Raw genomic sequence first — 72,089 nt, forward strand, 5'->3', positions numbered from 1 at the left:
TTCAAGACTCATTACCCGTTAGTAAGCGGATCGGCTGATCCTCTTACGGCTTCCTTTTCTGGCGAAGGCGCTGCCAGGTATTTTGAAAAAAGGATGCAAGGAAGCATATATATGGCGGGGGAACCATTGCCTGGGATGCAACATTGATCAAAAGGCCTAATGCTCACCACTATTACGACGATGGCACCGAAAAGAAATTTTAATCAAATTTTTTTATGAGCCTTAGCTGAAACTATCTCACTTTAAGGGATGGAAATATCTTTATTGTGGAGCCTTATAGTCCCCATAGATTTAGTCGTCAATTTGACTTTTTTCAAGATGCTCTTGGACGATTAAATCGAGATTTTTGTGAAGTTTCATTAGCCGAGGGTTTAAGGCTTGCACGGATTTGTGTGCTGATAAAATCTAGGGCAAGAGCAACATTTCCTCCTAATAGGTCCAACTTGAAAAAATTCTTTTCGCTCAATTACAAGTCTTGGTGGGAAAAAGTGCATGGAATTTTTTTTGGAAATTATATATAGTCCTTGGTGGGTGTTGTTGGTTCGGATACTAATGTTCTTCAAAAGCAAGACGAGGAGATCTTAATTGTGAGTCAATCTCCTATTTTGAAGTCTAAAGTTGTTGTTCCAGACAAGATGAAAGGATCTTCCCATGAAGAAGTTCAAAAAGAAAAGTATTCAACTCAAATTCAACGGACCTCTCACAAGCGGCCATATTAAGATGAAAGTAGTAGCACCCGTAGTGATCGTTGTTGAAAAAAATTGAAACTACCTTTAGACACGCCAAACGATGCTAGTTCACATCCGGTAGAGATTTTCGACAATAATATTAGTTATTCAAGGACTTTGACAGCTATTAAAGAGGTAATAATTTTTTTTTCATTCCATGATACCATGACTCCAACTATTAAAGAGGTAATATATATATATATGTATGTATGTATATATTTTATTATTATTTTTTTATTTTTTTCAGGCAAACGATGTTAGCATGTTGGAGACTTCTTACCAAAGTAAGCCACAAGATAGTAATGAATCTACAGAAAGGCCCGACTTTAAGAAAATCAATTTTGTCACCCAAATTAGAGGGAGCTTGGAATAAGATTCGCTCTAAACTTGCCGATCTTAGTGCAGAACGTGTATATTCTCTTAAGGATGAGGTCCAAGTAATTCTTAAGAATGTAAATGGAATGGGGGTGGATATTCTCCTTTGAAGAACTTATTGGAGTCTCTTTTGAACTTGCCACCTCCTATGACCAAGTACGATCATCCCTTGCTAATAAAGCCCTGAAAATTGAAGAATCCGAGTCATATCTAAATGCCAAGAAACACCTTGATATAATCTTGAATGAAAAGAATGAGAAATTCGAAGAATTGTCAAATATCTGTCAATCCCTTAAGGAGGCGAGGAAAAAGATGAAGGAGTTAAAAGTCCTTCGAGATGCTGCCAAAAAAGAAGTTGAAGATGTCGAATCCAAAAACTCAGCAGCTGAACAAGAGTACAACAAATGTGCTGATGTTTCCCTAGCGATCTCGAATGCCTTGAATGATGTGGAAGAGAGTTTTAGAGATTTATCTTCAAGACTTAGCTAATTACAAGCTACGTTTAGACTTAGCTTATTATAAACTTATTTTTTTCTGTTTTTTTAGCATTCTGATTGATTAGTTTTCACTCTTTTAAAAATTCTTTTGATTGCGTTATATTTCACATTTCTTTAAGTATTTCTTTTACATTTTAGCTTCAAGAGTTATTTACTCATATTGATGCATTGACGTAATCGCATTAAGCTTGGACTTTTCCCTAAACATCGTTGTTTATCACCTTGTGTGTTTCGATAGTAGGAGAGATATATCATTGTATGAGAGTACCAAATCCATGGGAGACTTAATTTGTCAAAAACTAAACTTCTTAATCTAAAATATACCCCAAATTCATAGCTCAAGTCCCTCAGGATTGTTCTAAACAAACTTTAAAAATGAATTTCACATGTAGAAAAGCTGACAGTTTCATATTCACATGATTTTATTAAAAATACCCACATATCAACGTAGAGAAACCAAAATAATAATATTTTTGATCCATTGAAAAGAAGATTCATAGAACTACAACATGTACAATAATCATAGCTGATAGCTTTACGGATTTGTATGAATATTTCTTTGAAGTCAACTCAAATTCTGTCTTGATTGACCCTCTCTAATTCATACATTATATATGATAATCTGCAAGAATATTGTGATGCTCAAATAATAGCGTGTCCCATTTCTTTTAAACTTATGAGACTAAACTTAGGATGTAATCAGTTGCAACCAGGATGTACAAATATCCACCGGAGGACTTAGGCAATGGTCCAACAACATTCAAACCCCAAGCTTCAAATGGCCATGAGGCAATAGTTGGGTGCAATACTTTTAGGGGTTGATGTATAAAATTTGCATAAAATTGACAAGCTTTACACCTGCAGACAAAATCCAGACAATCTTTCACCATGTTTTGCCAATAATATCTCATCCCTTTTATGTGAAAATGAAGTTTTGGCCCAGATTGATGCGCTCCACATACTCCAGAATGCTCTTCTTGCATGGATTGAGTAGATTCATCTTCCCCCAAACATCGTAAGAGAACTCCATCAAATGATCACCTTGAAATAAACAAAATGAGGGGCTCACCGTCAGATTTCTGTCCTTCTTCGAAGATTTATTGGCAATATTCCATAACACAAGTAATCAATTATTAGTTGTCACCAATCTTCAATTTCTGCCTCAGAAGTTGTGATAACTTATTGAAATTCTTCTTTATGCTCATTTGGGGGCGGATCTATCCATCCATGGTAAATCACAACTTGCATTTGATCGGGCGATACTAATGCAGAAGCTAAAGCTGCCAACACATCACCTTTTTATTTTTCTTTCTAGAGACGTATTGAATAGTCACCTCTCCAAGACAACCTATCATCTTTTAATCATAATTGCAGTATGGGAGTAACTCAGGCTTCTTTACTTTATAATTACCCAAGACTTGATTGATCATCAACTTAGAATCCTCAAAAATTTGTAATTGCAATTATTTCATATCAACAGTCATTTCAAGTCCAAGTAAAAGTGCTTGATATTCGGTAATATTATTAGAGCAGTGTTGGGTTAGAGTGAAAGAATATGGCATGACTTCTCCATAGGAAGTGACAGACACCACTCCAGCACTAGCTCCTTCAAGATGCGTAGAACCATCAAAATATATTTTCCAAGGTGGTTGAATTTGAATCAGCATTGCGTCTTCGTCAGGTAATTCATTAGATAACCCTCAATTATTTGAAATTGGATGATTGGCTAAGAAATCTGCTAGCACTTATTCTTTTGAGATATATACATAATTTCAAATTGTTGAAATTGGAGGTACCATCTTGCTAATCGATCACTTAAGACAGGCTTGGACATGACAAATTTGATTGTATTTGCTTTAGAGACAAGTCGTACAACATGAGCTTGGAGGTAATACTTCATCTTTTGAATCAAGAATACGAGTTCCATACATAACTTCTCAATAGGTGAATACTCGACCTCATTTTGTGTCATTATCCTACTCAAGTAATACAAGGCATTTTCTTTCTCTTTGTCATTTTCTTGTGCCAGAAGTGCTCCTACTGACCTTTCTTGTGCTGCGATGTATAAAATCAATGATTTTCCAAATATAGGAGCTACAAGTACTGGAGGATTCATCAGATAAGACTTTATATTCTCAAAAGCATTGGTACAAACTTGGTCCCATTCAAAAGGAACATCTTTCTTCATAAGGCGACTGAATGGTTGACATCTCCCAGGTAGATTTGAGATAAACCTCCTAAGGTATGCCAATTTTCCCTTCAAACTTTTTCATTCATGAATATTTTTTGGCTCAGGCATCTTCAAAATAACATCTATCTTGTATTGGTCAATCTCGATCCCTCGTTCTCGAATAATAAAATCAAAAAACTTTCCCAAAGTAACTTTAAAGGCATATTTTAAAGGGTTCATTTTGAGTTGGTATCTCTGAAGTCGTTCGAACACCATTCTCAAATCTTGCAAGTGGTTATCACTCTTTATTGATTTCACCACTAAGTTATCAACATAGCACTCAACATCTTTGTGAAGCATGTCATCAAAAATATTCTGTATGGCTCATTGATAAGTAGCCCCAACATTTTTTAAACTAAAAGACATTATGTTGTAGCAATATATGCCTTTAGGAGTGCAAAATGCAGTAAGTTCTTCATCCCTTGTTGCCATGCGAATTTGATTATATCCATATGAACCATCCATGAAAGAAATTGTCTCATATACATTCGTGGAATCAATCATAAGCTCACGGATTGGAAAAGAAAATTCATCCTTAGGGCATGCATTACTAAAATCTCTAAAGTCAATGCAAACTCGGATTTGGCCATTCTTCTTTCTTACAGGTATAATGATTGAAATTCATGTAGGATATTCGACTTCACGAATAAAACCTGCTTCAATGAGCTTGTTAACTTCAGTTTCTATCAAAGGAACCAGTTCAGGTCTAAAGCGACGTTGAGCTTATTTAACAGGATGAGTGCCTTATTTTACAACAAGATGATGAACTGCAACTCTAGGGTCTAATCCTAGAATTTATTTGTAACTCCAAGCAAATATATTTCTTCTCTTCATCGTCATTCAGTGAATCACTTACATATGTAGGCCTTATATCATCAACAATCCCAAAATTTACTTTCTTTAATGCATCAACAATATTTTTTTTCCTTCCTCGAGTTCAGGTGGCGCATCTTCAACATCCTCATCTTCTTGAGTATCACCATTATTAAAAGATATGTGATGGCATGCATAAATATCAACAAACCCATCCTTAATTTTTGCATATAGTGAAGTACTTTCCTCGTCACAAATTGTGATATGATTTGATGATCCCACACTTTCTTCATCTTCATATTGCTCCTTAGTGTGAATTATGGTATGAGTTCTTGTTCTCAGGATATCTCCAAATGAAACTACAAGTTTTATTTCTCGCCTCATTCTAGAATGAATCAAACTGGGATAATTCTTCGATAAATTATGCTCTTGAGCATGTACCCATTCTTCCATTGTTCTATAATTTCTTTGGCACTTATATTTCTTCTTCATTGGTCCCAACCGATCAAACACTGAAGTTTTTGGAGTTGATTTGATAAGTCGATCAAATGCAAAAATATTAAGAGTCATGTCACTAAGTCGATCAAACACAGAAGGTTTCTTGTTGAATATCATAGGTTCTTCCATATGGGTAATGTAGTTGATGCTCATCCTTTTTATAGAGATTCGAACTGGTGACGGTTCTTTGTAACCCAAGTCTTCGCGCGATTGATTGACAACATACCCTCTCTCTATCATCATCCTTTGATTAGGATTTAGGCCATGATTTGTATTTTCAATAACTTCATTTGAAAGCTTCCCTACTTTAAAAGCTTCATTGGGATTGTACCCTGCTTTCACTAACAACTTATAAGCATTTTGGTTCAAAACCCTTGTTTGTACTCTTTTTAGGAAGTGAAACCATATTTGATTGTCTGACAAATCCTTCTATCATTTTTAAAGGTAATTTGATTGGATCAATTTACTTGATAGGAAATGGCAATTTATTACCCTGCAACTCAGATGATGGGATCTTTACCTTGTTTGCCATTGGGACATAGTGAAAAATAGGAATCACTCTCTTACTTGAAGATGCCTCACTTGTCTTAGGTACTGTGCTTATATCTGAAAGTGCTTTATTCTTTTTAATCTTAACTCCAGCATTATCAGGTGCTACATCAACATTCTTTGTGATATCAGCCTTTTTGATTGATATCGCGTTATCAACTTTGACTTATTTTGAGACATGATTCTTTAAGTAGAATTTTAGATCTACAAAGTGCGCTTCTGTCTCGGTGAAAGGTTCATTATCAAGAACTACCTTCTTTTGAATCCCATCTTTAAAGTATTTAAACCATTGATGGTAGGTGGACGGTACCACTTTTTTCTTATGTATCCATGCATCCATGCGCTCGAACACATATCTCTCATCGTTATATCTAATTTGATAGTGCTAATAGCTCTTTGCTCCTTTTGGTTAAATCCCTGAATCATCAGACGACTTTCCGATAGTTCATTTATCGAGATTCCAAGTTCTTTCACAGTATGAATAGGGAGAATATTGACCCCAGATCCATCATCCACCATGATCTTATTTACTTTATGTCCACGCACAAAACCTACCATATATAAAGAATGATTATGCAACACTTCACCTAACAAAAAATCATCATTAATGAATGTAAACTTCGCATCACAAGTTTCCACTTCTTCAGAGTAAGACTTGATAGGGCCTTCATGTGATGGAAATAATGATGGCGATGAGTCTTCTCCCGTTGTTTCTTCTTTATCAATGTTACAACATGAGGCATTGGTGTCACAATGAGAAATCTTTTTATGGAACCAACTTGGCAAGAATTCCTCTAATGTCATCGGAGAATGTTGCTTTTATCAGTTCATCAAAGAAAAGAGCAATAATGTGTTAACATTTATTAGTTCGAAGTTACCAAATTTAATTATTTTTGATGGTGATGTGGCTAGAACATCGCCACAAACATGTACTTTAACAAAGTTGCAAAAAACTATGGGATCTAGTGAACCAAAAGTGACAGAGACTTGATTTGAACTATCCTTCTCGTCTTTATGCAATATTTTTCCTTCACGGGCCAAGTCTATGATCTTTTCCTTAAAGATAAACATTTTTCAATAAAATGGCCCATTAAAAATGATATTTGCAGTAATTTGGATCATTAGTCCTCCCAATCTTATATGGACTCTTCATTTCAGTTTGCTCAAAGAGTTTTAATGCCAGAAGCTCTTAAAATTGCTGGAACGTCTGAGTCCAAGAATGGATACTCTTTTGCCTACATTTCCTTCAAAGTCAGCTTTCTACCAGCATTATTCTGAAAAGTCGTGGTCTTCACCCTTTGATTCTTGCTTAGATTTGTAGCCACTTTCAAAGGTACAACATTAACATTCATCGACTCCTTATTTTCAAACTTGAGTGCCGATTTCCCCTCTTTATTTACATCTATTTTATCTTTTCCCTTACGAGGCTCATAAATAGGTGGTCCTTCAATTCCGCTTGCGGCACATGCTCAACTCCATATCATGAGCACGCGTGTCTAGTTCCTAAAATAATTTGGTTTTAATACCCTATAGGATATAACGAAGTCCCCAACGCATTCCTTCAATACACATTTCTAGCTAGAAGCTTCACTAAGCCTATCCTTATAATTGAAGCTTGCATTTCTCCATCGGTTGATGAACTTGATGACATGTTCATCTTCCCATTGACATGTATTTGTGAGTTCAACCATGCTCACAGTATGCCTTATGCTATAGAAACGATTGAGAAATTCATGCTCAAGTTGTTCCCAACTATCAATAGAGCTAGTCTCGAGATCCGTATACCAGTCAAAGGCATTTTCTTGTAAGGAGCGCATAAATTATTTAATCAGATAATCTTCATATGTTTCAACATTATTGCAAGTTGCAACAAAATAGATGATTTGTTGCTTTGAATTTCCCTTTCAGTTAAATTATTAAAATTTTGGAGGTTGATAACCTGCAGGCATCTTCAAAACATCAATTCTTGAAGTGTATGGCTTTGCATACGTAAATGATGACTTTGAAGATATGTCATACTTATCTTTGATAGTTCCCATAATAAAGTCTTTCAGTTGATGAATGGGAATTCCTCTGTCAGTGGATACTTGCAGTTCATCACCCACATGTATTTGCTTTGTAACTGAATCTCCCTTTTCTTATACCATGGAACATTTTCCAGGTGCATGACTTGAGTCCCCCTCCATAACATTTTCAACTTTGTCCTTCAACTTGACAATTCGATTATCTTGATTTTGCACATATTTTGTTAGACCTTCAATTGCCTTTGTCTAACTCACTAGTTGTTCTTCAACAATTGAGGCGTTAGTCATTATCGCTTGGATGGCCGTTATGGATGATGGAGTAAAGCACGGATTTTCCCTCAAACTGAAATTTGTTTGGAACAAGTTACGTGGAGTGACTGGGGAAGATCTAGTGATCAAGACATCATCTTCATCTTGAATAGTGCAGTTTCTTGTGTTAAAAAGACTAAGTCAAGCCAATGTCTTTTCAACAATATCAGCTATATTCTCTTCTTCTTCCAATTCATTCGGAAAGAATCTTGCCCCGTTTGAAGATGGAAGATCAAGAATAGGAACGGATGCGGACGACACTTGAAGTGCTTGTTGTCCTAGCAAGTTTGCGTTGTTCCTAGTGATGGGTCCAAACATCCTATAATAGCATCCAATATGTTCTCCACCTCAGAGGAAAACTTGGAATCAGTAGCCTTAGCAACAATAGTCCTGGAGTCAAACTTCTTAGATGCCATCTAAGTATTTTTGATGATCGATGTAAAGAGATGAGAGGTAGAGAAAGTCCCACCGGACGTTGTTTATAAATACATCTTATTCTTTCCTTTGTATACCCAAAATTAGTCTCTCTCAAATCATTTTTTAGCTAGAAAACCAAAACTCCAAATATGAAACAGAAGAAAATCAAAACTCTAATGAACTTAACTTGTTATGGTCCCATCTTTTTTTGATACCAAATAGGAAGCAGTGTGAGTTACTAATTTCTTCTTTCTTAAATTTTCTACATCTTAATAACTATTTGACTTAAAAATTTGCTTAAGGATACATGTATTTTTTGTTTTAGTGACTTAAATGGTAATTCAAGAAATTGGAAACAAGAAATTTATTCAACTTCAAACCAAATGCATGTTTTAAATTATAGTAATAAAGTTTTACTATAGACAAGTATAGATGACCATAATATGTGACAAGTTATTGGTATTTTATGTGTTTTCCGATGTGTATACATGTATCGGTGCCTATTTTTGTTTTTGTTTTCGTTTTCTTTTTCTTTATGAGAGTGGGAGGAGCTAGCTAGGGCCTAGGGATGGACATATGATGCATAAGGGCAGTGTTGTGACACATGAGGCATTGCACTTGTGATTCAAAAAAAATTGGCGTCCACAAAAGTGTTGTGAATTTATCCTTTTTAGTTCACATTGAAGTGTGAAATCATCTCCAATTCTACTAACAACAATAATAATATATTCAGTGTAGTTCCACAAAGTGAAGTTTGAGGAGAATAGAGTGTACGCAGACCTGACTTCTACTTCTAAGATAGAGTAGTTGTTTCTAATAGATCATCGGTTCAAGATAAAAACAATCTATAAAAAGAAGTAATGGAAATAATGAAAATAACGGACTAGTAATAAAATAATATATAGTAGCAGAATAATACTTACTATAACAAAACAATACAATAATCAAATTACACAAAACAACATATAATAACGTAAATTGAAAAACAAGAAACAAGAGTAATACTACGACTACTAGAATGGATAAAAAGCCAATATACTCCTACCTAATACCTTTCTACCCTAATACATGCCATTCACACCTTCTTATCTAAGGTCCAATACTTTCACTAACACAAAACATTATATTTACTGCTTACAATGGCACAACCATCCCAAACAAGTACAAAAAGAAAAAATGAGACAATGTGAGGGGCCTTAGGGTCCTATCCAACTTTAACCTCACCATAATTTTTTATTTTTTTCAAGAATCATTCCAAAGAGTAGATCCTCTCTGAAATCTCAAACACTCTTCATTTTGCCATCTTTCCAAGAATTTGTTCTCTCTAGAATATCTGGATCCCCAACCCCAAGCACTAATAATATGGTAATAGAGGCTTCAAAATGGTATAAAAAAGAAAAGTAATTAGAAATTTTTATCCTAAAAGAAGATATGCTAGTAAATAGTAAGTTCTCCTCCCTATGACTTTTTTCACCTTGGATTGTACAAAATATCAAAATATGATTTAAATCTTCATATACACAATTGGAGAAAAATATGAAAGAAAAAGTACATGCGAAAGCATTATATATAAATATGGAGGGGCAGTGATAGCCCTTTAACCGCGGGTTCATCTGAACTCATAACTTTCCACTAATGTGTATATATATATATATGTTGCACTTTATGGCTTGGATTTTGAGAAATCAATCACAAAGATCATTTAACATACCAAATGATCTCTTACAATGCAGAATGGCCTCATAAATTGTGTTCTCCATATCTATACAATGAGATGGAGTTGCCTTTGGTGAATTTCTACTATCAATTTCCAAAACTTTTCTTTCAAAGTCATCAACTTTAGAACCTTTTCTTGAATTGCCTAAACTCTTGCAAAACAACCAAAGGAATTTTAACCTCTTGACCAAGATTTTGCTACATGATTTCCTCTGTTTTCCTCTGTTTTTAGCAGAAAAGGATGTGAGAGGAGTTGAAGAAATTGAACTAGTGTCAAAGTTACAAATTGTTTCTTGAAAAGATCCAATCTTTGATGTGTCAAGATATAAGGGCATAATATGTCCATCTGAAAATATTTCATCAGCATGAACAAGAGAGAAAACGGGATTAATATCAAAGTTGAAATTTTGGGATTCTAATTCCAAGAATCTCTTTGAATAAGTCAAGAATGTTGTAGCTTCATTGTGATCATCAAGAATGGTGGATTTAAGAGAAGAAGGATTTTCATTCAACAACCAACTATATGAAAAGCTCTCACTAGCAAGATACTTAAGGGAGTTTTCCATATTGATCAATTTGTGTAATTGGGAGATTTGAAGAAATGAGAAAAGAAATGTGATTATTTATAGTGAGCAAAGGAAAGGGGCACACACTCCTTGGATTAATAATTTTCACTGACGTCAATTTAATGGATGGATTTTTCAGAAATGACAAGTTTGTCAAGTAACACATATCATCGAGAATAAAATGAGAGAAAGTTGCTTGAGATAGTGTGGTCATATATTTTAAGTCAATTATGAGATGCTTCAATGTATAAATGTTAAGTAGTAAGAAAGGATTAAATAGACCTAAAACCACCTGGAAAGAAATTGTCTCAAAAGAGCTACCATCTCTGAAATCCAAGCAATTTTGCAAAATATAGGACATAATAGAAGAAATAGATCTATATAGACAATACTTATCAGTTGAAAATATTTTTGTCATGTTAGCATTTTTAGTTTTCGTCCTATAATTTTGAAGAGTTGTTTAGCCTTTTAGATATTTATATGTAGTAAAAAACTTCTAGTAATTTTTCATTTTATTTTGCATAATATATTAGCATGAGATAAGTTTAATAAGAGTAACAAAATTCGTATAGCAGTTCGACTTATTTTAGATTGTGTAATTACAAGTTTCTACATCAAATGAGGAATCCTTTAGGGTCGTTTGGTTGATTTTATTAGTATCTCTTATAAAATACTAGAAAGTTTAATTGTTCGATTATAAGATAATTATGTTATAACTCATGCACCGTTTGAGTGGGCAAATAAAAAAAAAATCTCTACTAGTATTTACATTTAACAAGTATGTGTTATTTTATGTGGAGAGAATACGAAGTGAAAGTATGAATTAAACTATTTAAAAATTTTTTAAAAATAAGTAATTAAAATTAAAAAGTTATTTTAATTACGCATAGTTAAAATCCTTTTATTATTACTGACTGCATGGATTATCCCTTCGTTATATATAATTCCACCAGCATTGTAAACCAAATGGACCATGCTCCATGCTTCAGACAGTGACATTCTTTGCCTTTCAACCTTGTTAATAGAAGAAAATAATTGTTCTTGTCTTAATTGCAAGAACTTGTTCAAACAACCGTCAAATAACAATAACATATTCAGTGTAATTCTATAAGTGAGATTCAGAAAGGGCGGTGTCAGGTGTGTACGCAATCTTAGAGAGATTGTTTTCGAAAGACTCTCGGCTCAAGTAAAGTCCAGAATGCAGCCAAATATTTTCTAATATACCACAAAATAATGAATTGTGACAGATAAATATGTTTGTTAAGAGAAAAAAAGGAGAGGAATGATTATTACACAAATCCTATAGTGTTAAGAGCTAATTACATTATATCCCTATTCTTTTTTAAATTACAAAAATCTCTTAACTTTGGTGGAATGAGGATACATCCCAAAGGTCTTGATGCACCACGTAAAGTGATGTATTCGACCGATACATCTCATAAAGTGGTGTATCCGAGAATATGAGAATGTAGGAATTTTTGACAGTTGTGCATCATATTTAGATTTTTTTCATGTAAACTTTACCTAAATCCCATAATGGAAAAGTTTAATTACTATACATCCCACATTGTATCAAAATTACCCGATATCCCCTTTTTTTCAACTTTTCTGATACATTAGATTTGTATCTGATACATCAATTATCCAATCAGTAATTAATGAAGATCATCTATTTATGGATATTATCTTAATATAAGGGATGATTGGTATCAAATCAATTAGTGATCTAATTAATGGGATTAATTTGGCCCAAAAAAGAACGGTTGTGCAGTTGAAGATTTAAGCCAAAAAAAAAAGAGCATAAAAACAAACCAATTTCGTTTCCATTTTTTTTCCAGTTTGGGTTATGTATCTGATAGATCAGTTATGTATATGATACATCAATTGTTAAAAAAAACAATTGTTATGTCCATGAAGATTCAAGCCAAAAAACACAGCGTCGTCTCGAATGGAAAAAACAGAGCATCAATTCATACCGAAGTTGATTTCATTTATTTTTCAACTTTTGCTGATACATAGGTTATGTATCTGATACATAACTTTAGCTATATAATAGTTAATGCACATCAGCTATTTATGGATAAAAGATTGGCTCTTTATATCAATTACTGATCTATTAAAGAAGGCGACAGTTATGTAGATGAATTTTGAAGTCAAAAGTCAGAGCATCGAGTACAAGAAAAACAACAGAGCATCAATTCAAAGCAAACTTCGCGTTTCATCAATTAATCGATATGAATATCCCGATACTACTGAGACATTCTGGAGTTTGGCAATCCGATATTACTTATGAAAAATACAAAAGTGATGGAATCGTTGTCGGTGACAATGTATCTTACTCAAATTTAAAAGCAGCAATCGCTGCTGAATTGAGTGTGGATGAATCAGAGAAAGAAATTGAAATCCGATACATAGTTGAAGGTAACTCGTCGCCAATATATATTCGTAATGATATGGGTGTTAATCTTTACGTAGAGTTGAAGAAGAAAGAGACTGGTTTCGTGAATTATCCCCTTTGCATATCAAGCTTTGATATAAAAAGATGTGAGATAAAATCATTCGACAGTACATCTGGAGCAATCGTTTGTGCCGAATCAAATGCGAATGAGTTCCATAATTTTGGTTTAGAAGAATCTGGTAAAGTTGCAAGTTGTTATATAGCAGAATCGGAGTTGACGAACTACATAGATGATACAAATGGTGCGGAAGTGAAGGAGAATCAATTCTATAAGGATAAAGCAACTCTAGTTGATGTAATGGCCAAATACAAAATCAATAATGAATTTAATTTCAAGGTTAAAAGATCCGACAGTAAAAGGTATGCGCATATTCTGCATTTGAAAATTTTGATGTTGTTTAGTATCCAACATTATGTATCAGATACATATTACTGTGTGTATCTGATACATTCTTAAAGTAAAATGATTTTTCATGTCATGATACATCAAAACTACATTTCTGCATCTGGAAATTTTGATGTTGGATAGTATCCAACAGTATGTATCAGATACATATTACTGTGTGTATCTGATACATTCTTAAAGTAAAATGATTTTTCATGTCATGATACATCAAAACTACATTTCTGCATCTGGAAATTTTGATATTGGATAGTATCCAACAGTATGTATCAGATACATATTACTGTGTGTATCTGATACATTCTTAAAGTAAAATGATTTTTCATGTCATGATACATCAAAACTACATTTCTGCATCTGGAAATTTTGATGTTGGATAGTATCCAACAGTATGTATCAGATATATATTACTGTGTGTATCTGATACATTCTTAAAGTAAAATAATTTTTCATGTCATGATACATCAAAACTCCATTTCTGCATCTGGAAATTTTGATGTTGGATAGTATCCAACAGTATGTATCAGATACATATTACTGTGTGTATCTGATACATTCTTAAAGTAAAATAATTTTTCATGTCATGATACATCAAAACTCCATTTCTGCATTTGGAAATTTTGATGTTGGATAGTATCCAACAGTATGTATCAGATACATATTACTGTATGTATCTGATACATTCTTAAAATAAAATAATTTTTCATGTCATGATACATCAAAACTACATTCCTGTAACTCAGTTAAAAAATGATAATAATGCTGTCAGTATGTATCAGGTTCATAATACTCTATGTATCAGATGTTTTTTTAACAATACATACAAAGAAGCATGTATCAAGTACATGGGTTGACACACTTCCTATCAGTATGTCACTGTATTTGTTCATATTATAAATGAAAAAATATTGATATGATACATGTTATTTTTTTAATACAAATGCAGTTATGTGATAGTATGCCTTTCAGAAGGATGTTGTTGGAGAATGAAAGCTTCATGTTGGAAAAAAACGGATATATTCAAAGTTAGATATTTCAATAGTGAACATTCATGTGCACTGAGAGATAGGATTTTCAACAAAGTTCATGCTACAAAGGCTTTTGTTAGTGCATTCACAGCCCCTAAATTGGTTAATCATAAGAGAATTGTCACCCCTAATGATATACGAGAGGATATTAAATCAGCGTATGGAATTGATATTACCTATCAACAGGCATGGCGTTCAAAAGAGCATGCTTTGCAGATGTTAAGGGGAAAACCTGCTGATGGATATAGACAGCTGCCTGTATATATACATATTCTAAAAACCGTATATCCAAATTCGTACATAAGTATGCACAAGTCATCAACTGATGAATTCATGTATTTGTTCATAGCGTTAAGGCCCTTGATGAGGGGGTTTCAGTTTTGTCGACCAGTAGTTGTTGTTGACGGTGCACATCTTGATGGACCTTATAAAGGGACGTTTGTATCAGCTAGCACACTTGATGGGGCAGGTATTACTTTCTTATACTGTGTCTTATTGAATAATAGTGTGTCATCTCATTTTTCACGTTTGTTGTGATTCTGATGAATTCTAATAACTATTGTATCGCTATTATTGATTTATTAGGTTGCATATTGCCGTTGGCGTATGGTATTGTTGATACGGAAAATGATTCATCATGGACGTGGTTTTTTCAGAATTTCAAGAATGCATTTGGAGAGAGGGACAATATGTGTGTTGTATCAGATAGGAACGAAAGCATAATCAAGAGTGTAAGCATGGTATTTCCCAATGTTCCTCATTTTGCATGCATATGGCATATATGGAAAAATGTGTGTACTAAATACAGAAGGAGCAAAGCTGTACTAAGTGACATCTTCTATTCAATGGCCAAGGCATACCGAAAAGATGAAGTCGATAAATTAATGGCCAAAGTTGAAAGAATCGATCAACGGGTGGCACAATATTTAAAAAATGCAGGATACGAAAAGTGGTCAAGGGTTCATGCCACTGTCAACAGGGGTAGAATGATGACTTCTAACATCGCAGAATGTATCAATGGATGTCTTGTTGAAGCACGAGAGCTGCCTATAATTGACTTTTTGGAGCAAACGAGAATGTTATTTGGTTCTTGGAACTGCAAAAATAGAGAAATAGCATCTTATACAAAACATACTTTGGGTAGAAAATTCGAAGATATCCTAGTTTCAAACACGATCAAGTGTTCGAGAATGAAGGTACACGATACATACTTTCTGACGCATATATACTGATACATCAGTGTAGATACATGATAGATACTTTCTGATACATACTTTCTGATACATATATATTGATACATCCGTTCTAATACATCATTTCTGTAATTGAATCATACTTTATGATACATATATGTGTTATTTATTTCTTGGTGGCTGATGATTCATCAGTTATGTATAACATGTGCTAATTAAATAATGAAACTTCAATTATGATACATAAGTTCTATATTTGATACATAAGTTCTGATACATATATGTAAAGATTATTTTCCTTCAGGCTGATGATTAATCAGTTATGCATAAATTGTTCTAAATATATACTGATACATCAGTGTAGATACATTATTAGTGTAGATGATACATAAGTACTATTAGATATATGTGAAGTTTATTTATATCAGTTTGTTGCTTCGTCATTCAAGTAAAGCCTGTGTTCATTATACACTGATATATCAATTCAGATACATCAAAATGTGTAGTTGATACATAAGTACTGACACATATAAACATAACATGTTTAAAATACATACTGATACATCAGTTCTGATACATCATTTCTGTAATTGATACGTACTTTCTGATACATATATGTGAAATTTATTTCTTGCTGATTGTTGATTCACCTGATATGTATATCCTGTGATAATTATTACCCTTTAACATCAGTTCTGATACATAGTTGTGTATGTGAGGAAGCAATACTGATACATAAATTTGAAATATAATTCCTGCAGGTTGTTGCTTCATCAGAGTATCTTTATTCTGTTTACGAATTAGGTATAAGATACATTGTGTGTCTAGAGAGAAAAACATGCACTTGTGGTAGATTTCAACTAGACGAGATACCATGTCCACATGCAATTGCAGTGTTGAAGAGCAAGAACATTACTGACCTGCACCCATATTGTTCTGATTACTACAAACCAGAGGCGTTGGCAAATACTTATGAATTACCAATGGTTCCAATGCCAGATAAGAAAGACTGGACTGCTCCGAAGGAAATTTTGGAAGAAATTGTCTTGCCGCCAATATACAAAAGGATGCCAGGAAGACCAAAGAAAGGGAGAAAAAAGTTTGCTAATGAGAAAATAACAAGTAGCACAAATTCTTGTGGACGTTGTGGCCACGAAGGCCACAACAGAAAGACTTGTAATTTCATTCCTAAATAGATATGATGTTTGTGGTATCTCGGTGTACATTCTAATTGAATCATAAAATAACATCTATTATTATATTTTATATTTGAATTTGACACGTGACATAAATATAAAAATCTTTTAGTGACAATTTATTTATGTATCAAGATTATAACATTTTATTGCTACAATTTTTTTAAAATAAAATACAGGACTTCCATCGGTTCGCCATGACTTGGATTAATGACAAATCTCACATGGTTTATTTTTTGGATCGTTATTTTCCCAAACATAAACATTCTTGTCTTTTCGACAACCATAATTACACAAAAGTTGTTGGTGATACATAAGATCCTATTTGATATAGGTTGTAGATTATCATATGCAGTAAATCTTGATAAATGCAAATCTGATACATAAGCAAGATGTATCATATACTTTAAATCTTGAGACAGAATTCTTATGCAAAAAAATTAATGTATCAGAATCATTAAATATTGAGAAATGAGAATCTGATACATGTGCATGATGTATCATAATAAAAAAAACTTGATTCATGTATCAGAATTCACAAAATGTGACACTTATGAATATTATACTCGATACAAGTTTGATACAGTAGAGTATAAAACATAAACTTTGAATTTATATTCCATTTTGATACCAGAGAAAAACATAGTAAATCTGAGGTATGGAAATATTAAAATATACTAAATCTGATACATTACAGTTTATGTATCAGATACATTGGAAGAATCAGAATCACCTAAAATGTGTACTATCAAAAAAAATTTATTGAACATCAATCAGTTCTCCTTGGTTTGGAGATATGTCTCTCCTTGGTTTTTTTGGATCGTCGTTATCGCTAACATAACCATCCATAGCCTTCTGACAACCATATCTCCATAAGAGTGCGGCATATCTTGAACGGAAGAATTCAGCGTTTAGTCCGGTACTTGGAATAGAAATTCCATCACTAAGATATTCAGCAAACATGGCCAGGAAAACTCCACAATCCCTGCAAATAAAGGAATACAGGAATTTAAAAAAAGTAAAATTGACATATGAATGATTTAGGTATACATAGCCGATGTTAAAACTCACAAGCTGCCACTTCCCTGTTGCGCAATTCCTTCAACATACTCAACTGCTAATGGGTGATGTGGTTCAAGCATATTACCGGTTGATTTGTCCTTGTATGAATCAAGAGACGACCAATCAGTACGTTCGTTGTTGTCAAAGAAACCACTGTCTTGCAGGTATGTTGGTAGCATTGCTGCTATCTTTTGGATCTCTTGGAAAGGGTTGCTACTTCTTCGTCTAGGCGATGAATCATACACACGTATCAACCTCTCTTTCAACACAACTACCGCAAGAACCCAATGAAAATCCATGTCGCAGTTTACTGGAATGTATACCTCATCTACCAAATGCCAGGGCAAACCGGCTGGTATTGAGAAACCTCTTATTATGTTCTTCACGGATCTCTCTTGATGAGCTGTAACAGTGGACCTTGCCATATCTTCTTGTGTAGAAATGTTAGGTGGAAGGTGATAGTAGCGTGTGTGTGCATATTCGATGTAATTTTTGAAAATGCAATTTGTCGTTGTGTATCGATAATGATTGCTCAACTGCATCTTCGATTTCTTCCGAAGGTAGTAAAATATTACATCGATGTGCTGCACATTTTAAGAAAGTATTAGTTATATAACAACTAGCATCACATATCAGATTATGTATGTATCAGATACATTTATCTATCTATGTATCAGATACATTAATATGTATGTATCAGGTAGTTAGTATGAGTTGTATCATATTATTTATGATGAAATTTTTACCTCATCGTTCCAGCATCTGTCCGGCTGTGACATTAGGTAGAACCAGTTCTTATCTTTAGGAAATGCCACAACAAAGTCCATTCTTTCAAAGCCGAATGAAGAGCACTTAGATCTGTAATGATCCTCCTTCGAATTCCTGAATGGAAACTTGTAGTTTAATAACATAACAAATATAATACACGACTTGTATGGGTATAAGTTGAATATGTCATACTTACTTGTTGCCATGTGATTTTAGAAGTCCTTTATCTATCCATTCAGAGAATTCTGTGACAAGCTCGGAAGGGGGTTGATAGCATATACCAAAACCTTCAAAAGGGTGTGTCTGATGCGTAACATCTGACAAATTTTCCTTTCCCTTTTCACTCGACCCAAAGTTTGAAAGATACGGCGACTGTAAGATCTTCGAAGGAATCCTGCTTCTTCGAGATGGTGTCTTCGCATCGTCAGACAATACATTAGCTTTTGATGGAAGAGTGGTTGGTAGCTGGCTATCGCGTAATAGACATTCATCCTGAACTTGCTCATGACTAACAGCTGTCAATGGCATGGCTGGTAATGGAAGTCCGTATATTAGAGCATCTATCACATCCAGAGTTTCTGACGAAAATGGTGCTGAAGTATTGGATTCTGATGTGCTTGGTTTGATTTTTTCTTTTTCAATCTCCTCGACTTGCTCTTCTACTTTGGCAGATTTATCATCAGCTACTCTTCCATCTTTCTTTACAGTGTTCTACACGTAATGTATAACGTCATTAAAAAAATTAATAATGTTGATTTTATCTCAATAAAGAATCTGATACATTACCTGTAATGTATCAGAATCAGCAATAAGCTGATCAGTATTTGCTCTTTGTGGTTCCATTTGGTGTGCTGATACATCCTTGACGGATGGTTCATCTTCCTGGAAACATAATAACATTTACTTATGATATATATGTACTAAATGTCTAGATATATATATATTTAAAGAGGTAGAGCTTATACAAAATATATATACAGAATCAAATTATTCATCAATTTGTTTCTGATACATTACCTTTAATGTATCAGAATAAACTTGCTGATCAAATAATTCAGGAACATCTGCTAAAATGCTTTGTTCCGATATGTTGTCCACCTGATTTATCATGGTGGATGGTTCAGGTCCCTGAAAACATAATAACATTTACAATTGATACATGACAATGAAAATTATTCAGAAGTTTAAAAGCATAAATATCAAATATTACATGATGTATGTACCTTAATATCTTCCTGGACATTAGATTTGTCATTTTTTTGGGGTGGGTCAGATTTATTTGCAAAATTGTGCACCTCCAATCCAGTAGGTGCTTCTTGTTGTTCAACCACATGGAATGATTGATCAAAATCATCTTTTTTAACTTGAGATGATGTGCCAGTCATTCGGTTCGCCATACTGTCGATGGCTTTCAAAAGATCAATGTGATTTGAATCCATTTTGTTCTCCAAACGCTTGAACTTCCGGTCAACCTTGATACATGTATATGAAAAATCAGAATGTATCACCTAATTAAAAGTATATTGTACGTGATACATCTTAAAGTAATAACTTACGTATCTCTTTAGAGACTTCTTTATGGACTTCTTCAATGCTTTGAATTGCATATGAATAATTCGATCCGAATGACCGGAAGATTCACCTCCTAAAGCTGACTTCGCCCCTGGTACATTGTCAGGAGAAACAGGCTTTTCTGATTCCTTTGGTGACTTTGCCCCCGGTTCATTGTCAGGAGAAACAAGATTTTCTGATTCATTTGGTGGTATGAAATCCTTGTGCATGTTGGCTGTTTCTACTTGAATTGGCTTTTTAGCAGGGGAAGTCTTCATTCTCTTGGAAGGAGGTGGAGAAGATGTCTCAGCGACATCCCTGGATCTCTTTAAAAATTCAGTGGGTGGTGTTGTTGAGAAGTCCTCAAATCCAGTGACTTCATGAGGTTTTCTGAAATTGACCTTGGCAGCCGATGTTGAATCTTCAGGTTTCTGTTGGCTGTCATGAACGACAATAGATTCCATTTCATGTTGAGGTTGGACAATGTTGGAGCATGGATACTGCAAAAAAATTGAATAATTGATACATGTTAATTCTGATACATAGACATGATGTATCAGAAATATTACTCCTTCATACATGCTAAATTGATAGAAAAACAACATTATCTGATACATACATGCAGATGTATCATGAGATGTAATTCTAGATACATTATAATTTGATACATAAGATAGAGTTTTCATGAGTTGTAAATACTGATAAATGAGTTTTCATGAGCTGTAAATACCTTTATGATACATACCATTATATGTATCAGAAAGGTTATATAAAGTATATGTATAAGATACATTATATCTTGATACATTTATATCCTGATACATAAATATATGAGCTGATACATCCACTTTATGAATCAAATTATACTGTATCAAGGTCATGGATATATAATGTATCTTAGATTTTATGTATAATGAATCAGTGCATAAACGAATAATATTCAAAGCATGTACCTCACTGAAGATGGTAGACATGAATGTCTCAAATTTTGGCTTCACGGCGACAACACGCCAGTTAAGAATTCTGGGAATTTTATTACCCACTCTTACAGCAATTTCAGAGGGAACTTGAGATGCACATTCATATATCCAAACATTCAGAGCGTATGGCATGCCGCCTAGACGATACATTTGTTTGGCATTTGAAAACTCCTGACGCATTCCTTTTATCAATTTTGAATATGCTAATTTCCCCCATGGATATTGCTCATAACTACCATCTTCTACCATCTTGAAATCATCAACTGATATAGGTGCATCACCTAGTTGAGAAAAAACAAAAGTATGGATGAAATAGAGAATGACCATCTGAACGGCATCTTCGTTTGTTTTCCATCCTCCAACCAGAAAACGCTCAACGAAACGAGCTTTGTTGACCCCATTTTTGGCACCAGGAAAATATAAAGACAATAATCTACTTGCTTGATCATCAGAATACTTGAAGTCATTCATATTACCAGTGCATCGCAAACCAGTAATGATAGCAAAATCATTTATTGTAAATCACAGTATATTACCCTGCACATGACGAATGTGCAGTTCTTCTTTGTTTTTTTGGTCTACCTCAAGAAGTAAGAGGCATTTGATGATTTGCCCTTGAAAGTTGCAGTTTGGCATATCTAAGTAGTGACCAAATATAGATTGCCTAAATAACTTTATACCTTCTTCACCTATTGATGATTCAAAATCATCAAGAAAATTAGCCCTATATGCCGTTCCGAATCTCAATGGGTGTGACGGGATCTTCTTGATGACGTATTTCATTCCCTGCATTGACATAAAAATAGTTAAATACAACTTGAACTCTATACATGGATACGATGTATCATATGCATTAAGATATCTGATGCATAAGATGAGATTCTGATACATACAGAAGATGTATCAGAAACAATTATATATTATATTCTGATACATACATGTATATGTATCAGAATCATTAAAATTTGAAACATCAAAAAATGACACTTACACATGGTATATCAGAAATAGTAAATCCCAAAAAAAATTGCATTTGAAAAATACATTATGTATCTAATACATAAATATATATGTATCAGAATCATTAAAACTTGAAATAACAAATACTGAGGCTTAAAGATGATGAATCAGAATTAGTAATTCTCAAAAAATTTCATATGAAACATACATTATGTATCTGATACATAAATGTAGATGTATCAGATTCATTAAACTTGAAATAACATAAACTGAGACTAAAACATGATGTATCAGAAATAGTAAATCTCAAATATTTACATTTGAAAAATACATTATGTATCTGATACATAAATATATATGTATCAGAGTCATTAAAAATTAAAACAACAGAAACTAAAAATTAATAATGATGTATCAGAAATATAAAATCTCCATAAAAAATACATTTGAAAAAGATAATATGTATCTGATACATAAATGTATATGTATCAGAATCATTAAAAATTAAAACAACAGACACCTAAACATGATGTATCGGAAATAAAAAACCTCCAAAAGATTTCCTTTTAAAAAGATATTATGTATCTGATACATAATGATATGTATCAGAAACATTAAAACCTTCACAAAAAATGCATTCTAAAACAAAAAAACTTAATTGAACACATACCTTTGGGAGATTAGGGCGTGTTGTAACCCCTTCAATTTTTTTGACTACTTCATTGGGTGCATGTTTAACTGTAGCTTTTGACTTCAAATTCTCTCGTAGCTTATTCATCACTGCCGGATCGTTACGATGTTTTGATCTAACTTCGTCGTAACCTTCCCAAGACGAATCAGACCCGGGAGAAACAAGAATTCGTTGATTTTTAGTGGACTGTTTGAGACCATGAACGGAATCCATATGTATAAGCTAAAGTATGAGAAACACAAATAGATAGATTTACAGAAGAAAGCAAATGATAAAAAATTAGAAGATTTATCAAAAGATTTTCAGAAGAAATCAAAATATACAAATTTTAGGAGAAATCATATTGAATGAGGATGAATTAAAGTTTCATATAAGGAAAGATTGATACATTACCTTATTTGGAACCTGATTAACACTTGAAGGAGCAAATTAGGGCAAGAAAAGAGGGATAGGGCGGATGTATCAGTGATTTTAGAGAGAGAAAGGAAAAGGAGGGAATTTGGAAATTTTTTGGTGTATATGGGAGTAAAAGTAAATATATTAGGGGAAGTTGTGTAAAAAGGTAATTTTCCATTTTTTCATTTGCATACTTGAGAAGCTATTTGTTGGGCCGCTTTGGGCCAAAGGTCCATATTGTCTAATTATGTTCTCTTTTAAGTTTGTGGAAATTGATTCACATTTGAAACTGATTTTTGGGTCTATGAGAAAGTTCCACTCATCATTTATATTAGAAAAAGATTTGAATGCTCTTTATTTTCTCTATATTTTGGTTCGTCTCTTTTCGAAATAACAATGGTATCGAAGCCTTGGTTATTTATCCGAGTTTTTTTAATGTAGGCAAATGTGAACAAAATGTTTATTTTGATCGCAACCTACTGTCTCAAATAATTAGGTTTTTTGAGTAACTACTCAAGAAAATAAAGTGCGAAATAAGTGAATTAACACTAGTATTTTTACATGGAATTCTTTGTTCAAGGGAGGGTACTACGACCTACCACTTATTATAGAACTTTTTTAAAATTTTTCACTAAACTCGAGCAATTTAAGGTTACAACCGTCCTTGTGTATACCTAGGAATTGTTCCCAACAACCACTATTTCCACCTTCAACAAGTCACCCAATTGTTGGCACTTTCTGCAAGATAGTCAATTACTACAAAACGCGTTTTGAACGCATAGTCAAAAAGGGAACAAAATGCGTCTTGAACGTGTAGTCAAAAAGAGAGGTGCAATACGCGGATTTTACGCGTTTCTAGTTTCCTATAAATAGAGGGACCCTTTCCGTCATTTAGACCATCCCACAAAATACAATCCAAAAGAGTAAGAACACAAAGAGAGTTATACACCAAGATAAATATTGTATTCGTGAGTGTTCTCTTTAGTGAATTATTTCTTTTGCAAGAGAAAAGTGTTAATTGTTGTTTTCTCCTTGTATTTAAAAGCAGTGTACTCTCATATTATCATAGTAAGATCATTCTAACCCATGGTTTTTCTCCTCTATTTGTTTGAGGTTTTTTCACGTAAATTTCTCGTATTCAATTTATTTTCATTATTTATTATCATATCAAACTTTAGTTGTAGTGTTTCCTCCCCCAACAATGGTATCAGAGCTCTCGATTATTCTATCTATTTTATGCAAAGGTACTATCTGAGAATAGTAAATTTTCGTGAATAACAAAATTTGATGACGGTACAGTTTGTCATGATTGTTCACAAAAATATTTAGAAACAATCTAAAAAGGTGCAAAGAAAATAACAATGTCGAGTACAACAAAGTTTGATGTTGAGAAATTCAATGAAACTAATTTCCTCCCCCAACTGCTTAGCTGTAATTGAAGGCAGGCCCACAGACTTTACTGATGACAGCAAGTGGAACGACATAGACAACAACACAGTTACTGATTTACACTTGGCACTAGCTGATCAAGTGTTGTCTAGTGTGGTTGAAAAACGGACGACGAAGGAAATATGAGATACTCTTATGGGATTGTATGATGCCAAGTCTTTGCATAATAAAATCTTCTTAAAAGAAGATTGTATACTCTTCGAACGGAAGAGTCCATGTTGGTTATTGAACATATCAATACTTTGAATACTCTATTTTCGCAAATTACAATAATGGATTGCAAAATAGAGAGTACTGAACGTGCGGAACTTCTACTTCAAAGTCTGCCTGACTCATATTATCAATTCATCATCAATCTAATAAACAATACATATAGTCTATTTTTGATGAAAGTAGAGCCGCTGTCTTAGAAGAAGAAAATCGACGCAAAAATAAGGAAGACAGACAAGAAAATTCGCAACAAGCTGAAGCTTTGATGATGGTGAGAGGAAGACCAACGAAACGTGTCCCCAGTGGGAGTCATAATAATGGTAGATATCAATCAAGAAGTAAGAAGAATATTAAGTGTTACAACTGTGGCAAGAAAGGACACTTCAAGAAAGATTGTCGGTTCAAGAAGAAGAGTGAACACTCTGAGTCATCAAATGCTCAAAGGAATGTTGCAAGTACCTCAGATGATGGCGATATTTTCTGTAGTAAAGCAATATCAAATAATGAAGGCAGAAAATATTTCACTGATGTTTGGATCATGGACACAGGATCAACATGGCACATGACTTCCAGAGAGAATAGTTCCATCAATATAATCTTATCTCAAGAGGGTCTGTGTTCATGAGAGACGATCATGCTTTAAATGTTATTGGTATTGCGTCCATCAAAATAAACATGTATGATGGCACGGTACACACCATTAAGGAGGTATGACATGTAAAAGACTTAAGAAAGAATCTATTGTCTTTGGAACAATTAGATGATAATGGATATTCATATAAGACTCATGGTGGAGTTATGAAAATATCAAAAGGAGCGCTTATAGTGATGAAAACAGAAAAACTTGCTGTAAATCTATATGTGCTTAAAGGTGAAACACACCAAAAAGAAAAAGCATCAACCGCGTTAGCAAGTTCATTTGAAGAATCAATGATGATGTGTCATCGTAAACTTGGCCATATGTCAGAATGAGGTTTGAAAATTATTGCTGAGTAAAAAGCTTCTTCCAAGGTTCAAAAAGGTTTCACTACCCTTTTTGTTAGTATTGTGTTACCAGTAAGCAATATAGAGTAAAGTTTAGCAGTTCCTTTGTTAAAAGTAAGGAAATATTAGATCTGATCCACTCTGATGTCTGGTAATCACCTGTAGAGTCCCTAGGAAGAGCAAAATATTTTATGTCATTTATCGACAATTACTCTAGGAGAAGTTAGGTGTATCCAATCAAAAGAAAGGCATATGTTTTTCCGATTTTCAAAGAGTTTAAAGCGTGGGTGGAATTTGAATATGAGAAAAAGATCAAGTGTTTGAGGACAGATAATTGAGGAGAATACACTATTGATGAATGTGATAAGTTCTGTAAACAAAAGGTATTAAAAGGCAGTTTATGGTGGCATATACTCCATAACAAAATGGAATAGCAGAGAGGATGAACAAAATCTTGTTGGAACGGACAAGAGCTATGTTGGAAACTGCAGGGTTGAAAAAACTATTCTGGGCAAAAGCAGTTAAAACTGCCTGTTATTTGATTAATCGATCACCATTAACCGCAATTGATCTGAAAAAGCCAATGGAGATGTGGATAAGAAAACCAACTGATTATTCTCGCTTATATATATTCGAAAGTATTACTTATGTTATGTACAACACCTAAGAAAAATCGAAGTTGGATGCGAAATCCAAAAAAATGCATTTTCTTAGGGTATGCTGATGGAGTCAAGGGGTATCGCTTGTGGGATCCCACTGTCCGTAAGATGGTAATCAGTAGGGATGTTATGTTTATTGAAAACAAGATATAACCAAAAGAAGGTAGCACTTTGAAAGAAAAATCAGATACTACTGTAGTTGAAGTTGAAGAAATAAAAGAAGCTCCAATTTCTTCTGAGGCAGCATCAGAGCACGAAGAACAAGAGAGAGATGAGATCAAAACTTTACAAGTTCGACAGTCAAATAGGGAGAGAAGAAAATCAGCTTAGCACTCAGATTATTCTATGGAGGAAAATATTGCATACTATCTATTAATAGAGGATGGAGAGCCTTCAACTTTTCACGAGGCTATGAAAGGCCAAGAATTATCTCTGTGGATGGCAGCAATGCAAGAAGAAATTGAAGCTCTTCATAAAAATAAAACATGAGATCTTGTTCAATTACCACAAGGAAGAAAGGACATCGAAAACAAATGGGTCTACAAGATCAAACGTAATAGTAATAATAAAGTGGAGAAGTATCGTGCAAGATTGATGGTGAAAGGATTCGCTCAGAAAGAAGGTATAGACTTCAATGCGATATTTTCTTCAATGGTTTGGATCAGAATATTTCGAGTGGTCCTGGCGATGTGTGCTACATTTGACTTGTACTTGGAGCAGTTAGATGTCAAAACTGTATTTCTTCATGAAGAGCTTGAAGAAGAAATTTACATGCTACAAACAGAAGGTTTTGAAGAACAGGGAAAAGAGAACTCGGTTTGCAAGTTGAACAAATCTCTATACGATCTCAAACAGGCGCCGAGATATTGGTATAAGAGATTTCTTTCCTTCATTATAAGCCTTGGATACAACAGACATAGTTCAAATCCTTGTGTTTATTACAAGATATTTGGTGATGATGATTTTATTAATTTATTATTGTATGTTGATAACATGTTGGTAGCAGGCCTCAATAAAGATCGACTCACAAATTTAAAGGCATAGTTATCTAGGAAGTTTGAAATGAAGGACTTGAAACTAGCAAACAAGATTCTAGGAATGCAAATTCACCGACACAGAAACAATAGGAAGATTTGGCTTTATCAAAAGAACTACTTGAAGAAAATCTTGCAATGCTTGAAGATGTAGGACTGTAAGTCAATTTCTATCACACTTCCTATTAATTTCAAGTTATCCTTAAGAATGAGTCCTAGCAATGAAGTAGAGAGGATGGAGATGTCTCGATTACCATATGCATCAGCAGTAGGAAGTTTAATGTTCGCCATGGTATGTACAAGGACTGACATTGCCCAAGCAGCAGGAGTGGTTAGTCGATACATGGCTAATCCTGATAGAGAGCATTGGAATACTGTTAAATCTTCAAGTGGGAGAATGCAAGATAGTCAAATACTATAAAACGCGTAGTCAAAAAGAGAACAAAACGCATTTTGAATGCGTAGTAAAAAAGGGAGGTGCAATACGCGAAGTTTATGCGTTTCTATTTTCTAAAAATATAAGGTCTCTTGCCCTCATTTATATCATCCCACAAAATACAATCCAAAAGAGTAAGAACATAAAGAGAGTTATACACTAAGATAAATATTGTAGTCTTGAGTGTCCTCTTTAGTGAGTTATTCCTTTTACAAGAGAGAAGTGTTAATTGTTGTTTTCTCCTTGTATTTGAGAGCATTGTACTATCATATTATCATAGTAAGATCCTTCTACCCCGTGGTTTTTCCCCTTTATCTGTTTGAGGGGTTTCCACATAAAATTCTCGTGTCCAATTTATTTTCATTATTTATTATCATATCAAACTTTAATTATAGTGCTTCCCCCCCCCCCCACTTTCTCCTAACTCTTCAATAACTCTACCCAATTGATGAAGTCTCTTTACAACACAAAACAACACCTATAACAATCAATTAATTAAGAAAGTAATAAAGATCTTATTTTGCAACTACAAGAACCTAATTAATACAACTCAAAATTATATATCTTGATAGAAAGAAGTTTACTCATTGTAGAAGTTGAATCTCATGCGAGACTCTTTTATACAGACTCTGCTTTTACTTTGATGTCTCTCTCTTTGGTTATGGTTAAACATCAAAGTTTTTTGACTTGTTGGATTTATGTGAATAAGTATCCGCTTGTAGTTCTCCAAATCTAATGAAGACTTGGTTCAAGAAATCAATCCCTGCTTGACTTAGATTTCATCTTCACACATAAATGACTAATTTCTCCTAATTCCAAATTAATTTCATGTGTTTAATTTTTGATAATATTTTCATAACTTGGGACCCAGTTTCTTGTCGAATTGAATTAAGGCTAATTACAATTCTCTAAAATTTCCTTTTGCATCCTGAATTGTGCAACACCTCAAAAAATTATGTGCTAAGATTCGAACAATTCTTCATGTGTGTAGGCTTGTATCAAATAATTTCTAATAGTAAATATGTGCTAAGTTCAATTCTTTAGTGTGGAAAGAGTTTTGGAGATGAATTAAGGTCATAAGGATCCTATAGCACAAAGTTGAGTTGAAAGCTTCCTTACCGATTGAGTTTCAATAAAAGATTTTACTTGGATCAACCTCAATAAGCATCTCTTAAAATATGAAGTGTTATATGGCCCATAACCTATCAAATTAAATATCTTTGAGTTTTTTTTTTCAATGCCATCAACCATTCATAAATTCAAGTTCGGAGTAGAAAATTATAATTATTTTACCAGAGACGCTATAGTTTGAAATTTCAATCCCAAATACTACGAGTCAAAGTACTACTCGAGGTATCATCTATATGACTCCGTACTTTTATAGTATGATCCATACTGAGACCCCTGGAAAACTTCACAAAGTCCAAAAATTTACCCAGGCAACCACGAGTTAGACCACAACTCGTTGTATCAATGTACGACCAATATATCATTGTATATCAGTTTTTTTTAGATTTTATAAAAACGTTATTTTAAGTTTCTTTTTTCACTTTTCACTCTTTGGTGAAACCAATAGCCCCAAGAGCTCTCTTCAACCCTACTAAGTTATGGTAAGTATTATCCATAATCTTACAACATAAATCCCAGAATTCTACAAGATTCTAACATCAAATCCTTTTCCTATCTATAGTGAAATCAAGAACTCAATTCTATGGTTCAAGACCTAATTTTTGAGCAAGTCCATCAAGAGTTAATTTCTTCCAAATAAAGATAAGCATACTCTCACAATTTTCTAGTAATTCTAACATAGGATTATGTATCCTAAGCAAGAATCTACCATCAAAACTTAGGGTTTTCAAGATAACTCATCTCAAGGTTCAAGAACGGACTTTCGTGATCCTTCTTTAACGTTAGAGTTTCAGTTGGAATTCAAGGTATGTAAGAATATCATAGTGAGGAACTTAGTTCTTTCTCACAACCCACATCTACATTTTCAGCTAGTATGATAAAAATTAGAATTTTTATCCCAAAATCTATGATTTTGAATTCTCTTTAATTCAAATTATTGATTCTTGATCCTATTATTGAAATTATTATTCTTCAATCTTTGATTGATGGTTCATGTTTATTCTGTGTAACTACCTGTTTCTGTCATTATGGATAGGCCAATGAGGAAGAAAATTGGCCAGAAAACTTCAGAGTAATAACTTGAAAATTTTTAGCCTAGGCCAGACTTGGACGAAATCTGAGTTAAGCGAGGTCTAGGGTAATTCGGTAATGGATGGGTGATTAAATTTTAAGTTTGATCTTTTGAGTTGATAGCCAAGATGGTACAGAGCATGTACGGCTTCACGAACTCGAATTCAAAACTTGGTGTGAAGTATTAAATTTAGAACATCATGGATTGAGGGTGTATTGCAAAATGGGAGTTTGAAACTCAAATGTCAACGTTCTATCTTCGCACATCCCACTAGAGTGGGATTATTTCTGCCAGGGCTGGGCCGCTGTGCGGGATGGGATCCACTGTGGTGGGCCAATCAAGACAAAAATGGGGTAAAACCTTAGAAATGTTATTTTTCTGCAAAAATCGTTCTTAAAGAGCTAAGAGGCGATCTAGGGCAGTTTTTCATCGATTTTCCATGAATTCTCGCGCCAAAGGTAAGTTAATTACTCCCCTACTCCATATTTAGATTCTTAGAACTTAGAATCATGTTTGGTTACCCCGTGGGGGAGAGTTTTGGCCTGAAATTAATGGTGGAAAAAGTCTAGTAGAGCATTAGAATTATGAGTTTGGCCAAGGGTTGGTATTTTGTTATAATTCATATAAATTATGCCATTTTATTGATCATTTGCATATGTGTGATTGTTTTTAAACCAAGAACAAATCGAAAGGCTTCGAAAAGGAAAAACTTCAATAATTTAGAGTTTCAAGGCTTGGTTTTGAGGTAGGTAATAGTTTTGTCTTTCGGTATATTTCATATATGCTTGTAAACTACTTCATCTGTATGCATATATGTATTTGAATAGAGAAAGATAAAATGAACCACATGAAATGATTGTTTATTGTCAATGGATCGGATGTCGCATTCCAACACATAATTGGATCGGGTGTCATATATATCTGACACGTATTTGAATTGGGTGTCATAATCCAACACAATATTGGATCGGGTGTCACGTTTTGACACATTAACAGGTGAAGTGTAGGTTCTATGAGGGAATCATTATTGACTATGAATTGTAATTGAGACTATTGACCTGTGTAAATGCATGTGTACTGTTAGGAGATGACAAGTCGCAAAGTATTGTGCATATATGTGTTTACTGTGTTGTAGTTACTTGTTACATATCTCACTTATTAGAATAGTTGTGTGATCCTACCAGTACATCATTGTTTTGTGTATTGATACTACACTTGCTCTTTCTTTGTTGAGTATAGGACATCTTCAAGCGGATGTTGAGAGACCTCGAATAGACGATTGCTGAGTTTACAGAATTCAAGGGTGAGCCAGTTCTTTTAAGCTACCATAAGTTCTTCTCAATATTGGCCCCTCCTTTCCGGACTTAGATTTTTCAGACATTATTTATTTTATGACTTTTCGGAGTTGTATCCCCTTCCTTTAGACTTGTTGCTTCGTCAGAGTTTTGGTACAATGACTTTCAGACTTAGAGATATTTCCACATGTTTTTAGTTTGAATTGGCTGAGTTTATGGAGACTCAACACCTTTTTCTTATTTAACCTGTTTCCACATCTTAAATTGCCTATTTCTCGTTGTTACTGGTTAGTATGAGTTGTAATAGTGGTTCTCCCACCGAAGGGTTAGAGTGGGTGTCAATCACAGCGGGTCAGGGTCGTGACATCCTACCACATAGGTCCTTCTTAGTCAAAGTTATTCAAAAACCTTGACGTATTATTTCATATACATTATTTGCATGACTAAAGTATAAATTACAAGTTTTTAAAAAAGTATTTCAATAAAGTGTATTTAGTTTCAAGTGCATTATTTCAGAAAGATTTTCAATAAAGTATATTTTGTATGAAGTGCATATTTTCAAAAAGAAAGCATAGTCAAATTTTCAGAAAGTTGAACCAATCCAAATGCATTTATATATCTTTCTATATTTTAGCCATGTAGGGCTAGGTAGGTACCTCTCCATCCTAGGCGTTAATCCGTCAGCTGAAAAATCCTACTTTCCTTAACCCACATTTTATTTCTAGCTTAATTCTCTCAGGTTCCACTAGAAATTGTTTGTTTATCTTATTGGTGGCAATAAAATAGTGAGCATAAGAATAAGATAACAAAACATGGATAGTAGAAACTAGAATCCACAATAACAATCGATTAAAAGAATATGATGTTCATATTATGCCCATAACCCTAAATACAGGGCCTTTAGCCATTCATAATTCTATTACACAAGCTAAAATTCATATAAAGATAAGAAATAAAGCTATGTAAATTGATGAAGAGGTAACCTAGAAGAAGTTGCCTTTAATCTTGTTCTATGCTCCTCAATATGTTTGTCATCTTCTTCAAACAACTAAGTTTGAATATTTATAATATTTAAAAACGCCTAGGAGGACCCACCAAGCCTCAACACCAGATTCCTTTCCTGTTTATATATATTTTTGTCTTTCCTTTCCGATGGAGGTAATACTTGTTAATGAAATTATTCTCCTATTTAGAAGCTTTATATTTGTGACACTAGTTTTTTTGGTGACGTTTAGTTATACTTCCACTTTTTATATTATGATTTTTCGTTTATGGCTTAATGTTGATTTTCTCTTTCAGGTGCACTTTTAAATTATTAAAAATAAATTTAATAACATATTTGATGCTAGCTATGAGATTTGAATAGGTATCATCATGACTTAAGATTTTTGGAGCGTGCTTGATAAAGATGGTCGTCACTCTTTCCTTTATGAATAACTAAAGATTTTTTCTTCTCAAATAAAAATATTTTAATTTTTTGTGTGTATTGAAGGAACCCAAGTTATGCAAATTCATTGTGTATGAACTTACTATCAGAAAGAACCTGGCTATGCCTATATATAGCATCAGATATACAGTAGGGGTAGTTTATGTTTGTCACCTGGTTTTAGGGAGCAGCCTTACAAAAGTGAGTTTTTTGGAAGTAAGAAAATGATAGAACAATTAGTTGCTTGAAGAAAAATATTTAACTTCAAGCAGAAAAATAAGTCTTAGACCATCTCCAATCCACTTTTATTTTACTCTCTATTCTCTATATTTGGTGAGTAAAATAGAGAATGACCTCTCCAACCACCCTCTATTTTACTCTAGACTCTCCAATTATAGAGAGTTAAATAGCCGTTCTCCAAATTTGGAGAACTACTATTCATTAATATATATATATATAATCAACATACTATAAATCATATAAGACCATTAATTAAATCTCTAATATTCATAATTATTTTTAATGTAATATAAAATTTAAAAAAATATATTATTTAATATATACCACTTTCATCCCAAATTAATAATATTTTTCATTTTTTAGTTAATTTTTCGTCACTTTAAATATATAATTTAAAATTATAATTGTTTTTTACTATGAAGAATGCACAAAATTTAAATGATAAGATGAAATTTTTTATTTAAAAATACGATATATAAACAAAATAATTTAAATACAAGACAACAATACAATACATAACATGATAATTTTAAAAAGGTATAATTCATTTAATTTGGTTTCAGTTGACAATTATGCACTTCAACTTTGGGTGTGTACAAATAAGCACTTAAATTTGTATAAAATTATATTGGCAATGATTTTTTGAACAATTTTTTTTTTTCAAAATGTAAAACCGTGCAATGGCAGCGATTTTTTGAACATAATTTTTTTTTCAAAATGTAAAACGCTGCACTTGCAGCGATTTTGATAATTTTTTTAAAATATACATAACTGATATAGCAGCGATTTTTGACCCTGCAAAGAAAAGTAAGAAAAGAAAGTCAAAAAGGAGGTGTTGCACATGTACCGTCCTTTTTACTTTTAGAAAATGAAAATGGCAAAAGACAGTCCAAAAGGCGGTGCATGCCTTTTTTTAAGAAAAAAAATTACAGAAACAAAATACGTTTTTGTTTCTTTTACGCGCTTTTGTTTCTTATAAATAGAGGCCCTTCTACCCTCATTTATAATCATCTACAATCCCAGAAAGAGAGAGTAAGTATATAAAGAGAGTTATACACCAAGATAATATTGTAGTCTTGAGTATCCTCTTTAGTGAGTTGTTCCTTTTACAAGAGAGGAGTGTTAATTGTTGTTTTCTCCTTGTATTTGAGAGCAGTGTACTCCCATATTTGAATAGTAAAATCCTTCTACCCCGTGGTTTTTTTCCTCTATTTGTTTGAGGAGTTTCCACGTAAAATTCTCGTGTCCAATTTATTTTCTTATTAATTGTCCTATCAAACTTTAGTTGTGGTCCTTTCTCCACCCAACAGTGGTATTAGAGTCTTCGGTTATTCTGTCTGTTTTATGCGAAGGTACTATTCATGAATAGTAAATTTTTGTGAATAGTAAAATTTGGTGAATAGTATTATTCACGTGAATAGTAAATTTCAGTGACGGTATAGTTTGTCACGATTGTTCACAAAAATATTCAGAAACGATCTAGAAGGGTGTGAAGCAAATAACAATGTCGAGTACAACAAAGTTTGACATTGAAAAATTCAATGGGACTAATTTTTCATTGTGGAAAATGAAAATAAAAGCGATATTAAGAAAGGACAATTGCTTAGTTGCAATTGAAGGCAGACCCACAAATTTTACTGATGACAGCAAGTGGAATGACATAGACAGCAACGCAGTTGCTGATCTACACTTGGCACTAGCTGATTAAGTATTGTCTAGTGTGGCTAAAAAGCGGACGGCGAAGGAAATATGGGATACTCTTACAGGGTTGTATGAGGCCAAGTCTTTGCATCATAAAATCTTCTTAAAAAGAAGATTGTATACTCTTCGAATGGAAAAGTCCATGTCAGTAACTAAACACATCAATAATTTAAATACTCTGTTTTCGCAACTTACAACAATGGGTTGCAAAATAGAGGGGACTGAACATGCAGAGCTTCTATTTTAAAGTCTGTCTAACTCGTATGATCAACTCATCATCAACCTGACGAACAATACAGACAGTCTAGTTTTCGATGAAATTACAGCCGCTGTCTTAGAAGAAGAAAATCAGCGCAAAATTAAGGAAGACAGAAAAGCAAGTTCGCAGCAAGCTGAAACCTTGATGATGGTGAGAGGAAGACCAACGGAATGTGGCCCCAGTAGGAGTCACAATCATGGTAGATCTCAATCAAGAAGTAAGAAGAATATCAAGTGTTACAACTATGACAAGAAAGGGCACTTCAAGAAAGATTATCGGTTCAAGAAGAAGAGTGAACACCCTGAGCCATCAAATGCTCAAGGGAATGTTGCATGTACCTCGAATGATGGCAATATTTTATGTAGTAAAACAATATCAAATAATGAAGGCAGAAAATGTTTCATTGATGTTTGGATCATGGACACAGGAGCAACATGGCACATGACTACCCGGAGAGAATGGTTCCATCAATATAATCCTATTTTAGGAGGGTCTGTGTTCATGGGAGACGATCATGCTTTGAATGTTATTGGTATTAGGTCCATCAAAATAAAGATGTATGATGGCACGGTACGCACCATCCAGGACCTACGACATGTAAAAGACTTGAAGAAGAATCTATTGTCTTTAGGACAACTAGATGATAATGGATGTTCATATAAGACTCATGGTGGAGTCATGACAATATCCAAATGAGAGCTTGTAGTAATGAAAGCGGAAAAACTTGCTGCAAATCTATATGTACTTAAAGGTGAAACACACCAAGAAGGAGAAGTATCAACCGCGTCATCAAGTTCATTTGAAGAATCAACGATGATATGGCATCGTAAACTTGGCCATATGTCGGAATGAGGTTTAAAGATTCTTGCTAAGCAAAAGCTTCTTTCAGGACTCAAAAAGGTTACACTACCCTTTTGTGAGGATTGTGTTACCAGTAAGCGAAATAGACTGAAGTTTAGCAGTTCCTCTACTAAAAGCAAGGAAATACTAGATCTGGTCCACTCTGATGCCTGGCAAGCACTGGTAGAGTCCCTAAAAGGAGAAAAATATTTCGTGTCATTTATCGATAATTACTCCAAGAGAAGTTGGGTGTATCCAATCAAGAGGAAGGCAGATATTTTTTTTTAGTTTTCAAATAATTCAAAGCGCGAAAGGAACTTGAATCTGAGAAAAAAATCAAGTGTTTGAGGACAAATAATGGAGGAGAATACACTGGTGATGAATTTAATAACTTCTGTAAACAAGAAGGTATTAAACGGCAGTTCAAGGTGGCATATACTCCACAACAAAATAGAGTAGCAAAGCGGATGAACAAAACCTTGTCAGAACGGACAAGAGCTATGTTGGTAACTTCAGGGTTGGAAAACCTATTTTGGGAAGAAGTAGTCAAAATTACCTATTATGTGATCAATCGGTCACCATCAACCGCAATTGATCTGAAAACGCCAATGGAGATGTCGACAGGAAAATTAACTGATTATTCTCGCTTACATATATTCGAAAGTCCTGCTTATGTTACAACATCAAAGAAAAATCGAAGTTGGATCCAAAATCCAGGGAATACATTTTCTTAGGGTATACTGATGGAGTCAAGGGATATCGTTTGTGGGATCCTACAATCCGCAAGGTGGTAATCAGCAGTGATGTTGTATTTGTTGAAAATAAGATACAAACAAAAGAAGGTAGCACTTCAAAAGAAAAATCAGAGACTACTACAGTTGAAGTTGAAGAAATAGAAAAAGTTCTAGTTTCTTCTGAAGCAGCACCAGAGTACGAAAAATAAGTGCAAGCTGAGATCGAAACTCCACAAGTTCGACGGTCAACCAGGGAGAGAAGAGAACCATCTTGGCACTCAGATTATTCTATGGAGAGCAATGTTGCATACTGTCTATTAACAAAAGATGGAGAGCCTTCAACTTTTCACGAGGCTATGAAAGGCCAAGAATTATCTCTGTGGATGGCAGCAATGCAAGAAGAAATTGAAGCTCTTCATAAAAATAAAACATGAGATCTTGTTCAATTACCACAAGGAAGAAAGGCCATTGGAAATAAATGGGTCTACAAGATCAAACGCAATGGTAATGATCAAGTGGAGAAATATCGCGCAAGATTGGTGGTGAAAGAATTCGCTTAGAAAGAAGGTATAGACTTCAATGAGATATTTTCTCCGGTGGTTCGACTAACAACAATTCGAGTGGTCCTGGCGATGTGTGCTACATTTGACTTGTACTTGGAGTAGTTAGATGTCAAAACTACATTTCTTCATGGAGAACTTGAAGAAAAAATTTACATGCTCCAACCAGAAGGTTTTGAAGAACAGGGAAAAGAGAACTTGGTTTGCAGGTTGAACAAATCTCTGTATGGTCTCAAACAGGCGCCGAGGTGTTGGTATAAGAGATTTGATTCCTTCATTATAGGCCTTGGATACAACATACATAGTTCAGATCCTTGTGTTTATTACAAGAGATTTGGTGATGACGATTTTGTTATTTTACTGTAGTATGTTGATGACATGTTGGTAGCAGGCCCCAACAAAGATCGTCTTACAAATTTAAAGGCATAGTTGGCTAGGGAATTTGAAATGAAGGACTTGGGACCAGCAAACAAGATTCTAGGAATGCAAATTCACCGAGATAGAAATAATAGGAAGATTTGACTTTCTCAAAAGAATTACTTGAAGAAAAACTTGAGACGCTTCAAGATGCAAGATTGTAAGTCAATTTCTACCCCACTTTCTATTAATTTCAAGTTATTCTTAAGTATGAGTCCTAGCAATGAAGCAGAGAGGATGAAGATGTCTCGAGTACCGTATGCATCAGCAGTGGGAAGTTTATTGTTTGCCATGGTATGTACAAGATCTGACATTACACAAGCAGTGAGAGTGGTTAGTAGATACATGGCTAATCCTGGTAGAGAGCATTGGAATACTGTTAAGAGGATCCTGAGATATATCAAGGGTACCTCAGATGTTACAATGTGTTATAGAGGATCAGACTTTACTATTAAAGGTTATGTTAATTCAGATTATGCAGGTGATCTTGATAAAAGCAAATCCACCACAGGTTATGTGTTTACTCTTGCTGGAGGAGCTGTAAGTTGGGTTTCAAAATTGCAATCTATCGTGGTTACATCTACGATGGAAGCAGAATATGTAGCAGCTACACAAGCTAGCAAAGAGGCAATATGGATGTAGATGTTACTGGAGGAGCTCGGGCACAAACAAGAGAAGGTTGCTCTGTTTTGTGACAGTCAGAGCGTTTTGCATCTTGCAAAAGAATCCGATATTTCATTCAAGGACAAAGCACATACAAGTTTAGTATCACTTTGTTCTTGAGAAGGTGGAAGAAGGCGGTGTGGATATTCAGAAAATTCACACTAATGACAACCTAGCAGATATGTTTACGAAGCCGATCAACAGTAACAAGTTCATATGGTGTCGATCTTCTATTGGCCTAGCAGAAACGTAACATTGCAGTAATTGGATAGAAAGGATGGTGTGAAAACTTAATTAATTCTCAATCAAATCTTCAAGTAGAAGAATGCAAAGAAAAGTAAGAAAAGTAAGAAAAGAAAGTCAAAAAGGAGGTGCTGCACATGCACCATCCTTTTTGCTTTCAGAAAATGAAAATGGCAAAAGACAGTCAAAAAGGCAGTGCATGCCTTTTTTAAAGAAAACAAAATGACAGAAACAAAACACGTTTTTGTTTCTTTTGCGCGCTTTTGTTGCTTATAAATTGAGAGCCTTCTGCCCTCATTTATAATCATCCACAATCACAGAAAGAGAGAGTAAGAATACAAAGAGAGTTATACACCAAGATAAATATTGTAGTCTTGAGTATCCTCTTTAGTGAGTTGTTCCTTTTACAAGAGAGGAGTGTTAATTGTTGTTTTTTCTTTGTATTTGAGAGCAGTGTACTCCCATATTTGAATAGTGAAATACTTCTACCCCGTGGTTTTTCCCCTCTATTTGTTTGAGAGGTTTCCACGTAAAATTCTCGTGTCCAATTTATTTTCTTATTAATTGTCATATCAAACTTTAGTTGTGGTGCTTTCTCCACCCAACAGACCCAATATCTTTTTTTCAAAATATACTTCGCTCCAGTGGCAGCAATTTTAACAATTTTTTTTAAAATACACATCGCCGCAGTAGCAGCGATTTTTAACCAATTTTTCTTTTTAAAAATAATATATATACATACATTGCTACAGTGTAAAATAAATAAATTAATATAGCTACTCATGCAACAAAAAAATTCTATTTATTTATTATATTTTTTGTTTTTGAAATAATATCACTGCTAGAGAAACGATTTATCAAATTTAATTTTTTTTGCTGAATAGTTATATTAAAATTATTTTTTAAAAGAAAAATCACTGTTTGTGGAGCCACTTTAATTAATTTTTTTTAAAAAAAATAGTTGTTTGTAGAGCGAGTTTGTTAATTTAATATTTTTTTAAAAAAATTAATTCATAGTGCAACATTCACGTAAAGCAAATTATATAGTTCACATGGAATGACGAAAAAATAAAGTGAAATTCACATGCAATGAAAAAAAGTAAAAATGAAAAACTCATCTGCCATTAATTGATTTACTCAGCATTTTTATTTATTTTTGCAATTGAATAATTTGTCCTATATATTCATGATCAGTTTTATTATTTGCTTTATTCAATCATTCTCCTTACTTGAAAATTCATTCATCTTATTAAAAAAATTCAAGTTTTTTCATTTATCTAAAAAAATTCAATCTTTAGATTGTTTTGTTCATTTAAAACAAAATAGATGATACTAAAGTGAGAGTAAATTTATATTGGGGTGGTAATATTGTGCATGAAGGTGGTTCTATATGATACAATCAATGTCCTGTAGTAGTCCAAATATTTCCTTTATCTCTTAAATATAAGCGTTTGCAGCGTTTGTTAAGAAATAAAATGGGTATAAATGATCCAAAAGATGTAATTGTTATTATTGGACGATATCCCACTTACTTTACATCTGATGGGCATCCAATGTATGATGAGACATGTATTTGGAATGATGATTTCTTATCTTTATTGCTTCATGGTGTTGAATTTTTTGTTGATCAAATTAGTGTAAGGACGCTTGGTATGTATATATCAATTGAGCATTGTCCTATTGTTCAGGAACCCATCGATAGTGAGTTTGATCTTCGTGATACTACATATTTAAATTTAAATATAGATTCTTCAACAAATGTAGTCTCGGAACAAATAGTGATAGAAGTTGAAAGATAATCACAGTATGAATGTTTAAATTGTAGTTTGTCTGATTACAATATGGAAGAACCTCGCAATGCTTTCATGCACTTGGATAGCTTGAATTCGAGTGATAGACATCGTCCTTTTCCACTGGAGTCAATTAATAGGTAAATAAAGTGATATTCTTTTATTTATTAAATTAATAATAATTTTATATACAATAATATTTATATTGTTATACTTTATAGGTGTGATCAATTAGAAGATGCAGTGAATTATTGTATACAAATTGTGAACAATAATGCTCTAGATGATGATCGATCTGGGTGTTGGATGGTGACAAACCTTTGGAATATGAATCAACAGACAGTGATGAAACGTCTGATGATAGACAATGATGTCAATATAGATAATACATCCGCTGAAGATTAAGACATCAACTTCAAATAAAGTGTATGAAGTTAGGTTTGATGTATATTTTAACACTGCAGCGATGTGTATTTCAAAAAAAAAATTGTCAAAATCGCTGCCTCTGCAGCGAAGTATATTTTGAAAAAACAAAATTGGGTAAAAAATCATTGTTGTAGCACGATGTGTATTTAAAAAAATTATCAAAATAATTGTCAGTGCAGCGTTTTACATTTTGAAAAAAAAAATTGTTCAAAAAAATTGCTGCCAGTGCAGCGTTTTACATTTTGAAAAAAAAATATCTGTTCAAAAAATCGCTGCCAGTGCAGCATTTTATATTTTGGAAAAAAAAATGTTGAAAATCGCTCCAGTTGCAGCGATGTTCTATTAAAAAGAAAAGTTTTTTTTTTTTTTGTAAAATCACTATATTTGCAGCGATGTTTCAAAAAAAAATAACGGCATTAAATTTTTTTACGAAATCACTACAGTGTCAGCGATTTGTCCATTTTAATTATATCAAAAGATAAGTTACTCTTTATACATTTTTATAAAAAAATAACATTTTTAACTCCGAACTAGAAAAAAATGATTGTCACCATTGATTGACTCAGCTTCACATCTATTAAGAAAGCATTGCGTGTCATAATACATGTACAAATATTGATAAGGACATAATTAATAGCAAGGTTGTCTTCTTGCCTAAATATAAAGTTTTTAATGTTTCTGTTCCAAGTAATGTTACTTTTTGTAAGATTGCTATATGAGGTTATTGGTCTATCACCCTACATTATCATTACATCATTTTGAATATTTTGACATGATCTATAATTATTTTCTTATTGCTACTATACTAATATTGAAATTATGTCATTTGATTGTAACAATTTTCTTTTCCAAATTTGATTTGAATCGGAATATAATATATTTTATATACAACCACGTCGAGAATTTCATGATGGCAAAGAATTGTTGATTCAATAGAAAAAAACTTATAATATGGACTATAATTTCATGTCATCTCCCTTTTCTCTTTGTTTTCGACTCGGATTTATTAGGGAAAATTCTTTTAAATTCGTGAACTGAATTTATTATTTTTGATTCGAATTATATAAATATTTATGCGCAAAAAGAAAAATATATCATACTTAGTCATAATTTGTTGGCTTTAAATTCATGATCATTCAAAGTTGTGGAAATAAGGATGTTGAGATATGTGTGAAAATATTAGAAGAGATAAGATTTAAAAATGAGGATATTCGGAACATGATAGAAGTGGCCTCGATGGAAGATAAGAGACGGGAATTAAGCAAGATTTAGATAGTTTGATCACGAGAAGAGGAGATGCACCAATGTGGAGATGAGATGATAGTCACAGAAGAGGCAGAGATAGACCGAAGAAGTATTGAAAAAAGGTGATTAGATAGGACATGACACAACTCTAACTTACTAAAAGCATGACTTTAGATAGAAGATTATTGACGACTCAAATTAGGATAGAGATTAGTTAGGTACTTGGATAGAGGATTATTGACGACTCGGATTAGGATAGAAATTAGTTAGGTAGTTGAGGGTTATGTTGTCTTGCTTAGTATTTCATATTAGTAGTCGTAGTATTACTCTAAGAGTTTTTTATTATTATATTTTTGTTACTATTGATTGTTTCTAACATTTCAATTATCATATTATTTGATAGTTACTGATCCATTTTTAGTATTTGTTGCGATACTTTCTTTAGCATTATGTATTCACTTCTGTTGTTTCTTCTTTCAAACTGCTTTGTAATATTTTTACTTGAGCCTGTGTCTATTAAACCATAACTTCTCTACCTTGTAAGAATAAGATCTGCATACGCATTACCCTTCCCAAACTACTCTACTGAGACTACACTGCTCCAACCAAAAAGATTTGAAAATATGAAACTTATTTCAAAACCTTACTAATAAAAAGACGAAACAATTACATCTACAAGGGTGCATAATGAGCTTTACTAATACCAGCAAAGTAGACATGTTTCTGATTGGCCAATTTTAAATGCTATCAGCTGGGTGAGAAAATACAATTCAACTACACTAGCATTTCTGACAGCATATCTAAGACTAACAAGATCTCTGTAATCCTTCCAGTCCCAAATGGATGGACAGTAGTATCGGAGCCAAGATTTTCACTAGGCGCTACCTATTTTCACAGTTAAATTTTCCAGAGGAGGACAACTTAGACAAGCAAAAGACTCACCTTCTGATCTAAAATCTTGCCAACAACTGAAGTAAATAATGTTGAATGGAGGAGGACCCGAGCGATCTCCCTGCTTCCTCAAATGTTCACTCAGACAAGTCTCAACTTATCTTGGCCACAATTTCTTGCAAGGAAAATTGTCCTCACCCCACCCCACCCCACCCCACCCCGCGCCTCCCCTGGTGAGTCGGTTTATAAGAGAGGGACAAACTAATAAAAAGGTTTGGTCTAGCAGGTATCTTTGCCATATACAGAAAGACAAGAAGATCTTACTTCAAGTGCAGCTAGCCCTGCAACTGCCCATATCCTGCTGCTTCGGTTTGGTTGGGGTACATTAAAAGAGAAATCTTTCACTCAGGACACTATTCTACAGCACTACTCTATATAAATTCCGAATTGTGCAAGCTGCTGAGACAGCATAAACATTGTCTCTCTGTTCCCATCCAGCAACACAATCTAAAATACACATTATTCAATTGTAATGACAATAAACAGACTTACGAAAAGCTTCAACATTTTACAAAAAAATAATTATACTAGCCATGAGTGTTAACAGCTTCCCAGAGCAGACCCCTAGCCTGCATTGCCGCAGTCTTGAGTGTCCTTATTGTCCACCTATTGGCCTCAAAGAAGGACACACTCTTGTAGGGCAAGTTGTGCTTTTTGCAAAGCTCCTGCACAATAGGAGAAATTTTCCTCAATTGGCACCTAGGCAGCCTTGGAAACAGATGATGCTCAAGCTGGAACTGCAATCCTCCAAAGAACCAATCCATCAGAGGAGAACAATCAATGTCAATAGTCCCTGCTGTTTGTTTCTCAAACCAATCGTTCCCCTTGGGCTGTCCAACATAGACATCAGCAGCAAAATGATTCAGACAGAATTGAACATGTTGAATCCCAGTCACAGCAAAGCTTGTAAGAACAAACAACACCCTTTCTGTCCAATTAGGCAAGGCGAGAACAAGAAGCGGAAACCAAGTCCAGAAAACCATGATCCCCAATATGTTCAAAAGTCTATCAGGCACTTTTCTCTTTGAGAACAATAGCAACAATGTCTGGACAAATAAATTCACCCTGGAAACACAAATGATAGGATAGAACGTAAAATGTTGATAGCTGACAAAGAATCTCGCCAAGGAATCGAACGTTAACTCTCTTCCATAGAAGGTAGAATTCAATGATTTAAACAGACTGGAAGAGACAGCAAAAACTGGCAAGTGCTGAAGATCAGGGTCATAATCCAGGCTATTACAGGCCACATGATGGGCATTATGAGTCCATTTCCACCAAGCAATACTAATCCCAGTTAGACAATTCCCTGACATAATCTGTACCATTTTGTTGAATCCTTTAGTTGTCATGATTATGTAATGACCAGAATCATGACCCAAATAAGAAATCTGCATCCAAGTTAACCCCAACAATGCCCCAGAAAGCATATGAATCAAGAAACTATTACTAAAAAGTACACCATAGAAAGTCAAGAAAAGCAAAAACCCAATAAAACAGAAGGAATACATAACCCCATGACCCTTTTTTTCAAATAATCCAGCTTTAGCAAATTCAACACAAAGTTTTCTGTAATCCCTTGATACCTCAGAAACCTCATACTCTTCCAAATAATAACCAGTAAAGAAGTTATCAAGATGTTTCCAAGCAGTACCTGGATGAAAAGCAATGAATGCATCAGTTGCTTCTTGTCCAGCGAGATTAAGTATAGGGATATCCCCACCAGGGTGTTGCTTAATCCAATCTGTCACATTGTAAACTTTCCCCTGAACAGAGATCCATATATCCTCTCTTTTGTTATGCTTCTTTAACTCTTCAGCTGTTATGTACTTTTTTGAATCCCCCATTGTGTAATAAACAATTTAAACCCCAAAGATTGAATCTTTTTTCACAACCAAAATGTATGATATTGCAACAAGAAGAAACATATACAAAAAGAAGAAGAAATAATGAAGTCAATGTGTGAGATAAAATGATGGTGGAAACCACATATAAATTTGGTCAATCTGCCCATCAAGCTTAGAAATTTTAACCTGAATCATGATGTTATAGCTAAAAGTCTCATCTGTCAGATAATTAACCAGATTAAACATCTTGAATAACGAGGACATGACAAATCATAGAAAGAGGGAGATTATCTACAGATATACCGAGATTAAGTATACAGCTGCAGATAATATATGCATATAGTATTTGATTCAGGTAGTTTTAGTAGTAACTTTACACTGAAGCAGTTTTAAGTATGTTCCTGAAACAAAATTACAAATCGTATTGCAAGCAGCGGAGAAATTAGAACCATTCCCTCTCTGTTCCAACCAATACAATAAACATTATCAAATTGCAATAAAAACAAACAATAACTTACAAAAAATTCCAATATCGTGCAAAAAAATTATATTAGCCATGAGTGTTGACAGCTTCCCAGAGCAGACCCCTAGCCTGCATTGCCGCGGTCCTGAGTGTCCTTATTGTCCACCTATTGGCCTCATAGAAGGACACACTCTTGTAGGGCAAATTGTGCTTTTTGCACAGCTCCTGCACAATAGGAGAAATTTTCCTCAATTGGCACCTAGGCAGCCTTGGAAACAGATGATGCTCAAGCTGGAACTGCAATCCTCCAAAGAACCAATCCATCAGAGGAGAACAATCAATGTCAATAGTCCCCGCTGTTTGTTTCTCAAACCAATCGTTCCCCTTGGGCTGTCCAACATAGACATCAGCAGCAAAATGATTCAGACAGAATTGAACATGTTGAATCCCAGTCACAGCAAAGCTTGTAAGAACAAACAACACCCTCTCTGTCCAATTAGGCAAGGCGAGAACAAGAAGCGGAAACCAAGTCCAGAAAACCATGATCCCCAATATGTTCAAAAGTCTATCAGGCACTTTTCTCTTTGAGAACAATAGCAACAATGTCTGGACAAATAAATTCACCCTGGAAACACAAATGATAGGATAGAACGTAAAATGTTGATAGCTGACAAAGAATTTCGCCAAGGAATCGAACGTTAACTCTCTTCCATAGAAGGTAGAATTCAATGATTTAAACAGACTGGAAGAGACAGCAAAAACTGGCAAGTGCTGAAGATCAGGGTCATAATCCAGGCTATTACAGGCCACATGATGGGCATTATGAGTCCATTTCCACCAAGCAATACTAATCCCAGTTAGACAATTCCCTGACATAATCTGTACCATTTTGTTGAATCCTTTAGTTGTCATGATTATGTAATGACCAGAATCATGACCCAAATAAGAAATCTGCATCCAAGTTAACCCCAACAATGCCCCAGAAAGCATATGAATCAAGAAACTATTACTAAAAAGTACACCATAGAAAGTCAAGAAAAGCAAAAACCCAATAAAACAGAAGGAATACATAACCCCATGACCCTTTTTTTCAAACATTCCAGCTTTAGCAAACTCAACACAAAGTTTTCTGTAATCCCTTGATACCTCAGAAACCTCATACTCTTCCAAATAATAACCAGTAAAGAAGTTATCAAGATGTTTCCAAGCAGTACCTGGATGAAAAGCAATAAATGCATCAGTTGCTTCTTGTCCAGCAAGATTAAGTATAGGGATATCCCCACCTGGGTGTTGTTTAATCCAATCAGTAACATTATAAACTTTCCCCTGAACAGAGATCCACACATCCTCTCTCTTGTTATGCTTCTTTAACTCCTCAGCTGTTATGTACTTTTTTAAATCCCCCATTGTGTAACAAACAAATTAAAAACCACAAAGATTGAATCTCTTTTTTTCACAACCAAACTATAAAATGATGAAAATGCAGAACAGATCTAGCAATCAAGAACAACCCCTTTTCAATGTAACGAAAGTACAACAAGGGGAATATGCTTTCTTGATTAATGAATGGAAAAAAACTAAGAAAAGATTTAAACTTTACTGTCGATGCGGCGAGGAGATAAATAGCGGTGAGTGTAAGAATTAAATAAATGTAAAACATTTGAAATGTGGGTGTCAAGAACATATACACTCATTGACACATGGTAGTTGGCTCCACTCGTTCAGAATTTGATTCTCTTGTCTGTGGTGCGCAACGTGGAGTCACTATTTGCCAACTGTTTGAAAGGAATTCAAACGTGGGTGTTCCCTAATTCCGATGGGCCTCCTCTGTATTTATCCGAGTTCTTATTGAAAATAAAAGAAGTAAAAATTCATAATTAAGATTTAATTAATTAAAGTAAAAATTTAATTAGTATAATTTAAATGATTAATTCCTAAATTAAAACATACACATTTAAGTTATAAAAATGGAAGACAACTACAACGCAGGACAAAAAGGATGTTGGAAGAGAGGGATTTTAAAACAAATATATTTATGGATAAAACAATATTTAATTATGATTGTGGGATTACTGTAATTTTTAGAAGTAAATATATGAAGTATTAATTTATTTAGATCATGATGGTTTTGCTTTAGTAAATTAAATTTTACCCATTAATCTTAATATATGTTATATGTCCTTAATCCAAGCAAAAAATTGAAAAAAATAATAAAAAGAAGAGAAATGGAGAGGAGTCAGATCCCCTTATTTGGCCGAAATAATATGATGTTCGATTTTAGAATCAACATTTAAGTTGTATTCATAATACGTAAAAAATTATAAATTTATTCATTTTAAAATAATTTTAGATAGACAATGTTCAAAGGTAAAGTTGCATATGATTGTAGTACATTCATTTTCATTTTTATCTGAATTTTAATTATATGAGCTGATTTGAGTTATTTTTGCCTAAAATTCATATATATCTAACTGAAATTTAACCATTTTTCTTGAACTTAGGCAAATGTATCTCAGGGCGTATTACGATTTTTCACCGAGGAGGTGGATCGAAGCGATTGCAGCAACTTCGATCATATATAATTTTAAACACTGTATATTTTAAATTATTTTGAGATAGATAAATATGTGAAAACTTTTAAAAAGTGAATACAGGTGAAATAGTTGTGTCCAAATAAGATACCTGTGAAATTTCTACTCCTTATATTTATCCTGATTTGGGAGTTTTTTTAACCAATTTTCTTTGTTGAAGTTTTGATGTTCAAATAAGTATAGAGGTGAATTCAAATTTTTAAGTATTAAATAAGTGTTTAGATATAAATTTGGTGATATTTGAAGCTAAGATGAAAAATAGTATCTAAAAATTGAAGTTGTAATTTGATATGCATTTCACTTTAAATAATATTACGATTATGTGAAGCAAAAGTTTTTTACTTGAAAAAAATGTTTAGAACTAGTTTTTTAAATTTCGGAAGATTTAAATTCAAGTCGAAATGAAAATGAACTATAATATATAAATAATCAAACAGCTTTTTGAAAACAAGTCGAGAAAAAAGCAAATAGAATGTATACGTGCAAATATACCCTAAAAAGATAGCTAAGTAATTCTTGATAAATTATTTATACATATTTAGTAAAAATTTTCGTATAAATATAAGATTTTGATCAAAGTAAATAATTAAAAATTATATTGCTCTGTCTATAAGTAGGTGCTCGAATTATATCTGGTTGAAGTGCAGAAGAATGCTCCCTTCATTTATTTTATGTGTTCAGTTTGGCTGGATATTTTCAAAAAGATGAAGAACAAAATTATTCGTGAATTTTAAGATCTTAAATTAAAAATATTTATATTAAATTTTTAAAAAAATATTGTGATTTTAGATATGTCATATGAAGATCATTCATAAAAGAGAGTGCCATTAAGAGTAAATAGGAAATATGAATTTTTTAAAAATTCATTCTTTTTATCCTAATTTATGTGATGATGTTTATTTTAATCTGTCTAAAACATATTATGATCTTTATATATTTAGAAATAATGTAATCTTAAAATTCACATTTTATCCTTAATTATAGCCACATAAATGTCTTAAACTTATTGTTGAGCGCAAATGTCAAAAAAAAAAATTTCTTAAATTTTATATCTAATCAAATAATATCTCATAATTGAAACAGAAAAAGTAGTAAATACAGAAATCAGAATTCTTTTTCAAATAAATTATTGAAAATCTTTATGAAAAATACTTAAGAAATTTTTCATAACTTGAGATGTGTCTTAAACATTACTCTTAAAAATATTTCACAAGTCAAAATATATTTTTCAAAATTCAACAAGTTCTCTTGATATAAACTAGAAACAAAAATTAAAGAAACAAGAAAATCCAGAATGATTAAATTATTTTTATTATTTTCTACTAAAAACTAGACATTACGCCCGTGCCAACACGACCAATTTATATTACTCACTTTATCTTAAATAAAAAGGATTACACAAATTTCATAGTGTTAAAAGCTAATTATATTTTATCCCTAATCTTTTTAAAATTACAAAAATTCTTTAAATTTGGTGGAATTCGGATACATCCCAAAACGTTCTGATATGTCGCGTAAAGTGATGTATCCGATGTTATGATATGTCACGAAAAGTGATGTATCCGACCGATACATTACACAAAGTGATGTATTAGAACGATACATTACACAAAGTGATGTATCTGACCGATACATCACGTAGAGTGATGTAACTGAGAATAGGAGAGATACGAATTTTTGTAATTTTTTCAAATGGTAGGAAATTTTAGAGAATATGGTAAAATAAGTTGTGTATTTAGGTAATTTTTCCTAATGTATATGATACAAATGGAATTTCGAGAGTCAAACACATTTTTTATGCCTTTTAAAATATTTTTTCAACAAAAATAGTAAATCTATTAATACAGTTAAACATCCTTATAATGGTAATTCATTATAAAAACATCTCATTATAATAATTTCATTCTCTCCAAAATCCATTTTTCATGTTATATTTTACTATTCCATAACAACATTCCACTTATACAACAATGAAACTCACTGTAGCAATTCATTTTTTGTAAAATTAACCCACTATAATAGTCATACTCAAATATTGTATAATAATATTATATAAAAAATATATTATGTCAAAACATAAAATATTAAATTATTTATTGTAATAATTATTAATGTCATGCACACAGTAAATTTTAAGTACGAATATTTAATAAGAAAAAAACATTATATTTAAACGGCGTCTGTTAATTATGGTCATAATTTCACGAGGAAAGGCTAGTGATGTTTGCTTTTGTACGTTCATTTGTTTATTCTACTTTTCTTTTTAATCTATTTAAAAAATAATGTGTCCTTCCTTTTTGTTTTGCTACTTTTAAATTCCAAAATTTCATATGACATGTTACCATAAGATGAAGAATATTTTGATATATTTGATATATTTTTAATTTAAAACTACAAATTTTGTAAGCTTTTATTTTTTTCTTAAATTTTATGTGAAGTTAAAATAGGATAAATAAATTAAATTAAAATTAAAAGAATATTTAATTTGGTTGAAAAATTGGTTAGAGAAGATTTTGATCCTTTTTATTTTTGAACAATAAAATGGAATAGATAGTTGTTTTGAAAATAGAGGTAAAATGCAATGAAGTTATATATGGCCTCATGTGATCAGATGAGTGCACACTCCAAACGGTCAAATAGTGAAATAGGCCTACATTGTCTACAAGATTATCCAGGTGTGCCCAAGTGCACAGAGGTACTTAAACCAAAATGAGCTGATTTTGTTGTGCAGAAATAAATATGTACACTCCTAAAATATTTTGATACTGTTATAAAAAAAATTAACTTATTAAATTAATAAAAAAGAGAGACAGTAAGAGAAAGAGAGAGTTGAGAGAATCTGCGTATGTTATTTCATTGCAGAAAATATGGCCATTTATGGCCAAATGGAAAGAAGAAATGGTGGGTAACTTGTCCCCTTTAAGTGGGTCCCATTACAAATGGAGCATCCACTATCATCTATATTATAATACTTTCTCTTGGATGTCCATATAAAAAAAAGTTCTAGTAAAAGAATAAATATATATAGTTATTCTCAATATTCATAGATGTTGTGCCTCGTTAAAAACTTACTAGAAAAAATCCAATAGAAAAAAACCTAGTGAAGGAAAAAGAGTACACACATCTGGTAATACGCCTTGAGTGCGGCCTCATTAAAAACCTTACCAAAGAAATCCAGTGGGACAAAACCTTGGTTAAAAGAAAAAAAATACAACGCGTATTTTACTCCCCCTGAAAAAAACTTCGTTTGATATTTTGGAGACGACGCAGTCCAATCTTATATCTTAGCTTCTCAAAAATTGATGTTGCTAATGCCTTTGTGAATAAATCTACAAGATTATCATTCGAACAAACTTGTTGTGCATCAATATCACCATTCTACTGGAGATCATATGTGAAGAATATTTTTGGTGAAATATATTTCGTTCTGTTTCCTTTTATGAAGCCACATTTCAATTGAGCTATGCACGCAACATTATCTTCGAATATAACTGTGGGTATTTTTACATCATATTCCAGGCCGTATTTTTCTTTGATGAACTGTATCATTGATTTCAACCATACACATTCTCTACTTGCTTCATGAATTGCTATTATTTCTGCATGATTTAAAGAAGTAGCAACAATAGACTGATTTGTAGATTGTCATGATATAGATAGATGGCTTGTTTGCATAGCCTTTGTTAGTATAAAACAAACTCATATCAATGACACCCTTTATGTATCTTAAAATATGTTTGATACCATTCCAATGTCTTCGCGTTGGGGATGAATTGTACCTTGCTAGAAAATTAACAGAATATCAGGTCTGGTTGCTTTACCAAGATACATAAGTACACCAATAACACTGAGATATGGTACTTCACCACCAAAAAGTTCTTCATTCTCTTCTTGAGGTCGGAACGGATCCTTATTCACTTCAAGTGATCGAACAACCATTGGAGTACTTAAGAGATGTGCTTTGTCCATGTAAAATCGTTTTAAGATTTTTTCAGTATAAGTAGATTGGTGGTTAAAAATCGCTGTTGTTCGAAGCGGGCGATCCATGTGATCCATGACGTTATCAAATAATTCTAAGAAAGGGAGGATGAGGCCGCCCTCAAATTTTTCATAAGCTAGCTCGATTTGAGTAGTGACGAGTGGAAATAGGTTTAGAAAGATGTGAAACGAGTTGGAGGCCAAGTAGTAAGCCGTGGTAGTCGACCTACTTGCGTAAGCTACCGACTTGTGAGAATTAGTGGCATGATTTTCATATTAATGAAAAAAATATTATTATTTTGTTGTTAAAAATAATTTTTAAAAAAGGAAATAAAAAAATAATAAGAGAAAAGAAAAATATATATATATATATATATAATCTGATGGCATTAAGCCATTAGATGTAAACGAGAAAACGCGAACAGAGAAACTGGATAGAAAAACAATACGGAGGAAGAAAGAAAAGAAAGGGGAAAAGAAAAATAAAGGAGAAGAGAAAACTACTGATTTTCATTCTAAAGCGTCAAGGTAATTATTCTCATTCTTTCCATTAAATTTTTATGTGATTATAAACATATTTTTAGGGTATATTGGTGGAGAAATAACGCTGAAATAAAAAAATATGACCCTGGGTTCTTAACATAAAATCTTGATTTGGGGTCGAATAACGATCCGTTTTAGTTGAAATTTGACATGCGAGTTTATGTTATAATGAGTGAACATAATCGGAAAGAAAATTTCATATTTGACTTCAATGACTCGGGATGACTTTTTGACCTAAGTTTTGATTCAAAAATAAATATAGCAATATGAATGTCATTAGATTCGTATTCTTATGAAAATTATGTATTTGAACAGATTTTGATCTTTCGGAAGCGTTACGAAAGACTCAAGTTTTAAAGTGATTATTCAATTTAATTGAGGCAAGGGAATTTCTAAACCTCAGTTTAAGTTTGTAGATGCTTGTATTTCCGTGTTATGTGTATTGGGGAGTAATAGGAATTGAAATGGGTTATTGACTATATAATTGGCCTTAAAAATGGAAATAAGGGGTATAAAATAATGATCTAATGACATGTATTAGTGAAATTGATATGTTGTGATTATGAGTTTATTTTGGACATGTGAAATGATTATATTGATGTGAGATAAGAAAAATCATTGTTGTTGTCATGTTGCTATCGTGAATCATATGAACATGAATTAATTGCATTGGTTCAAACATATTGTGTTGAGACTAAAAGTGATATGAAACACAAAGGGGTCGGGCCACACGCTTCGTGGTAGGTAACATAGACAGAAATGTCCCCCATGGGTTTCAGAGTGTAACTCAGCGGATGTGTACCAATAGGACAAACATGCATCATTTCATTGCATTGTATTGTATTTTGTTGATATTTGTGAATTCGTGTTTATCACTTTTTGCTATGTATATGTTGAATTTTACTTGAGATGATTCACTTGATAAGACTATCGATGAATATTCGTGGACTGTAATGTTATTATTATGTAGAGTTGGGCTGATTTTATGCAGGTTGTAGTTAAGGAGGTTCGGTTGGGATGACAGGAGTACTTGTATCTATCGAGCTTTACTTAGTTTTAGTTATCCACTTGCTGAGTACCGTGTTGTTTGGTACTCACCCCTTGCTTTTACACTTGTGTAGGTTGTGAGTCCGGACTTGCTTGATCTCCTACTATTTTCTACCATATCTGAGGCTATCATTTCGAGTGTTGATGTAGTTGTTACATCCATCTAGCGGATACCTCTTACTCATTTAATATATTTTAGTCATATTCTAGAGACAAAGACATTGTGACTGTATTTTCTTTCATATTTCGGTAATGTATTATTGGCTTGTACATATGACAACCAATCTTGGGGAAATTTAAATTTGTTTTATGTGTTTTTATTAAGTTAAATTTTGATTTAGTTCATTTTCTTCCGCATCTACTTTTCGTTGGGTATTAGACTGACTTATCTCAGTGGATTGAGATGAGTGTCATCACACCCGGATTTGGATCATGACACTACTGGAGATCATATGTGAAGAATAATTTTGGTGAAATATATTTCGTTCTGTTTTCTTTTATAAAACCACCTTTCAATTGAGCTATGCATGCAACATTATCTTCAAATATAACTGTGGGTATTTTCACATCATTTTCTAGGACATATTTTTCTTTGATGAACTTTATCATTGATCTCAACCACACACATTCTCTACTTGCTTCATGAATTGCTATTATTTCTGCATGATTTGAAGAATTAGCAACAATAGACTGATTTGTATAGCCTTTGTTAGTATAAAACAAACTCATATCAATGGTACCTTTTAGGCATCGCAAAATATGTTTGATACCATTTCAATGTCTTTGCATTGGGGATGAACTGTACCTTGCTAGAAAATTAATAGAAAATGTCATATCAGGTCTTGTTGTGTTACCAAGATACATAAGTGCACCAATAGCACTGAGATATGGTACTTCAGCACCAAGAAGTTCTTCATTCTCTTCTTGAGGTCAAAATGGATCCTTGTTCACTTTAAGTAATCGAACAACCATTGGAGTACTTAAGAGATGTTCTTTGTCCATGTAAAATCATTTTAATTTTTTTTGCAGTGTAGGCAAATTGGTGGATAAAGACCCCGTCTGCCAAATGTTCAACTTGCAGACTCAAATAAAGTTTTGTCTTTCCAAGATCTTTCATCTCAAATTCTTTTTTTAGATATTCAATTGCATTTGAACCTCTTCAGGGGTTCCAATGAGATTAATATCATTAATATAAACGGCGAGTATAACAAACTTTGATTCCGTTTTCTTAATAAAAATACATGGAAAAATGACATCCTATATATAACCTTCATTTATCAAGTACTCCCTAAGGCGATTATACCATACAATGATTTTTGCAATTTGATTGAGTACATTTCCCAAGACTTAGTACATGCTTCGGACAATTTTAATCCTTCTGAAATTTTTATGTAAATTTTATTATCAAGTGAACCATAAAGGTAAGCTATAACTACATCTATTAGATGTATTTCAAGATTTTTATGTACAACTAAACTAATGAGATATCAAAAAGTTATTCCATCCATAACAGGTGAATATGTTTCTTCATAGTTGACCCCGAGTCTTTGAGAGCATTCTTGTGCAACAAGCATGCCTTGTATCTTACAATTTTATTTCTCCTATTTGGTTTTCGCACATAAACCCATTTATAGCCAACTGATTTTACACTTTCAGGAATTTGGACTACAGATCCAAAAACCTCACATTTAGAAAGTGAGTCTAATTTTGATTGAATTGCCTTTTTCCATTCTGGGCAATCACATTTACGTCGACATTCTTCGATAGATTTAGGCTCGATACTATCAGTATCTTGCATGAGGTTAAGTGCAACATTATATATAAAATATTATCCATTGTAATTTTTGATCGATCTAAATTTATCTCATTACCGGTAGAACTTATTCAAAGTTCTTCATTTATTTGAGTCTCAGGTTCACTAATTTCTTCAGGAATATCAGGATTACTCAAATCTTGACCTTCTTCAGGAGGTTTTTTTTAGTATCATTTTTATTATTTCTCACGCTTATCTTTCTAGGATTTGTATCCTTTGAATCCAATGGTCTACCATGCTTCAGGTGTGTTTGGAATTCAGAAGCTATGATACTAGTAGATGGTCCTTTTGGGACATCAATCCGAATAGGCGCATTCACTTCATGGAAATGTGACTTAGTTATTCTTTTCAAATCAGTAAATGCATCTTGCATTTGATTTGCTATTTTATGTAAGTGGATGATCTTCTGGACCTCCTGCTCACATGTGCGGATACGTGGATCAAAATGCGATAGTGATGAAACTTTTCACACAATTTCTCTTTCTCTTTTGGGTTCCATTTTCTCTCCTCCCGAATATCAAAAAAGTTATTTCATCAAACCGATAATCTGCAAATCGGGCAGTAAATAAGTCTTTTGTCAACGGTTCAAGATAGTGAATTCTGAAGGGTAAGTCAAACCCAACATATATGCCCAATCTTCGTTGAGGGCACATCTTTGTACGTTGTGGTGGTGCTACAGGCACGTATACCGCACAACTAAAAATTCATAGATTGACTATATTTGGCTCATGACCAAATACTAATTGTGACGGAGAGTATTTATTATAATTTATCAGTCTGACACGTATAAGTTGTCACTTCCCGAGAGGGTACCCTAGGCGTGACCGGCACTCAAAAACCATCTCTAGCTTCCGAGAGAACCACTTGGTCTCATTACTCATTTATTCATTAGCGGAAGACTTAAGAATACTAATGTGGGCTTGTCATCATCAACATCAAAGAAAAATAGAAAATTCTTAGAAGAAGTAGTTTCTAAGGAGAACTACTCTGATTACATCATCAAACTCTGTCTATGAAGCCTCTAATACTCTTAGATAGTGTCAATGACATGTCCATATCTATCTTAAAAGAAAAATAATACTCAAAAATAATAAAAGGATAAAGAGTTCCTCCGAATACAAGAAGGACTCACCAAATAGTTGAAAAATAATGATCTTTAACGATGCGTCTGTTGAGGATCTCTAACACCTGTATCTGCATTATAAAATGATGCAGGTCGAATGACGTCAATACGTGGAATGTACGAGTATGTAAAATGGCAGGAAGGTAAGGACATATATCAAGAAATTCCTCTCAGGAAAATTCAGCTCAGAACTCAACATCATCTCAACATTAATATGTAATACAAATTTAAAATAATAATAAGAAATGTTTACCCAGTTGGGAGTTTCTCTAACCGACAACCATCACTTATGAGCTAGCGATGATACAATGAAGCGATGTCATTACCATATCCATCCAATACCTTGTCAGGGTAAAGGACATCACCATCTTGGATCCACTCATCAAAGTCCTCTTTTTGGGACTTAAGAGGCATAGCCTCCATCCTACGCTGGCTACGTAGTTCTGGGGTTTGAGTCAATTAAACTCTTACCCAACCCGGTGCTCAATACTACTCTCAAAATATGTGCTCATATTAATGTCATCATCTAGTCTCATTGGACTTTAATTTAAATCATCAAACTCATCTAATTACCTCTTCATCAATCATTATACTTCAAAAACGTCATTTATATCTCATCAAAACATCTTGCTCAAAACATTATTTACTCAAATTTATTTAAACTCAACTCTTTTGCTCTTTCAAAATTCAATAAAATACATATATAGTATTAATTCATATCACTTTTTTTATCAATAAAAATATTAAAAAGCCAACATCTTTACTCAAAACATGTTTAAAAATATTCATGAACATCAAATCAATTAGGATTCATGGGAAAGTAGCCATGAACAATAATTCCAATAATATGAGAGATAACAATAATAATAATATTAATGCATAAATATATCCAACTCAATAGAAGAAGAATTATTTCATTTAGAATTCAAAATTTGGATAAAATTCAACTATAATTCAATTATAATGAATTTAAATATTGGGCGCATGGACGAACTCAATCCAATGCTATGAAAGCCTTACATACCTTAAATCCGAAGGTTTACTCCGAATTTGAACACTCTTGGACCTCCAGCCTTTTCTTCTTGTCGGAGCGTTTTGTGTACTACCCGGAGTATAAGAATCATCGGAGTAGTATTTTTATAATACTAAAACTAAAACTATATTTGAGAATGAGTAAAAAAGTATATAGAGAGAAGAGTTGCTTAAGAAAGCTTGATGAATAAAATGAGAAAATAAGGTGGGTATTTATAGGTGTGGAGGAGCGACTTAACAATAAATAGAATTAATTACAAAGGATGATCTTAAAAATTCAATGGAGGATTTTGATGTCAAGGATGATGTCAAATGGTTCTAGATCTTTCTATGGTAGGTGAGATGAGATCTCTTTTAACAAAATATCTATTTTCAAAGTTGCGTTTGATCAAGATAAATTCCTTATTAGGATTTGGTGTTTTCATAAGAATTATAGACATAGAAGTCTAGTTTCAGTTAGTTCAAGAATCATCCAATTTGGAGCATGATACATTGAGATATGAATTTTATTCTACAAATACTTTATTCCATCACAACACTATGTCTTGCAAAGATTAATTTATTTGATCTACTTAAGCTCCGAATCTGAAGATATATTCTTCATAAAAGTTATAGGTAATGATATTGTGGTTACTCAAAAATTTGAATCACCTAATTTGGATTAATTTATGAAAAGTGATATGAAAAATTCAGAGATATTATCATTTTCATCGAGAATTGAAATACCGACATACAACGTTTTAGGGGGTGTTACACAAGTGTTGTTGCATGTAAGATAGTATGACCCCAAATAGTAATTGGCAATTTTATTTTCATAAGTAGAGGTCTTTCTATCAGTTGTAGGCACTCAATAAATGACTCTCCAAGGTCATTTTAAGTATGAACATGAGCAACAGGATGTTCAACTGGAACTGCTGTAATTACTTAGCCACGAGTCTGGAAACGAACACCAAAATATATATCATAAAAGAATGCAGTGTAGAGAAATATGCGTCGTACTTGGAATGTACTTAGTAAGTGAGGGACACGGGTATAATCTTTTAAAATAGTACATGTATATGGACAGTGAAATAAATTCTTCAAAGGCATATACATCATAGGAGAACTGAATAGAAAACAGCGGAGTCCAAACAAGTATCATAAAAATCTCTTTTCAAATGCTCATAGATATGTAGTTGAGTTTGTTTCATAAACCTTGCATATACAAATACAGAAGAGTATGCTAAAATAATTACAATTTATGAAAATATATTGTAACATTGCAAATTTTAAAATGAGGGAGTTTCTTATAACCGACATACACCATGTGAACTCATCATGTCCAACAGCTAACCCAGTTGGGTGGGCTTCCCTATACATTTCCGGGGTGTAGGACCATATTATACCTAGATGGATCCACTAGTGTGTGCCTCTCAGAGTCATGGAGTTGCCCGACAAAGCGATCTACTCAAGTCCTATGTTGGCGCGTGGTTATGGAACTTATATTTTTCTAAACCCCACATCCTCTCAGTACTAAAAGTCCTCCCAAAACAACATACACATATAGTTCTCATAGATATTAAAACAACTTATAGTTTGAATCATATTTGATGCTAAGATCATAAGTCATATCATAAAAACATACATAAAGCGATAATTTGTTTCATTCTTATTCTCATACTTAATATATCATAAAGGGTTTGAATAACCATAAATTAAATCATGTTAATCAATACCATGAGGTTTAAAATCAAAGTAAATAATGAAAACTTATCTTATTGGAGAAAATTCATAATTTTATAAAGAACCCTAGCTTTAATTCTAGCAATATAACGATGTTCTCTAAAGATTTAAAACATTTTTAGGCATGAGAGTGAAAGAAATACTCTCATTGAAACCTTACATACCTTAGTGAAGAAGCTTAATGGAGAACCTTAGAAGATAAACCCTAGCCTTGGTGTTTTGTTGAAGTTCTCAAGCGTAGAAATTTGGGAGTGAACGAGAGGGTTAAATGATGAAAAATGGATTTTCTACTTGCTTAAGAACATTTAGATAACCCCATTAGGACTAAAATACCCTCTTAGAAACTCAAAATCGGCAAAATCACCGTCCTGTCATCATCTGTACGACTAAGCTTCATTTGAGTGATGGGCCGTCACCCTGACCATCATAACTGGCCCAAAAATTGACCATTTTTCCTAAGTGTGATGGCCAAGTCCAACTTGGACGGGCCGCCATTTTTCCTTTCGGCCACTGACAACTTGTAGTATCTCTGGTAAAATAGTCATAAATTTTTACTTCAAATTTGGATTGACGGAAACTTGGTGCGTTGGAAAGAAGACTCAAAGATTTTTAATTTAATAAGTTATGAGCCACCTAACTTTTCATATTCTGAGAGATATGGTCATTTTAATTTGACCCTTATATGAACTTATGCGAAAAACTTAGCCGATAGAAAAGCTATGATCTCAACTTAGTGCTAGAGGTCTCTTATGACCCTAGACCACATTCGATATACCTCTCACACTTGTTAAAGGACCTTAACACACATTAACAAATAGAAAATCACCCAGTTTAAGCCTATATACTTACGACGAATGGTTTGGATTCTTAGGATAGAATTTGTGGGGTGTTACATATCTTCAAGTGTCCCTTAATTACAAAGGTGAATGATAACACTATTTAGAGGTTGAGAAATCACTTCAAAAGTCAGTATGTTAAATGCCCTAATTAATAGATATATTCTTATCAAAATTAGTCCATAGAATCTAGGGAATATGTATACATCAATATAAGTAATTTATGTATAAGAATATGGACAATTGACTAATTTAATGAATTTAGAACACTCCAACTTGGAGGTCCATAGATAATGTGTCGCATTAAAATCTTACTAGAAAAACTCAATGAGAAAAAACCTATGAAGGAAAAAGAGTACACATATCTCATAATACGTCTTTAATGCTGCTTCATTAAAAACCTTACTAGAAAAATTCAATTGGGATAAAACCATGGTTAAAGAAAAGAGCACGTCGCGTATTTCACTCCCCCTGATTATAGTTTTACTTAATATCTCGGAGATGATGCATTTCAATTTTATATCTTAACTTCTCAAACGTTGATGTTGGCAATGCCTTAGTAAATAAGTCTACAAGATTATTACTTGTACGGATCATTTGAACATCTATCTCACCATTTTGTTGGAGATCATATGTGAAAAATAATTTTGGTGAAATATATTTTGTCTAGTCTTCTTTTGTATCCTCCTTTCAATCGAGCTATAAATGCAACATCATTTTCATACATGGTGGCTGAAATATCTTTTTTTTAAGAAAAATACATATTTTCTAAATATGATGGGTCGTTGATTCCAACCAAACACACTCTCGACTTACTTCATGAATGAATATTATTTTTACATAATTTGAAAAAGTGGCTACTAGTGTTTAATTCATTGAATGCCAAGATATTGTTGCACCTCCACATGTAAAAAAATAGCCCTTTTAGATCGAGCATTATGCGAATCGAAAAAAATACGCGGAATCCTCATAATCAATCATTTCTGACTCTAAGATTGATCATTGCAATTTTGTTGAAACTCGTCGTTTCTTCTCAAAGAAAATCACACATCTTTTATGTGTTGAGTCACTTGCTTTATTAGTTTCTTTCCATCATTTGAATGATAATATGACAATCTCCTCACAAAAATTTTGTTATGTAATAATCTTATAGCATTTTCATAACTAATAATTTATATGTGCACCAATTGCACTAATTCATGATATTTTTCAATCATTTTCATGAGATTGAAATTGATCTTTGTTTATATTAAGCAATATCATAACTAGGGGTGTTCATAGTTCGGTTTGGGTCGGTTATTGATTAAAACCACAACCAAACCAATTTAATTGATTATTAAATATCTAAAACCATAACCAAACCAAGTAAAATAATAACCACGAGTTTGGTTATTGTCGGTTTGGTTTGATTATTCGGTTTATGACTAACCGAGATAATTCACGTCCCACAAGGGCAAACTTTGCTGCATATTGAGGGAAAGACATGCTGATGGACTTACAAGTTACAATGCAGTTTAAATTTGAAAGAATAAGTCAAACAGAGGTTTTCAAAATACAAACAACTTTGTCCATTAAAATAAAAAAATTACATATTTAAACTAAACTAACTAGAGAATCCATAATATAATCAAAAGTACTTCGACCTTCTTCCTTAGCTTAAGCTCCAAAGTCCAAACTAATCAATGCTCAAAACAGTGCCTGCAGAATCTGCAAAAGAAATTACGATATTAGGCATTAAATATCTAAAAACATAAAGGTATAGCAGCTCAGCCAATAAATATAGCAACAAGTCAAACAACTTATGCCCATAACTTAAAGTTCAACTGAAAAACTTTAACAGCAGCAGCACAGCTGAATAATTTAGAGTGTTGTGGTGCTGTGCTGCTGACATTGAAGACCTGCAACACTTTACATTTGGAGTTCTCTCCTTGTTTGCTTATTTTGGGCAAGTACATCCAAGACCTGCAGTTTCCAAGAAGCTGCAATATGACCCCCCATGGTGTTCTCCATCACCACCAAACTTCAAACAACTTGAAGAATCTAAGAATTATAGCTTGGTTCATCCAAGAGCTGCTGAACAAGCTGACCAACACCATCAACAAATTTCAAGATTTCCAATGGACATTGCAGACTTGTAGTGCTGCAGCAGTTGATCCAATTCATGGAGTTCTTCCATATCCAAAGGGAGCACTACATGGTGCAAACACCTTGCAACAGCTCTCTGTGTAATGACCTTGAGGGTGATTTTCGAAAATTTGTACAAAACACGCGTGAACAGTAACACGCGTGAACAGTAACTTTTTGGGCAAAAAATGCCCCTTTCTTCCCATTTCAATATTTTTCATCATTTGTTTGAGTTCTTGAACTCCTTGAGGTGATTTGAGAAGAGATTTTTGAGGCAAAGTGTTGGGTAAGTGATTTTTGACCTAAAACCTTCCTTTTTCATTAAGTTTTTGACGATTTTAACTCTTAAATTTTAGTTTCAAACCCCAAAAATCTTTGTTTCTTCCCTAATCCGAATTTAAGGAAAATTGTGATTTCCAACTCGTTTTGAGCTCTATTTTTATGGGTTTTTCAACCATGAGTTCCTTATTACCAATAGAATGGGATTGTTCAATAAATTTCCAGATTTGACCCTTTTCGAAAATAGTTAATTTTTGGACCATTTTACCCCCGGTTCCGAAACCTATCAATATGGGTGTCATTGGACTCCTTGTGACGTGTATGTTTCATTGTTGATAGTAGGTTGTCATTCCGGGTGCTGAATTCGAGAGTTGCTTGTCCGGTGGAGGTATTCGAGTGCGGCTTCGGCAATTGAGGTAGGTTTGGCTATCTTTCTTTGAGATTGAGATGGGGTAATTAGTCATTCATATGTTATAGACTTTGGGATGGGGTTGTAGTATGAGTTGAGAATGTTATATATATTGTGATGTCCGTGTGGAGGCTTATTTATTAATGTGTTGCCGTGACGGGGTTTATTTGTATTACATAGCCCGTGTGGGGGCCTTATTTGTTATCTTATTTGCTTTGAGAGCATGTGAATTATGATTTGCCTAAGAGAGAGGCTTGATTATTATTTGACTTGTGATGCCGCATAAGAGATTGAATTGGGGGTTTTAAGCATACTTGAGTATTGAAATATTGTTGAGAAAAGGGTGAATATTTAAATGAAAATGTGTTCTTCCCGTTACTATTTATTGAGGGTGAATATCATGTGTAGGTTAAGTTTTGAGAACTTTGAACCTTATACCACATGTGAGTTGATTATTACTTCCATGCATATGTGTTTTGATGCATTCATCCTCATTCATCATATCATGAAACATGGGAAGTTGAGAAATATGGAAATTCTTTTTGAGAAAGAAAATGAAACACCTTTAAACCTTTGTATCTTGAGTCCCTGACCGAGGCAGTTTTCCGGCAGGGTAGTGGATGCATTGTGATCCCAACCTTTGTATCTTGAGTCCCTGACTGAGGCAGTTTTCCGGCAGGGTAGTGGATACATTTTGATCCCAACCTTTGTATCTTGAGTCCCTGACCGAGGCAGTTTTCCGGCAGGGTAGTGGATGCATTGTGATCCTAACCTTTGTATCTTGAGTCCCTGACCGAGGCAGTTTTCCGGCAGGGTAGTGGATGCATTGTGATCCCTTGACCACGAGGAGGTGGCAAGGATAATGAGATATTGTGATTGAGGTATATGGTCTGCGAGACCCCCATGGGTCCTGCTTGGTAGCACAGCTCGGCAGGTGTATACGACAGGCTGTGCGATAGTCTTGATTCCACCGTACCACCACATCATTGCATCATCATATTGCATTGCATTGCATTGATATCTGTGCTGCTTGAATTATCTGATTAATTGTGATTATGAGCTGTTATTATGGGTTTACTTTACTCGCGCCAATATATATATAAACTGGCAGCACCGATGCCGAAGTGGAACTTTTCTGTATGCAGGTGGAAGCGTTCCTTAGTTTATTTCATAGGTTTGATTAATTCCTTATACTTAGTCAGCTAAAACCTACTGAGTACATGTGAATTGTACTCACCCCTACTTCTGTGTCCCTTTTTGATGCAGATACTAGTCGGGGTACCCCACGTGGCAGTTAATATTCTAGCGGATTGTGTATTCTCAGATTAGTGGTGAGGTCCTAGAATTCGGATCGTCACTAGTCTATCTTTATTTTTCAGTCTTTTGTATCATTCAGAGACTTATGTTGTATCTTCAGATTCGAACCTTGTATTAGATGCTCTTTATACTTATGACACCAGGTTTTGGGATAATTTCTTTATTTTTTTTTCTTTTTATTTAAATCGTGGCATCACTTTCCCCTTTGGGAGTCTTGTATGAGTTTTATTTTTAGGGTTACACATCAGATTGGGTTTTGAGATGTGTGCCATCATGACCTCAGTTTTTGGGTCGTGACAATTGGTATCAGAGCACTAGGTTCACCGGTCTTATAAGTTAAAGAGCAGGGTGTCTAGTAGAGTCTTGCGGATCGGTACGTAGACGTCCATACTTATCTTCGAGAGGCTACAAGATACTTAATAGGAGAATTTCTTTCTTTTTACTCCCTTCGTGCAATTTATTCATATCAAGTGTTATTTACCTCTGATCTATTCCTTCCGTATTAAAAGTAACTGTCGGGTTCGAAATATCGGCTCTTGCTTAAGGATGATTTAGTGATGCCTATTCGAGCCTGATTATGAGTATGAAGATGTGGAGCAACAAAAAAAAAGTATGGAAGATGGTTGGTTAGACTTTGATAGTTAGATTTCAAATTTTAGATATCTAATTAGCCCACTTTGGATTCCTTTGAGATCTGTGGTTCCACCTATGTCTTCTAGCGTTGCTATGTTTACTTAGGAGCAAAAGAGATTTGGAGAGATTCGTCAGGGTATTGTCTCCCAAGTTTGAGGTTATCACTGTTGAGAAGGCTTATATCTTTTTGACCAAGTGTCAAAATTGGGTATCTTGAAGGCACATGGAATGTTTTATTTCTTTTTATAATTGCGGGAATGGCTAAGAAGTGATAGAGGTCTGTTCTTGCTCATAGACCTGTCGGTCCTCCTATGATGAGTTGGGAGTAGTTTACTTAGGTTGTTTTGTGATGGTGAGTTTGAATAAGGGGCAAATATGTGATTCTTCTTCTATTTAGCCAGGGTCACAAGTTGTCTACAATACACCAGTTTTAGTTGTTTGAGGTACTTCATGGAGTACTCGAGGTGGTGGTTGTAATGGTTCACAGGCTAAGGGTGACCATTAATTATGCTATGCTATACTAGGTAAATTTGAGGTAGAGGCCTCTGATGTGGTTATTACATGTATTGTTCTGGTTTGCCATCATTTTACGTCAGTATTATTTGACCCAGGGTCTACCTATTCTTATGTGTCGATTTATTTCGATGTGGGTATTGATTATGTGAGTGAGTCCCTTATTGTGCCTATTACTATTTCTACCCCAATAGGTAAATCTTTAGTAGTAGATCGGGTATACAAGGGATGTTTGGTGATATTTTCGGGTAGAGAGACCCGTGCAGACTTGATTTTACTAGACATGCTTGATTTTGATGTGATATTGGGTATGGACTGGTTATCTCCTTATCATGCTATATTAGATTGTTATGCAAAGACCGTGACCTTAGCTTATCCCGATTTACCTAGCTTAGTATGGAAGGGTAATCCGAGTTCGTATCCTAAGGGGGTGATATCTTATATTCGTACTCGTCGCTTGATGGATAAGGGTTGTTTGTCTTATTTGGCTCATGTACGTGATCTCACCACGGAGTCATCTCATATAGAGACTACGAGGGTGGTGAGAGAGTTTATGGATGTATTTCCTACAGACTTGCCGGGAGTTCCTCCTGACCGTGATATCGATTTTGTGATTGATTTGGAGCATGACACTAAACCCATCTCTATTTCTTCTTATCGGATGGCTCCGACAGAATTGAAAGAGTTGAAAGAACAATTGGAAGATTTGTTGAAGAAAGGGTTTATTAGACCTAGTGTATCACCGTGGGGTGCACCGGTTTTATTTATGAAGAAGAAAGATGGTACTATGAGGATGTGTATTGACTATCGACAGTTGAACAAAGTCACTATCAAGAACAAGTATCCTCTCCCTCACATTGATGATTTATTTGACCAGATTCAAGGTGCATCGATGTTCTCAAAGATTGATTTGAGGTCGGGTTACCATCAGTTGAGAGTTTGGGAATCTGATATCCCGAAGACTGCATTCAGGACTCGTTATGGGCATTATGAGTTTGTGGTTATGTCCTTCAGGTTGACTAATGCCCCGACTGCTTTTATGGAGTTGATGAACTGGGTATTTCGACCTTATTTGGACTCGTTTGTGATCGTGTTTATTGATGACATCTTGGTTTATTCTAAGAATGAGGCGGATCATGTTAGGCACCTGAGGACAGTCCTTCAGAGATTGAGAGAGGAGAAGTTGTATGCAAAATTCTCTAAATGTGAGTTTTGGCTTGAGTCCGTGACATTCTTGGGTCATATAGTGACCAAGGATGGTATTACGGTTGATCCAGCCAAAGTTGCAGCGGTTCGTGATTGGGTTAGGCCTACTTCGGTTACCGAGATTCGGAGTTTTATTGGGTTGGCAGGCTACTATCGTCGGTTTGTTCAAGGATTCTCTTCTATTGCAGCCCCCATTGACTAGGCTAACTCAAAAGACCGTGGCATTTCAGTGGACTGATGAGTGTGAGGCGAGCTTTCAAAAGCTCAAGGAATTATTGACTTCAGCACCTATTCTAGCCTTACCCGAGGAGGGCGTGGCATTTATTGTGTTTTGTGATGCTTCGGGAGTCGGTTTGGGTGGTGTATTGATGCAAAAAGGTAGAGTTATAGCTTATGCTTCTCGACAGTTGAAGGTACATGAGAAGAACTATCCTACCCACGACTTAGAGTTAGCAGCGGTGGTGTTTGTTCTGAAGTTGTGGAGGCATTATCTCTATGGAGTGCATTGCGAGGTCTATACTGACCACCGTAGCCTTAAGTATATCTTTTCTCAGCTGAATCTGAACATGCGGCAGCGTAGGTGGTTAGAGTTATTGAAAGACTATGACATTACCATACTTTATCATCTGGGAAAAGCTAATGTGGTAGCGGATGCCCTGAGTCGCAAAGCATCTAGCATGGGTAGTTTGGCCTTTCTTAAGGCTGTGGAGAGGCCTTTGGCATTGGAGGTTCAGTCATTGGCTAGACAGTTGGTCCGACTTGATATTTCTACACATCATGGTATTTTGGCCTTTGTGGAGGCTAGGTCTACTTTGATGGACCAGATTCGTACACACCAGTTTGAAGATGAAAAGTTGAGGGCCATTCGAGACAAAGTGTTAAGTGGTGAAGCAAAATCAGCCTCTCTTGATTCGGAAGGAGTTTTGAGGATTAATGGTCGCATTTGTGTGCCCAAGGTTAGTGAATGGGTACGTATGATATTGGAGGAGGCTCATTGTTCCAAGTATTCGATTCACCCGGGAGTGGCAAAGATGTTTCATGACTTGAAACAACACTATTAGTGGTGTGGCATGAAGAGAGACATTATTGATTTTGTGGCTAAGTGTTTAAATTGCCAACAAGTGAAGTATGAGCATCAGAAATCGGGTGGTCCTATGCAAAGGATGCCCATTCCTGATTGAAAATGGGAGCGTATCACTATGGACTTCGTGTCTGGATTACCCATGGCATTGGGTAAGTATGACTCTGTCTGGGTGATTGTGGATCGATTGACCAAATCAGCTCATTTCCTTCCGGTGAAGACTAGCTACAATGCGGATCAGTTAGCTAGGATCTATCTTCGTGAGATTGTTAGGCTGCATGGGGTGCCTATCTCAATTGTATCGGATCGGGGTTCAGTGTTCACCTCTCACTTTTGGAAGGCATTACAGCGTGGTTTGGGTACGCGGCTAGAGATGAGTTCAGCATTTCATCCCCAAGCCGATGGTCAGTCCGAGCGGACTATTCAGGTGTTGGAGGATATGCTTAGGGACTGTGCGATTGATTTTGGTGCCCGATGGGACCAACACTTGCCCTTAGCAGAGTTTGCCTATAATAACAGTTATCACTCTAGCATTCAAATGGCACCATTTGAGGCATTGTATGGTCGTAGGTGTCGATCACCCATTGGATGGTTTGATTCTATTGCGGTTGATGCATTGGATACTGACTTACTTAGGGATGCTGTGGAGCGGGTACGTTTGATTCAGGGTCGACTATTGACAGCTCAGAGTCGTCAGAAGAGTTATGCTGATAGGAGGGTTCGTCCCTTAGAGTTCATGGTGGGTGATTGCGTGTGGCTTAAAATATCGCCCATGAAGGGTGTGATGAGGTTCGGAAAGAAGGGCAAGCTTAGCCCAAGGTTTGTTGGCCCGTTTGAAATCCTGAGGAGAGTAGGTGGAGTGGCGTATAAGTTGGCCTTACCCCCTAAATTGTCAGCTGTCCATCCGGTGTTTCATGTTTCCATGCTTCGCAAGTACATATCGGATGAGTCTCATGTGATTTCTTATGATGCGCTAGAGTTGAGTCCGAATTTGACTTATGAGGAGGAGCCGACAGTTATTCTAGATAGGCGGCTTCGTAGACTCAGGACCAAGGAGGTCGCTTCGGTCAAGGTGCAGTGGCAGCATCGGCCTGCTGAGGAGGCGACTTGGGAGTTAAAGTCTGATATGCAGGCTCGGTACCCTCAGCTTTTTGAGACCCCAGGTACTTTATTTTATCTTATGTTCGAGGACGAACATCCTTTTTAGTGGTGGATAATGTAATGACCTTGAGGGTGATTTTCGAAAATTTGTACAAAACACGCGTGAACAGTAACTTTTGGGGCAGAAAATGCCCCTTTCTTCCCATTTCAATATTTTTCATCATTTGTTTGAGTTCTTGAACTCCTTGAGGTGATTTGAGAAGAGATTTTTGAGGCAAAGTGTTGGGTAAGTGATTTTTGACCTAAAACCTTCCTTTTTCATTAAGTTTTTGACGATTTTAACTCTTAAATTTTAGTTTCAAACCCCAAAAATCTTTGTTTCTTCCCTAATCCGAATTTAAGGAAAATTGTGATTTCCAACTCGTTTTGAGCTCTATTTTTATGGGTTTTTCAACCATAAGTTCCTTATTACCAATAGAATGGGATTGTTCAATAAATTTCCAAATTTGACCCTTTTCGAAAATAGTTAATTTTTGGACCATTTTACCCCCGGTTCCGAAACCTATCAATATGGGTGTCATTGGACTCCTTGTGACGTGTATGTTTCATTGTTGATAGTAGGTTGTCATTCCGGGCGCTGAATTCGAGAGTTGCTTGTCCGGTGGAGGTATTCGAGTGCGGCTTCGGCAATTGAGGTAGGTTTGGCTATCTTTCTTTGAGATTGAGATGGGGTAATTAGTCATTCATATGTTATAGACTTTGGGATGGGGTTGTAGTATGAGTTGAGAATGTTATATATATTGTGATGTCCATGTGGAGGCTTATTTATTAATGTGTTGCCATGACGGGGTTTATTTGTATTACATAGCCCGTGTGGGGGCCTTATTTGTTATCTTATTTGCTTTGAGAGCATGTGAATTATGATTTGCCTAAGAGAGAGGCTTGATTATTATTTGACTTGTGATGCCGCCTAAGAGATTGAATTGGGGGTTTTAAGCATACTTGAGTATTGAAATATTGTTGAGAAAAGGGTGAATATTTAAATGAAAATGTGTTCTTCCCGTTACTATTTATTGAGGGTGAATATCATGTGTAGGTTAAGTTTTGAGAACTTTGAACCTTATACCACATGTGAGTTGATTATTACTTCCATGCATATGTGTTTTGATGCATTCATCCTCATTCATCATATCATGAAACATGGGAAGTTGAGAAATATGGAAATTCTTTTTGAGAAAGAAAATGAAACACCTTTAAACCTTTGTATCTTGAGTCCCTGACCGAGGCAGTTTTCCGGCAGGGTAGTGGATGCATTGTGATCCCAACCTTTGTATCTTGAGTCCCTGACCGAGGCAGTTTTCCGGCAGGGTAGTGGATACATTTTGATCCCAACCTTTGTATCTTGAGTCCCTGACCGAGGCAGTTTTCCGGCAGGGTAGTGGATGCATTGTGATCCTAACCTTTGTATCTTGAGTCCCTGACCGAGGCAGTTTTCTGGCAGGGTAGTGGATGCATTGTGATCCCTTGACCACGAGGAGGTGGCAAGGATAATGAGATATTGTGATTGAGGTATATGGTCTGCGAGACCCCCATGGGTCCTGCTTGGTAGCACAGCTCGGCAGGTGTATACGACAGGCTGTGCGATAGTCTTGATTCCACCGTACCACCACATCATTGCATCATCATATTGCATTGCATTGCATTGATATCTGTGCTGCTTGAATTATCTGATTAATTGTGATTATGAGCTGTTATTATGGGTTTACTTTACTCGCGCCAATATATATATAAACTGGCAGCACCGATGCCGAAGTGGGACTTTTCTGTATGCAGGTGGAAGCGTTCCTTAGTTTATTTCATAGGTTTGATTAATTCCTTATACTCAGTCAGCTAAAACCTACTGAGTACATGTGAATTGTACTCACCCCTACTTCTGTGTCCCTTTTTGATGCAGATACTAGTCGGGGTACCCCACGTGGCAGTTAATATTCTAGCGGATTGTGTATTCTCAGATTAGTGGTGAGGTCCTAGAATTCGGATCGTCACTAGTCTATCTTTATTTTTCAGTCTTTTGTATCATTCAGAGACTTATGTTGTATCTTCAGATTCAAACCTTGTATTAGATGCTCTTTATACTTATGACACCAGGTTTTGGGATAATTTCTTTATTTTTTTTTCTTTTTATTTAAATCGTGGCATCACTTTCCCCTTTGAGAGTCTTGTATGAGTTTTATTTTTAGGGTTACACATCAGATTGGGTTTTGAGATGTGTGCCATCATGACCTCAGTTTTTGGGTCGTGACACTCTGCAACCTACAAAATATTGCAGAGCTGCAACATCCACAACAATAGCACCCAACAACCTTCAACACCTTGTAGAGCTGCAGTCCTGCAGCAAGCTGCAACATCCAACAACAAATCCTTCAACTACATAACAACAACTTCAGCATCCAACAACTGTAACATCTTCAGCAACCAACAATTACAACAACTTCAGCATCCAACAATTGTAACATCTTCAGCAACCAAAAATTAGAACAACTTCAGCATCTAACAGCAGTTGAGCTACTCTTGAAGTTTTTCCATTTGTAGAAACAACCCCATGAAGCTTCTCAGACAATGCAGAGATGCAGCACCCAGCAATAACAACACCCAACAACCTCCAACAATATGTACCTCAACTACATAACTACCTACACAGCTCCAACACAATCATACTTGGAAGTTGGAACCTGTAACATCCAACAACTAGCAGCATCTGCAGACCTGCAACAGTGGATCAAACAAAGAAGAAATTGTTTTTCTAAATTCAGATAGTTCAGCAGCGGTAGCAGCACTGCTGAAACTGTGGTAGCATCACAATTCAGCAGCAGCAGATCAGTTTCAAGCTCTCAATATTAAAGTGTAGCAACACATATTAAAGTGGCAACAATTAGCTAAAATACCATAAAAAGCTCAAAGTTTCAACAACTATCTTTCTAAGATAGTAATTTACAGCAAGTAAAACAAATATTCATATAGTTAATTATGTAAAATTACCTTTTTCAGCGATCTCAAGTTTTTGAATTTCTTCTAAAAGGTCTTCAAGCTTGCATTCTTTAGATGTTGACTGCAATAATTATTGACAACAAATAAGAGCTTCAGCCATCTTTGTCGATAGAGAACTTCGATAATAATCAAGTATCCGACCATCGATGCTAAAAGTTGATTCCGAGGCAATAATTGATATAGGAATAGCAAGCACATCTCTTGCAATCCTAG

At 34.3% G+C, this 72,089-nt stretch overlaps 4 protein-coding genes and 1 pseudogene across 4 annotated transcripts; 1 reads left to right on the forward strand and 4 right to left on the reverse strand.

Annotated features, from left to right (window-relative positions):
* Positions 1-9,581: 9,581 nt before the first annotated feature.
* Positions 9,582-11,230, reverse strand: LOC129877291 (probable membrane-associated kinase regulator 6). Its single transcript, XM_055952771.1, has one exon. It carries the CDS (start codon positions 10,720-10,722, stop codon positions 10,126-10,128), a length of 597 nt encoding a protein of 198 aa, XP_055808746.1. The 5' UTR covers positions 10,723-11,230; the 3' UTR covers positions 9,582-10,125.
* Positions 11,231-14,570: 3,340 nt separating this feature from the next.
* LOC129877336 (uncharacterized) lies at positions 14,571-17,016 on the forward strand. Its single transcript, XM_055952831.1, has 3 exons — positions 14,571-15,080; positions 15,197-15,807; positions 16,566-17,016. Exons 1-3 carry the CDS (start codon positions 14,828-14,830, stop codon positions 16,998-17,000), a joined length of 1,299 nt encoding a protein of 432 aa, XP_055808806.1. The 5' UTR covers positions 14,571-14,827; the 3' UTR covers positions 17,001-17,016.
* A 743-nt stretch (positions 17,017-17,759) lies between these two features.
* LOC129875811 (uncharacterized) lies at positions 17,760-22,132 on the reverse strand (annotated as a pseudogene).
* Positions 22,133-43,430: 21,298 nt separating this feature from the next.
* On the reverse strand, positions 43,431-45,243 carry LOC129876023 (delta(8)-fatty-acid desaturase-like). The gene has a single exon (XM_055951305.1). It carries the CDS (start codon positions 45,015-45,017, stop codon positions 43,698-43,700), a length of 1,320 nt encoding a protein of 439 aa, XP_055807280.1. The 5' UTR covers positions 45,018-45,243; the 3' UTR covers positions 43,431-43,697.
* Positions 45,244-45,332: 89 nt separating this feature from the next.
* On the reverse strand, positions 45,333-47,267 carry LOC129876022 (delta(8)-fatty-acid desaturase-like). The gene has a single exon (XM_055951304.1). It carries the CDS (start codon positions 46,885-46,887, stop codon positions 45,568-45,570), a length of 1,320 nt encoding a protein of 439 aa, XP_055807279.1. The 5' UTR covers positions 46,888-47,267; the 3' UTR covers positions 45,333-45,567.
* Between the last annotated feature and the right edge of the window lie 24,822 nt (positions 47,268-72,089).

Source organism: Solanum dulcamara, chromosome 12 (assembly GCF_947179165.1).
Source record: "Solanum dulcamara chromosome 12, daSolDulc1.2, whole genome shotgun sequence".
Taxonomy (NCBI): domain Eukaryota; kingdom Viridiplantae; phylum Streptophyta; class Magnoliopsida; order Solanales; family Solanaceae; genus Solanum; species Solanum dulcamara.

Excerpts from the sequence above, each read along its gene's own strand:
- LOC129877291 (XM_055952771.1), bottom strand. The coding sequence starts at position 10,722 with ATGGAAAACTCCCTTAAGTATCTTGCTAGTGAGAGCTTTTCATATAGT.
- LOC129876022 (XM_055951304.1), bottom strand. The coding sequence starts at position 46,887 with ATGGGGGATTTAAAAAAGTACATAACAGCTGAGGAGTTAAAGAAGCAT.
- LOC129876023 (XM_055951305.1), bottom strand. The coding sequence starts at position 45,017 with ATGGGGGATTCAAAAAAGTACATAACAGCTGAAGAGTTAAAGAAGCAT.
- LOC129877336 (XM_055952831.1), top strand. The coding sequence starts at position 14,828 with ATGTTAAGGGGAAAACCTGCTGATGGATATAGACAGCTGCCTGTATAT. Across the intron at positions 15,081-15,196 it reads TAGCACACTTGATGGGGCAG|GTTGCATATTGCCGTTGGCG; the intron begins GTATTACTTTCT and ends TTGATTTATTAG. Across the intron at positions 15,808-16,565 it reads TCAAGTGTTCGAGAATGAAG|GTTGTTGCTTCATCAGAGTA; the intron begins GTACACGATACA and ends TAATTCCTGCAG.